The sequence below is a fragment of the Choloepus didactylus genome, chromosome 15, assembly GCF_015220235.1.
Source record: "Choloepus didactylus isolate mChoDid1 chromosome 15, mChoDid1.pri, whole genome shotgun sequence".
NCBI lineage: Eukaryota > Metazoa > Chordata > Mammalia > Pilosa > Megalonychidae > Choloepus > Choloepus didactylus.
Genome location: NC_051321.1, coordinates 10,461,632 through 10,525,233, shown reverse-complemented (window position 1 = coordinate 10,525,233; position 63,602 = coordinate 10,461,632). Strand labels below are relative to the sequence as shown.

Below are 63,602 nucleotides of genomic sequence, written 5' to 3'. Positions count from 1 at the left end.
GATGGGCGCATCTGCACATAAGGGAAGGCAGGCCAGTGTGGCTGCATGTCAGTGAATGGCAGTGAGCTGGGAGGTGAGGATGGAAAAGTAAGGCAGGGAATGGGCAGGTAAGGAGGTGGGGTGGGGTTTAACTTCAACTGAAACTTTTTAAGCAGAACGACAACTAATTTTTAAAGAATTCTTCCAGCAGCTCTGTGGAGATCAGAGAGTATAGACTGGATCTTCTCCATGGAAACCCTCCCTGTGTGCCTTCAGCCCTTCCATGTTGTTCTGACTGCCCTGCTGGGCCATTGGGGTGCCCGGGAAAGAGCATGGTCCTAGGCAGTGACCCAAGGGGATTGACTCCTTGTGGGGCCCTGGCAGCAGGTGTTTGGCCCACGCTCAGGGCTGCAGTGGCGAGGTCAGTACCTGGGACCTGGGAGGCTGTGCTCACAAGGAGCTTGAAAACTGAGGGACCTGGCCAGCTCTGCTCAGCTCCTATCTGCTCAGGGACCTGCAGGCTGTGTGTCCTGGGCTAGCGGGAGTGGAAGTGAAGTATATGGGACAGGCACCCTCTGATGAGGAAGAGCTGCTCACCCTCAGCCTGTCCACAGATACTCTGCTTTCCTCCCAGGCTTTCTTACTGACTCCCTCGCCCTGCCTCCTAGACCATGACTTCTAATGCCCTGGATCTTCACTAGTGGGCCTAAGATCTTTCTGGTCATGTACCTGGGAGGGGCCTGGCAGAGTTGAAAGAACCCTGGGTTAGCAGGAGAGAAATGTGGTTTTGGTCACAGCAATTTACTGCAGGATCATGAGGTGCTGGGCTCAGGACTCAGCACATATCATCTCACTCCACCCACGTTCACTCACAAGGACTTTACATCAAGTTCACTTATTTTGCCAAGTGCCTATCCTGTGACCAACACACCTGATACCTGCAAAATTCCAAATCAAGTCCTCATCAAGGCGATGCTTTCTTCCTGAAGACTGCTATTCCAGGGCTGGCTGCCAGCAATCCTTGGTCCTGAGCTCCTCCCTCACATGGCAATGCACATGGTGGCCTCTTCTTTTCCTCCAGGTTCCATTGGCTTTCAGCTTCTTGGTTCCCATGCCTTTCTCTCTGTGTCTGAATTTCATTCTGCTTGTAAAGGACTCCAGTAAAGGGAATAAGATTCATCCTGATTGAGCAGGGCCACATCTTAACTGAAGAAACCTCACACACACACAGCACTGGATTAAGATTAAAAACATGTTTTTCTGGAGTACAGAGCTGCAAACCACAGCACAGACTCCAAGGACTTTCACCGAGTTGAGTTATTTTACCAAGTGCCCTTCCAGACTAACACCTGGCTCAGGTGGTTGTAAACACCCTGATACCTGCAGCCCAGAACCCAGGCTGCGTCAGCCTGGCTGTGCCTCCCCTTCTCAGCCCAGGACCCCCTCTGCCTCTTCCATCACTCCTTCTGGTCTGCTTTTGGAACTCTCATCTTTACCCTCAGACTCTTCCATGGTTGATGATCTTGCAATTGCCCTGGCAACTGCCCCGAGAAGAGTCCAGTGTTGCCCCCGGGAGTGGACCTCCCTAACTGAAACCCTGTGCTCTCCAAGCCAAGCAGTGCTCAAGGGTCTAGAAGAAACACACCTGGAGGGACAAGGGGCCCTAGGGCTTTAGTGCAGGCCAAGGCTTAGGAGTGCTTCTGCGTCTTCTGTAACACCCAGACTGAAGTTAACCATTTTTTCAGAATCTCAAAGAGAGGATTCAATGTAATAAATTCCAAGCAGAATTTAGCACTCAGTAAAAGCCTTATCTCATTTGAAGACATGTTTCCCTTTTTGCCTAGGCTGCTAGAAAGCTTTAATCCCATCTGAGTTTTCAACACCTTTATTTTTTCATCCCAGGCATCTTGCACCATGATGTTCCCTGTTGTTAAATTGTTTATATGCCCTCTTTTTATTTTCTACTCTAGTTCTCCTTCTATAACAATCTAATATTGAAGCTTTTTGCCTCAAGTTCCATATGGGTAATACATAATTTTAAGTAAAGTATATTGTGCCAGTTTGGATATATTATGTCCCTCCAAAAGCCATGTCCTTTAATGCAATTAGTCTTTTGACTAGGGTATAATCTTTTGATTGAGTGTTTCCATGGAGATGTGACTCACCCAACTGTGGGTGACACCTGTGATTAGATTACTTCCATTGGGGTGTGGCCCCACCCATTCAGGGGGGTTCTTGATTAGTTCACTGGAGTATTTAAGAAAGAAGCTAAGCAATGTAGCTTATAAGGGTGACAGTGTGATTGTGAACACCTTATGGATCACACTCTCTTTATGCAGTGTAGGGATGGATGAGTAGAAAAATGGGGACAAAAACTAAATGAAAAATAGGGTGGGAGGGGGGCATGTTTTGGGTGTTGTTCTTTACTTTTATTTTTTATTCTTATTTTCACTTTTTCTGGTACAAGGAAAATGTTCAAAAAATAGAATGGGGTAATGAATTCACAACTATATGATTGCACAGTTTGGATGATTGTATGGTGTGTGAATATATCGCAATAAAATTGAATTAAAAAAAAAAAAGAAAGAAAGAAGCTAGGAGCCAACACAGACCCAGATGCTTGCTGATGCTTAGAGATGCTTGGAGATGTGGACAGAATGGAACCTAGAGTTTGCCCTGGAGAAGCTATGAGAGGACCCCAATGCTTAGATGCACCTGAAGAAGCTAAGAGAGACCCAGAGACATTTTGGAGAAAGCCATTTTGAAACTCAACCTGGGAGCAAAGGAACAGCAGACACCAGCCACGTGCCTTCCCAGCTGATGGAGGTGTTCTGGATGCCATCGGACATTCTTCAGTGAAGGTATCCTCTTGTTGATGCCTTAGTTGGGACACTTTTATGGCCTTAGGACTGAAAATTTGCAACCAAATAAACCCCCTTTATAAAAGCCAATCCATTTCCAGTATTTTGCATAACAGCAGCACCAGCAAACCAGAACAGATATTTATACTAACAAAAAAAAAACCCACGGGAGGCAAAGTGGGTTATTTTCAGTATTGTACATTTATTCAAAAGTACATAAAAATAATGTTATATGGTACATATAATGTAAACACTATAGAATAATAAAAACATGCTGCTAACAATGAAGGAATAATGTTCCCGAAGATTTTCGTGTCCACCGTTCCTAAGTCAGATACCCTCGTTTGTGTAACAGAAGCAAGGCAGGGGAGAATCAAAGTCTCTGTATATGCGACATTCTTCACAGACCTTGACTGGGTCGAAAGTCACACAGGGGGTCACTTTGCCCTGGATGAGGCAGTCTGAATTTTTATTCTCTGAAGACAGAGTTCCCTTTCCAGCTCTTAGGAAACACAGACATGAAGCATCAGATTACAGTTTGTCTTCTAAATCTGTTTGTTACAATTTACGGGGTATCTGGGAGGCTTAGGGCTGGAGCCCATCAACCATGTGACATTAGTCCTAAATGAAAGCTCTTGGCCCCCATCCTAAATCCCTTTGAAAACCCTTCCTCTCTCCTAACACTGCTATAAATGTAAAATCGGTTTACAGCAAATAAGGGAGAAGGAACTGCAAGCATGGGTCACCCAGCTGATCACTGCAGGCTTTCAAGGAGCAGAGCACGTGGGGAAGGGGCTGTAGTTGGCGAAGCCTTGGGCTCATGGATTTACCCCTAACTCACAAAAGCTTTACTTCCCTAGGCTGTGAACACAGACTGCTTCCAACCACCAACCTCTCCCATCTTTGAAGTTTCCTCTCCTCAAACTTTAGCTCTTGTCTTACACCACCAGGATCCTCACCCAGCTTAGCTTTCCCATAGGCTGGTGGGATCACCTCACTGTTCCCAAGGCACTAGCAATGAATGGCCCCCCTAATTCAGGAAAAGGCCATCAATCCAGCCTGTCATTTCACTGACTACAAGGCAGAGACTCATTCATACAGGATCTTCTGCAGAGTCTTGTCTCCAGGACAGAGGGAGGGCTCAGTCACTGTGCTGAGTTAAACACTGGATTGTAAATTCAGTGAATCAAAGTACGGCAAAGCAGCCAAATTAGCAACCTGGAGCTGCCAGGCTGAGAACATTCTATTTGTGAGCTCACAACCCCAGACAGAAGGAAATGAAAGCCAAGATTCTAAATTAACCTGCCTTTGCCTTTTGAACCCCACCCACCCGCTTTCTTGACCTCACCCAGGGTGTGACTGCAGGGCAAGGCCCAGCCCTGAGCTGGCAGAGAGCCCAGTTATTCCCATTTGGGGGGTACTATCCACTAGTACCCACAGTGACTCACTTGGTTGCTTTGGACACTTTGATGTGAAGGAAGATGACAAGAAGGATCAGCACGAGCATGGCAGCCAAGGTGATGCCAAGAAGGACAAGCAAAATCAGCATCTTGTGGTCAAGAGCCATGCATTTTTCTAGGCAGAGAAGTGCAGGCAGGAAGTGAATGCAGCCTGCCTCCCCACCAGCCCCCTAGCAACCTCAGTGTGCTTGCTCCCGTGCAGGATGAACAAACCCCAAATTGCAGATCCTTATAAAAGTAAAACACATCAGGGAATCTTTCCAAGGAGGCTTAGGATGGACTGTAAGCTGGCCCAGGAGTGGGGCAAATGGATTATTTGTGGATGAAAAGAGACTGATATATGAAATCCAGGAGAAGGAAAGTCAAAGGAGAGAAAGTGGGAAGAATTGGCATCTCTTCGCATGCAGGGATGCGCAGCTGTAAATAAAAACACAGGCAGGCCTGCAGCTGAGCAAATGGCTTTCCTCCCCAACACCTGGGCCTCCTGAAATACTGCCCGAGTCAGCACTGACCCCCTCCCTGCACATCAGGTTAAAAATCCCCAATGGGGATGACTAAGGGAATGACTGTTTTCAAAATGTTATGCCCTACAATGTCAAAAGTCCGTTTTAGAAGTACGATGTGTTTTAGGAAAACAAGTTTTCAATTCTCCCAGTGATAACAGGGTCTGTCATCTCAGGGTTGAAGGAGTTTCTAGAGAGCTGCCACCAGACCCTTTCCCCAGGCTTGGAGTCAGGGGACCACCTGCATGGACCAGGGGCCGGCTTCTCGAAAAGCCCCTTGTCCCTCGTTGTGTCCTTATTCTAGAGGGCATAACTTCTCCTGCCATTTTCCCGCCTAAATCCTAATCCTCCCAGGAAATCCCATTTATCTGGAATATGCAATTTGTTCCCTCTAATGCTCTGACATGGGGAAAGGTGGGCTGGCGAGAATGACCGGGCCAGCTCCCAGCACACTCACCACACCGTGCGTGTGCAGCGACGAGTGGGGCATGCTCAGGTTTGGACAACTCCTCGTCAGAGCCAGGTGACTCCTCCTCGGGCTCGAGAGGGTCATCATTGTAGCAGGATGAAGGATGACAGTAAAACAAAATTACAATGAAAATAAGATTTAGGGAACTGGACATCTTGACAGGAACATCTCAAACCTTTGATCTGAGAAAGAAAATTCTAATTATCCCAATGAAGAATAATTAAGAACCATGTCTGAAGAGGTCGCTTTTAGAAGCGCAGTCTTCGGCTGCATCTGGCAGAAGGGACAGGCACCGCCCAGCGCCAGGCAGGACACAGGCTGTGTGACATCAGCTCACAGGACATTGGCTCTTTCTCGGAGTTCCAAATTCCTTTCCATGCTCAGGTATGTGTTAGCACTGAGGGAAATAAAAATGTCCAAATATTTTAAATCATTTAATTCTGTCTCACCTATTCGGGTTTTGTTGCCCAAGGAGAAACTCTGAGGGTTTGGCTGATAAAAAGCAAGTTTGAAATTTTAATTACAAAACATAAAAGGACATTAAAATGGGGGAGAATAATACCTAAAAATACTCTTATACCTAAAAGTTCAATTATAGAAGACTGGTTGTACTTGATGTTTCAGCCACACAATGAAATAACGTGTAGGCTTTCAACAGGATTCAGGTATAGGTTCGTTGGCATCAGAAGATTACCACGCTTTATCATTAAGCCCAAAGGATTACAAAAAGCCCATTGAATAGGATACCTATTCTAGTCAAGAGTTTATGATTTTCAAGGTACTGATACCCAGCAAAATCAGCCCCATTAAATGAGGGGGTTATTTCAGCCATAAAGAATCATTCCTTGCTGCTCTGGCCAACCCTGAGTGTGGTCAAGAACAGAAGGAAGATGTCAGCAAAAATGGCAGAGTAAGGACCTTCAAAACTTCTGTCCTCCATAAAAGCAATGACAGAACTCGCAAAAAAAAAAAAAAAAAAATGTCAGAAGAATGTCTTCAGAACTTTGTAAATTGACTGAAGGCTTGCAGCAACCCAGAAAGCATTTGTTCAAGAAAAACAACTGAATCTCAGAGCAGCAAGCCTTGTGGCATTTTAACTTGCCCTGGTCCCATCCCACTTGCTTACAGCACCCATGGTAACTTGGAAAAATAACATAATTTTAAATAATAAAAAATAAAATAAAATAAAATTCCCAGGAAAGCCACCAGAGGGAGCAGAACATAGCTGGAGCTCTTTCAAAGACCAAAATCCCCCCAAATTGTCATCATTTCACCTGTGTGGTGGTTACCTGAAAGCCCCCACGTGCAAGCTGTGTTTGACTGGTCAGGGAGCAACCCCTGTGTAAAAAGCCTCTCCCCAGGCATCACTGGCAACAACAGGTTACAGGCCATTGTCATTGTTTTAATTTCCTGGCTGCCTGAAGCAGTGAATAACAGTTGGGGCAAATGATAGACTAACGAGAATACTTCAAGGAAAAGCTGGTGGATGAGAAGTCCATAGGGGTTTTATTAGGATGGGAGAGGGAACACAGGACAGGGGTTTCAAAGGAAGTACTGTACAGGGTTTTGACAATGTTGTGTGATACACATTCCAAATTTTCCATGATCTCTTGGGCCTTTACCCAAACCAGTTCAAAATTTGAGGCTGGGTTGGTGAAGAAGACTTACAGGGAGAGGTAAAGGATCTTATAGGAATCCAGAAGCAAATGGGAGGGTCACAGCATCAAGCTGAGGGAGTTCTTGGGAAAAGAGCAGTAAAGTTTAAGCCCCGAGTCATAGGTAACACTTATGAGATACCTCCCCAGGCACTGTTCTGTTCTAATGCTTTCACTCTTTTTTAAAACGTTGTTGTTAAAAATAATGTCTCTATGCCAAGTATTATATTAAATGTTCTTTCATTATCTGTGTGAAAAGAAGTTAACAAAATAAACATATTTTGTTGTATATGTATTTTTAGAAAATAAAATGTCAGAAAGCACTTCCCTAATATTCTTCTAAGGTTGAAAGATGACTGGGATAGAGACTGCCTGTTGGCCTGTCATCTATTACTACGGATCATGAACCCTCAGTGTTTCACTGGGCACATGGCCAGAAGGAATAAGAACTACACTTCCCAGCTTCCCTTGCTGCCCATTTTGACCATGTGATTACTTCCCAGCCAGTGGGATATATGTTAGAAGTGGAAGGTACACCATTAGTCCCATCCTCTTTCCAGTTGCAAACATAAAGGTTGGAGATCCAGCAGCCCTCTTGAACCAAGATGACATTGGGAATGGAAACTCAGTAGAAGATGATGGAAAGAACCTGGGTCCCCAGCAGTGTGGATTGTTATAACCAACCTACTTATCTCTCAGTATCTTACACTTAAGAGAAAAATCAAGTTATAGCCTGTGTAAACTATTTTTATTTGAGATTTGCTGTTACTCATAATCAAACCTAATCCTAAAGGACAAAATAATCCAATAAATTGATCAACTGATCATCAAGAGAAAGCAACTTTTTCAGAGTTGGAATAAAAGCCATCTTTGAACACAGTAGTTGTCTCATGTTTAGTACTAAGCCTTTTCTTTCAGCAGTTGTGTGAAGCATTTCAGAAGCAATTGAAACAATAATAAATTACTTTAACATTTAAAATCATTAATAGCAATAGAAGAATTCTGATTTTCAAGAAAGTACTGTTAATAACTACAGAAACTGAAGGAAAGTATTTACTCTAAATATTGTTTTAACTTTCGCTCCTCCTTTTAAGCTATTCACAGGCCTTTCAGAAGAAAGTCCTATTTTTGAATTCCTTATTTACCTATGAATTCAGAGGGATTTAAATATTCCTCTTCAAAATCTCATTTAAAAGTCCAAACAAGTCTCTGAGGTGGGTATTTTTTTATTCATTTTACACTTGATGAAAATGAGGCTTGGAGAATCAAATCCCTTGCCCAACATTAGGTGACGTGGAGCCAGATTTAAACAGCATTGTCTCCAGGGCTGCGGAAAAGTTAGACAATGAAGAGCTCACCTGGAGCTTTGGGAATCAGCCTCGTCTCAAGGGGGTGTCCCCAGGACCACGGGGATTAAGCCAGAGCTCCCAGGGCCTGATGATGAAGGTCACACTCGTTAGCATGGCCTTTGAGGCATCCCCATCAACAAACATACCTTCCAAGCCTCCGCTCCCATGCATGACCCCACATCGCTGAGCCTGGGGTGCTCCCTTGGGCTGAGCAGGCCTCCCCCTCCTCTCTTCTCCCTGATAAAATCCTGATCCCATGAGCTGCATCCCAATGCCCTGTCCTCTGTGAAGACTTCTCTGATTCCCACCATCTTCGTTGCTCCTTCTGCTGTGTACCCGTGGCCTCTGCTTCTGCCTCTATTAAAATTCGAATTTCTCTGGCCTAGGGATTTGCAGTTCATGGTTGTTCCTTTGGCTTCAGTGCAGGAACCAGGCTTCTGCATGTTGTTCGCATTTGCTAAACCTAATATTTTGCACACAGTTGGTGCTTGTTGCATTAAACTCTGGGTTTTATTTTTATACTTCTCATGTTACTCCAAAATGTTTGGTTTTCCTAGTTTCTTTGCGTTTCCCTTCAAGCTTAGCAGAAAATACCTAGATTTACATGAACTTAGAGGAATTGACTCATCATTAAAGGAGCCAGATGGACACTCTCTGCAGAACTGGCCATTTAATTTCTTGGACCCCACAATGCTTGACATTATATGACTGCCCTTTTTACTGAGCCCCCAAGAATTTGTTCTTTCCTAGAGGTTTGTGATCCCTTTGAGGGCAAGAACTGTGCCTTATCCCTGGATCCTGAATTGCCTAACAGAAGGCCTAGAACCTATTAGGTGTTGGTTGGTCTGCATCATGGGCAATAACCCAATGCTGGATTTTATCTATCTGGTTTTCCATGTACAAGTCCTTGACATCTGTATTAGTTAGGGTTCTCTACGGAAACAAAATCAATGAGAGGTGTCTATGACTATAAAATTTATAAAAGTGACTCACACAACTGTGGGGATGCACAAGTCCAAATTCTGTAGAGCAGTCAGCGAACTGTCAACTCCAAGGAAGATGTCTGATGAACTCCTCAGGAAACGAACCGGCAACTTCAATGAACTCCTCAGGAAATTCTTCACTGGGCAGCCGAAGAAGTGAAGGTCCTCTATCTGTCTCACTTATAAGTCTTCAACTGATTAATTGGATTAAATCCAGCCAATTGCATTCTCTCATTGTGGAAGACACGCCCTTTGGTGAGTCATCAGTCACAGCTGCAGTAAATTGACTGATGATATAATAAACCAGCCTGTTGGTTTATTAACCAGCCTCAAATGTCCTCACAGCAATTGTTAGGCCAGTGTTTGCTTGACCAGACAGCTGGGTACTATCACCTGGCCAAGTTGACACATGAACCTAACCATCACAACATCCATGGTTAAATTTATTCTTACATATTTAGTTGCATTTAGTTGCTATTTTAAATGGAATATTTTTCTTGATTTCCTTTTCAGATAGTTCATTACTAGTTTGCAGAAACATCACTGATTTTGGCATATTGATCTTATACCCTGCCACTTTGCTGCATTCACATATTAGCTCTACTAGCCTTTTTGTGGATTTTTCAGTATTTTCTCTCTACAGGATCATATCATCTGCAAATAGGGAAACTTTTATTTTCCAATTTGAATACCTTTTATTTATTTTTTCTTTCTCAATTGCTGTGGCTAGAACTTCCAGTATAATGTTGAATAACAGTGGTGAGAGATGGCATCTTTGGGGGAAGCTTTTAGTTTTCACTTTTGAGTGTGATGTTAGCTGTGGGTTTTCCATATATGTCCTTTGCTGTGTTGAGGAAGTTCCCTTGTGTTCCTAGTTTCTGAAGTGTAGTTATCAAGAAAGGGTGCTGGATTTTGTCAAATGCCTCTGTGGGTCTATTGAAATGAACATGTGTTGTTTTTTTCCCCTTCATCCCATTAATGTGGTATACTATAGTAATAGATTTTCTTAGGTTGAACCACTCTTGCATTCCTGGGATAAATCCCACTCGTATATACATATACAATCCTTTTAATGAGCTGTTGGATTCAGTTTGTTAATATTTAGTTGAGTATATTTGCATCCATACTCATTAGGGATATTGGTCTGTAATTTTCTTTTCTTGCAATATCTATACCTGGCTTTGGTATTAGGTGATGCTGGCCTCATACAATGAGTTAGGAAGTGGTCCCTTCTCTTGAGTTCTTTGGAAGAGTTTGAGCAGGATTGCAATCAATTCTTCTTTGAATGTCTGATAATATTTGCCAGTGAAGTCATCTGTTCTTGGACTTTCTTAGGATGCCAGTTCTTCACAAAGCAATATACATATTCAGTGCAATTCTAATCAAAATTCCAATAGCATTCTTTGCATAGATGGAAAAGCCAATCATCAAATTCATATAGAAGGGTAAGAGGACCCAAACAGACAAAACCATCTTGAAAAAGAAGAATTCACACTTCCTGATTTTAAGATTTATTACAAAGCTACAGTAATCAAAACACTGTGGTACTGGTACAAGGAGAGTTATATAGACCAAAGGAAAAGAACTGAGATTCAGAAATAAAACCTGAGGAGGAACCTAAGATGGCGACTAGGTGAGAAAGAGAAAAAAACACCTCCGTGGAAAACACTAGATAAAAAACCAGAAAGGACCCAGAACACCACTTCCAAAGTAGCACCAGCCGGACAAGTTCTGCTAAAGCCACAGGGAACGTGCGTTTGGTGAAACCAGGAGTCTGCATTCTGAAATGAGTGCGTGAGTAGGCTGATCCGTCAGCCACGCTGCAGTGGGGGGAGACGCTGGGCTGGCGTTTTTTGTTTTTTGTTTTTTTTAAAACAAGAGAGAAGCCCGGGAACAGCTGCAGATAAGACAGGAGCGGTCTGGACTAACGCCTGGGTGTCTGGGGTGGAGGATACCCCTTCCCACACCCACTGCAGATTGTCTCGGGTCCAGGGAAACAAAGGGGAGAGGCCCAGCCTCGCAGCTGTCACCCCAGCGGGAGGGGCTGCTCCTGCCCGGGCCGAACACACAGCACAGAGCTCAGCCAAGAAACCCAGCCTCACAGGGAGTCTTTTCTGCAGCACCGCTCACACGACACAATATTGGCCGTGGACAGTGGCCTTGAATACACCCACGGCTGATTGTCCCGGAGCTGGGAAAGCGGAGCTGTGCAGAAAGGGGGAAGTTAATGCGTCCCATTCAACCATCTTTGAAGTGGGCTGGGAATGCCCCTACACAGCCCAGTGTCCCAGGGCTTCCCTGGAGGCCGGTGCTCACTTGTGACGTGGCACAGCCCTCCCCCACTCAACAGAGGTCCTGGAAAAACACAGCAGGGAGGGGGGAACTGCTCAGCAATCCCAGGGAACCTACGCCAATACCAAGGACTTTTGTGTCAGCAGCAGAGAACAGCCTTAAATCTCCGGGAACACCTGGGAGGTTTGATTGTTAAACCTGCCCTTCCTCCCTAACCACTCAGGCACATGCCCCTCATTGAGGGCAGACAGTACCGACAACACACCCAAATTAAGTGCACCAATTGGACCCCAAAAGAATCAGATCCCCACACACCACAAAGTTGGGGAGAACGGACTTGAGGGGAATAAGTGACTCACGGACGCCATCTGCTGGTTAGTTAGAGAAAGTGTATGTCACCAAACTGCAATTCTAACAAATTAAAGATCACGTAAAGCAAATGCCAAGAGGCCAAAAACAACAGAAAATCTTAAAGCATATGATAAAAGCAGATGACATGGAGAACCCGAACCCAAACACCCAAATCAAAAGATCTGAAGACACACAGTTCCTGGCAGAATTAATCAAAGAACTACAGACAGGCAAAGAGAACATGGCACGGGATATAAAAGACTTGAAGAAGAGCATGGCACAGAATATGAAAGACATAAAAAAAGACCCTAGAAGAGCATAAATAAGATATCGCGAGAGTAAATAAAAAAACAGAAGATCTTATGGAAATTAAAGAAATTGTAGGCCAAATTAAAAAGACTCTGGATACTCATAATACAAGATTAGAGGAAGCTGAACAACAACTCAACCTCCTCGAGGAGCACAGAACAGAAAATGAAAGAACAAAAGAAAGAATGGGGGAAAAAAATTGAAAAAATCAAAATGGATCTCAGGGATATGATAGATAAAATAAAACATCCAAATTTAAGACTCATTGGTGTCCCAGAAGGGGAAGAGAAGGGTAAAGGTCTAGAAAGAGTATTCAAAGAAATTGTTGGGGAAAACTTCCCAAACCTTCTACACAATATAAATACACAAAGCATAAATGCCCAGCAAACTCTAAATAGAATAAATTCAAACAAACCCACTCCAAGACATATTCTGATCAGACTGTCAAATCCTGAAGAGAAGGAGCAAGTTCTGAAAGCAGCAAGAGAAAAGCAATTCACCACATACAAAGGAAACAACATAAGACTAAGTAATGACTACTTAGCGGCCACCATGGAGGCAAGAAGGCAGTGGCATGACATATTTAAAATTCTGAGAGAGGAAAATTTCCAACCAAGAATACTTTATCCAGCAAAACTCTCCTTCAAATTTGAGGGAGAGCTTAAATTTTTCACAGACAAACAAATGCTGAGAGAGTTTGCTAATAAAAGACCTGCCCTACTTCAGATACTAAAGCGAGCCCTACCGACAGAGAAACAAAGAAATGAAAGAGAGATATAGAGACTTTTAACAGACATATATAGAATATTACATCCCAGGTCACTGGGACACACGTTCTTCACTAGTGATCACGGATCTTTCTCCAGAATGGACTATATGCGGGGACATAAAAACAAGCCTCAATAAAATAAAAAATATAAAAATGAATTTGTTCAAAGAACATTCTCTGCCCACAATGGAATACAAATAGCAGTCAATAACCTTCAGAGACTTGGAGAATTCACAAACACCTGAAAGATAAAAATGAGGGGGAGACGAAAACATTCCCGGACAAACAAAAGCTGAGGAACTTCATCACCAGTAGATCAGTCCTAAGCAGGCTGAAAGGAAGGGACACTAAACAATTGACTGAAATCACATGAAGAAATAAAGATTTCCAGTAAAGATCACATGGTAGATATAAAGACCAATACTACTGTATGGTTGATTTATAACTCCACTATTTACTTCCTACAGGATCTAAAATAGATAAACTGTAATGATAAATCGGTGGTTTTGGACTCAATGTAAAATATGTAATGTTTGAGAAGAACTACATAAAGGTGGGGGAATGGAGGAGTATAGGAACACAGTTTACATGTCCTATTGAAGTTAAGTTGGTTTCAAAGAAAAATAAGATTGTTATAGATTTAAGAGGTTAAATTTAAGCCCCATGGTAAACACAAAGAAAGTATCAAAGAACATGACCAAAGAGATGAAAAGTAGAGTAGGGGTTCCAAGAAGTGGGGGAAGGGGCAATGGGGAGTTAAGAAATGAGAGTAGGGGTTTTGGTTTGGGGTGAAGGGAAACTTCTAGAAATGGATGGTCAGAAGGTGATAGCATTGCAACATTCTAAATGTGATTAATCCCACTAAGGGAATGCTAGAGAGGGGTGGAATAGGAAGATTTAGGCTATATATATCTTTCCAAAATTGAAAAAAAAATAAGACAGTCTAAATAGACGACAATTAAATGCCAAGGATGATCCTGGACGGGATCTGAGGCCGGAGGAGAGGAGGCTCAAACGGACACAGCTGGGACACAAGAAAAAAAAAAAAAAAAGAAATACAGAATGTAAGCTTTATATTAATGTTGAATTTCTTGAACTTCTTAGCTGCATTTAATGAGATTGCATAAAATAATGTTCTTGTCCATGAGAAAGGTATATGTGAATTATATTGCCTGTTCAAAGATATGTGCGGCTTGCTCCCATATGTTCAGAAGATAGAGCAATAGATGATGGGTGTTAGGGAGGGAGGGAGGGAAGGAGAGAGGGAGGGAAAGAAAGAGTGGTGTGACAGGATCTTAAAGGTGATGGATCAGCATATCGGGGGAGGGGGGTCAGGGTATGATGGAATTCTATGTAGCGGGTTTGTACTGTTTTTACAACTGTTCCTGTAAGATTGAACTTATTTCAAAATAAAATTTATTATTAATAAAAAAAAAAAGAAACCCTTGCATCTACAGCCAATTAATGTATCACAAAGGTGCCAAGTGCACTCAGTTGTGAAAGAACAGTATCTTCAATAAGTGGTGCTGGAAAAACTGGACATCCACATGCAAAAGAATAAAAGTGCACCCCTACCTCACAGTATATACAAAAATTAATGTAAATGGATCAAAGATCTAAAAATTAGAACTAAAATTCTAAAATTGTGGAGTAAAACACAGGTAAATATCTTCAGGACCTTGTATTAGGCAATGGATTCTTAGACTTTACACTGAAAGCACAACCAAGAAAAGATAACATAGCTAAATTGGACTTAATCAAAATTAAAACTTTTGGGCATCTAAGGTCAATATCAAGAAAGTGAAAAAGATAACCTACGGAATGGGAGAAAATATTTGGAAACCATATATCTCATAAGGATTTAATATCCAGAGTATATAAAGAACTCCTTCAACTCAACAATGAAAAGACAACCCAATTATAAAAATGGGCTAAGGACTTGAATTGACATTTCTCCAAAGAGGATATACAAATGACCAATAAACACATGAAAAGATGTTCAATATCATTAGCCATTAGGAAGGAAACACAAGTCAAAATTACGAGATATCACCTCACGCACACGAGGATGGCTATTATTTTGAAAACGGAAAATATTACAAATGTTGGAGAGGAAGGGAGAAATAAGAATGCTCATCCTTTGTTGGTGAGAACATAAAATGGTACAGCCATGGTGGAAAGCAATATACAAGTTCCTCAGAAAGTTAAGTATAGAATTACCATATGACCCAGCAATCCCACTTCTAGGTATATAACTAAAAGAATTGAAAGCAGAGACTCAGACATTTGGCATTATCCACAATTGCCAAAAGGTTGAAGCAACCCAAGTATCTGTCAGCAGATGAATGGATAAACAAAATGCAGCATATATGTACAATGGATTATTACTCCACTTTACAAAAGAATTCTGATACATGCCACCACATGGAAGAACCTTGAAGGCATCATGTTCAGTGAAATAAGTCAGACACAAATGGACAGATTATTGTGTGATTCCACTTATACGAAATAGCTAGAATGTGCAAACTCACAGAGACAGAGTAAAGTACTAGTTATTGGGGAGGGGGACAGGGAATAGGGAGTTAATGCATAATGTATGTAGGGTTTTGTTTGGGGTGATAGGAAAGTTCTGGTAATGGATGGCAGTGAGTATAGTGAATATGATTAATCCCACTGAATGATAAGCTTGGGAGTGATTGAGAATTTTATGTTGTATATATGTTTCCACAATTAAAAAGAGAGATAGAGAGACTAAAGAGACAATGACAATTAAATCTAATGATAATGGAGAAAATGTCCTAATGCACATTATTGGGACAATTGAAAAAAAATGAAAGATTGTATGCTTTATATCAACTTGATAACTGTACTTAAGGTGGTTACATAAATGAATATCCTTGTTCTTGAGAAATGTATGTGGAAGTATTATGTGTTCAAGGAGCATGATGTATACAACCTACAATCGAATGTTCTGAAAATGATAGATGATAGATGATAGATAGATAGATGAGGAAGGAAGGAAGGAAGGAAGGAAGGAAGGAAGGAAGGAAGGAAGGAAGGGAGGGTAAATTTGGTAAAATGTTAAAACTGGTGGATCTCAATATCAGGGAGGGGAATGTTGGAGTTCTCTGTATAGGTTTTTTATTGTTTCTGCAACTGTCCTGTGTTTGAAATTATTTCAAAACAATTTTTTTGTAAAAATTGCAATTTGAAGAAAAACTATGTTTGTAAGTTCTTACTAAAAAATTTAAAGTAATCTACAAACAAAATTTTGTTAAATTTTTCATAAGGAAATTTAATCAATCTGTGTTGATACTGTTAAGTTTCTGAGAAATATTGTGCTCACAAATATAATTTTTAATAAAAAATAAAGCTTATTAAAAAATTGCTAAATACATTGTTTCCCAGCTGCTAAAACAAATACCATGCAATGGGTTGACATAAACAATGGGAATTTATTGGCCCATAGTTTTGAGGCTAGGAGAAGTCCAAATTTGAGCCTCAGCAAGTTGATGCGTTTTCCAGGCAGACTGTGGTGTTCTGGGGCTGGTGGCCAGTAATCCTTGGTCCTCAACTTTGCCATCACACGGCAATGCACATAACAGCTTCTCCTCCTTTCTTTTTCAGGTCCTGTTGACTTCCAGTTTCTGGCTTCTCTTCTCCCAGGGCTTCTGTCTGTGGCCTTCTCTATAAGACCTACAGTAATTGGATCAAGACACATCCTGATTCCATTGGGCGACAACTTAAGTGACATAACCTCATCTGAAGGTCCTATTTACAATGAGTTCACACCCACAGACATGGTTTAAGATTAAGAACATGTTTTTCTGGGGTATATAACTCCAAGCCACCAAACTCTGGTTTCTATGGAAGAACTTCTCAATAATGCTGACAGTAGACAGAAATATCCACAGAGGCATTTTCCACTGACTCACAATAATTTGACCAAAGACTTAAAACTTTTACTAATCTGAGAAATCTAGTTTAAATGTAGTATGGTCTTATCTATTAATAACTTATTTAAATGCTTTTGAGGTTTTGAATCCATTTATTAAAATAAAACTATATTAAGTTCTGCAAACCTGAGGAGTTATTTATTTCACATCTGTGGAGGACTATCTATAATTTTTATACTAAGTATTACATGTATTATACTCTGCAATTTGCGTAAGTATTACTAAAAACTTAAGCAAAACTTTTCTGGTCTTAGTGTGACATCAGAACCTAGGAGAATTTAAATTTTGTTTATTTTATTCTAGGTAGTTTATCTTCAGGAATTGCTTGGATCCCCAAACATTGCCAGATATGTGGAGAATCAAACAAAAGACTACAGTATTGAAAGGTTTTAGTCAAATAAAAAAAAAAACAAAACGAAATATTTTGCAAGTTCCTTTGCAACTAGGTATGGCCCTGTGTTTAAATTCTGCACAATGGGATGTAAGCAGAAGTGTAATGTTCAGCTTTTGTCAACAGATGGTAGGCTGGAATTTGTAGCCTGAACCAAAATGGGCTGATTGCTTGCTAAACCAAAGAACAACAAAATCAACATTCCCCATAGAATTAAAACAAGACCCAAACTTTCATAATATTCCAAAAGTCCAGGATACAATCTAAAATTACTCAATATATGAAGACCCAGGAAATTCTAAACAACTACAGGAGAAAAGATATTCAACATTCATCAACCGTGAGATGACCCAGATGTTGGAATTATCAGGCAAAGATTGAAAAGGACTTATTAATTAAAATCATGATCTAAGAAGCAAGGCTGAACATTCTGGAAATGAAAGATAGAAAGTCTCAGCAGAGAAATAGAAGCTATAAAAAGAACCAGATAGGAATTTTAGAACTGAAAAATACTTGAGGATTGTTCAATAAAAATTATCCAATCTGGACAACAGAGTGAAAATTTATATTGTGGGATAACATCAAAAAGTTTAAGATTTGTGTAATCAGAGACTCCGAAAGAGAGGAGAAAGAGTGTGGTGCAAAGGAAAAACTACTTGAAGAAATAATGTCTGCAAACTTCCCAAATGTAGCAAAAGGTGTAAACTTATAGATTTGAGAACCTCAGCAAATCCTAAACAGGTTAATTTGAAGAATTCCACACCCTCAAAATGTAATCAAACTTTGAGCCACATTTCCAATTATTATTTTTGAGATGCAAAGATCACTGTTCATGAAATGTGGCTTTTTTCCCTATAAAATTGTTACAAATATGGAAAAAATTGTATCAACATTATGACTTCCAGGCAGTGGTTCTCTGAAGCATGAGTCCATTGTTCTATTTGGCTACAGGTGAGAGGGACCGCTAGTGCGGGGCATGTCGGTTGTGATGACACCAGTGATCCCGCAGGCACCCCCTCCCTAACAGTGACAGCAACTCCGCAGGCCACTCGTTAATCCAGTGAGGTCCTGAGTAAGGAGAGCCTGACTGGGAAGTTGCAAAGGCTGGACTAAAACACAGGTCTGTCCTGCTGATTCCAAAGCCGTTTTGGACAATTCTAGAAAGAGACCTCAGTGCAGGCAGAAGGAAATTCCAATTTTAATTTCTGGGAAAGTTGCAATGTTAATTTCATGAAAATTCCTTCCACCAAGGAAGTCTGGAAAAGAAAGGCAAAGTTTTATGGGGACCAAGACAGGAAAGGAGTGATGGGGGCAGAGGGTGAGGAACTGCATTCAGGAGGGGCTCTGGTTCTGACAGGAGCTCAGCAGCAGCAGCAGGGAACTCAGAAAATCGCCCGAACGCTGAGCCTGTTTCCTCCTTTGCAAAAAGGGCCAACAATACCTCCTTATCTGGGATTTTGAGACTCAGTTTTGCACCCTGTTAACGACCTTCACGTATGTAAGAAACGATAGAATGTTTTTCATCTGGGGAACCGCAAGGGAGAGAGACACGGAAATGGATGCCAAGGGACCAAGGCAGGACGGCGAAATCCAGGCGAGCCTAGTTTCCCGATTCCCGCCTCGGATACTTCTCATGGAAGCTGGAAGTGTGGGAGGAGGAGAGAGCGACTTTCAGAAGATTTAATGTATTGCTGGGTCTCTAGAGAAACCAAGTTCAGAACTCTCTCGCAGCAGTCTGTCCTGCGTAACCCGGAGGGACGGTGGAGCGGCCTGAGGTCCCCGGCAGCCCCGTGCTGTGGCTGAGGCGAGGGGCGGGCGCACCGGAGCTGGGCCCCGGCTATCGGGGTCCACGAGTCCAGAAGAATTCAGAGCTCCAGGGCGCCCCACAGACGGTAAGGCTACCCGAAGAGCCACTTTCTTTATGGTCTTCGCCCAGTTCCTGGAGCATCATGCTGCGTCCTCCTGGCGCGTCCAGCCCCGGAGGTGCGCCTTCGAGAGCGCAGGATGGGTGTCCGCGGCTGTGGGCAGGTTTGTGCCGGTGGGGGGCGCAGAGGGGCGCACGCGGAACTGCGCTTCAGGGGCGGTGATTTCTCCTTTTTACCTTTTCTCTTCCACGGAGTTCGGGGCAATAAACGAAAAACACATGATAGGTTTTATCTTTGCGCTGGCGGGGTAGTGGCAGGGTCTGTTACAGAAGAGGACATGAGCAGAAATCTGTGGCTCCCCACCTACTGCTGGGGCTCCTTGAAATTAATGCTCCTTTGGAGATCCCTCAGGCATGGCCACCTGAGACCCTGAGGTTAGAATTCGCACATTTCGATGAGGGTTGCGGGCTCTCCCCGCGCAGGGTCTGGGCCCCTCGGCTGCGAGCGGCGCTGGCCCCGCTCCAGCCGCAAGAAGGCCCCAAGCACCGCGCCCTCCGCACGCGAGGGTGCGGGATACGGGGTGCCGAGCGCTCTCCGCGGCCGGAAGCCGCGCGGTGACCCGAAAAGGCCCGGGCCGGAGAGAAGCGAGAGCACGGCGGCTGGCCGCGGGGACACCGTGGGTCTTGCTGTCTCTCCGGAGGCGCGGCGCTGCCGAGCGCTGGGTCCCTGGGTCGGAGGACGCTCCCTCGTCCGCGTCACCCAGGTGGAAGGGACCTGGCGCCGTCACCCCGGCCGCCGCTCCCTCCTGGGGCCGGTTCCCGCGTGTGGTGTCGGCTGCTACCCTGACCACAGTCCTCGCCAACAGCGGCCCCGAGCGGCCAAAAAGAGATGCCCGCAGCTTGCACAGTGAGCGTCCAGGCTCTGGGTAGCCCGCGCCCGCAGGGGATGGAGCCGCTGCCGCCCCAAGCCTGCCCATCCCAGATCACCCCAAAGAGCAAGAGATGGGAGGGACGGTGGGTGGGTGTGCTTCGGCGGCACACGACTGGCTACTCTGTGACTTCACCTCCTGTCCCTGTCAAACTTCACTCCGTCCCTTTGGGTTTGCAAGTTTTCTTCTCTCTTTGGGTAGAATTGATGTCATTCTGGCTGAGTGTGTGAGTTTAAGGAGAGGGTAGCCAAGATATTTGGGGGAAGGTGACTTTGCTCTTGATCTTTTCTTCAGCAAGGTTACTGATTGTGACTAAAAATAGCTCAAATTAGGGAGAGGGAGTGACTCGAGGACCTTATTTAATTTGTTCTCAAAGGCAAATGGAATGTATGAAGAGCTGTCAGTGTGTGTGTGTGTGTGTGTGTGTGTGTGTGTGTGTGTGTGTGTGTGTGTGTGTAAGTAGATAAATAAAATGCCACCACAGATGAAAACAGTTGTGATGGTCAAGTGAACCAGGGACATGGGTTGAAAGGAGGTGAGAGCTGGTCAGCAGTGCCCTTCCCTTAGCTTGGATGCCTCTCAGCATAGATAAACCATTCAGGAAGGGCCCTGTGAAGTCTCAGCTACACAACCCTCTTCCCGTGGATGCTCCTGTCCAGTGTTGCAGTGAACACGCACACCGACGGGGAATGTTTAGAGATGGCTTTCCCAAGGCTCCAGGAGTTCTGAAGCAGGTGGACCACAGGCCCTTTCATATAAAAGTAAAATTATGTTTCCTTTTGTTCCTTCTTTTGAGATTCCATCTGTTTGACAGTTTAAGGCCTCGATTGTTAGTTAGTTTGGTCTCTTTTCCCCTGAGAGATTATGACATCTTTCTTGTCCTGAAGGCCTCACAACAGTTTTAAAAAGTGAAGGCAGGTCCCAATAATGAGTGCTTTGGAAAAACTCACAAAGCTAGAGAAGTGCACACAAGTGTAGCAGAACTAACTCTGTGGAGCAGAGGTAAAGGTTCCCAGAGCTGTACTGATCATATTTTTAATAAACTTGAATGTAGTGGAGGAATGGCCAGTGGTGGGGTATAAATGAAGACGAAGGAAACAGCATATCAAATATCTATTGCTCTTAATACTTACATAATAGTGAGACAGAACAGTAAAAATTCAAGATCAGCAAAGCATGTTAGTATCATATTTCACACCAAAGCAGTCCCCCCTGTTTTAAGGGGTGGCGTGTTAATGCCCTGTGGCAGGCAGAATTCTTAGATGGTCCCTGTGCCAGGTTGAATGTATTATGTCCCCCCAAATGCCATTATCTTTCATGTAATCTTGTGTGGGGAGACCTATCAGTGTTAATTAGATTGTAACTCTTTGAGTGTTTCCATGGAGATGTGCCCCATCCAACTGTGGGTGATGCCTCTGATTGGATAATTTCCCTGGAGTTGTTGGCTGGCCCATTCAGGGTTGGTCTGAATTAAATTCCTGGAGCACTATATAAGATCAGACAAAAGGAGCAAGCTGCTACAGCCAAGAGGGACACTCTGAAGAATGCCCAGAAGCTGAGAGAGGAACTGCAGTTTGAAGACAGCCGTTGAAAGCAGACCCTTGCTCTGGAGAAGCTGAGAGAGCACAAATACCCCAAGTGCAACTAAGAGTGACATTTTTGAGGAACTGCAGCCTAGAGAGGAACGTCCTGGGAGAAAGCCACTTTGAAACCAGAACTTTGGAGCAGACGCCAGCCACGTGCCTTCTCAGCTAACAGAGGTTTTCCGGACACCATTGGCCATCCTCCAGTGAAGGTACCTGATCGCTGATGTGTTACCTTGGACACTTTATGGCCTTTTTTAAAAAGGTGATGCATCAGAGAGAAGTTCTCCTGCTGGCCTCCAGGAAGTAAACTGCCACGCTGTGAGAGGCCTGTCAGTGGTGGGGTTCTCAAAACTGAAAGCAACAGCTAACAAGAAACAGCGACAGTGGTCCTACAACCACAGGGAACTAAATTTTGTTCATCTCAATCTAGTAAAATGTTAATTCAATGAAGATTCAGGCTGTCTAACTTTTTGCACCACTGTATCCACCCTAAAACTGCTGATATGTGTATATGTGTAGTAGGAGCTCAATAAACTTTACCATTAAGTTGGATTAAAATTATTGGAAATAAACAGAATTGAATGGATAAATCAACACATGAATTAATATTTGCTTGTTAATAGACTTTATTTTTAGAGCAGTTTGAGGTTCTCAGAAAATTGGATAGTACAAAGAGTTCCCATATAGCCTCACCCCCCCCAAAAAAAATATAGTTTTCCATATTAATAACATCTTGCATTGGTACTGTACATTTGTTATACCTGATGAACCAATACTGATATGTTTTTATCTGAAGTCCACACTTTAGCCACGGAAAACTTTACTTCTGCTCCACAGACTCAGTTCTGCTGTATTTGTGTGTATTTCTCTAGTTTTATTGGTTTCTTCAAAGCATTCATCACTCAGACTTGCTTCCCTCAAAGGAATAAAGACCCTTCAAACAGACATTTCACAGTTCTATGGGTTTTGACAAAATGTATAACATCATGTATCCACCATTACAGTATCATACAGAATGTTTCACGGACCTAAAAATGTCCTGGGGTCCACCTCTCCATCCCTCCTTCCTCCTCCTGAAGCTCTGGCAACCACTGATCTTTCTATAGTTTTACCTTTTCTGGAATATTACAAATTTGGAATCTTACAGTATGTAGCATTTTCAGTCTGGCTTACTTCACTTAGCAATAGGTATTTAAAATTCTTCCATGTCTTCCCATGACTTCACAGTTTTTTGTGTTTTTTTTACCATGGAATAATATTCAACTGTAGGGATGTACCACAGTTTATTTATAGATTCACCTTTTAAAGGACATCTTGATGCTTCCAGTTTCGGATAATTATGGATTAAAAAAAATCAAGTGCAGATTTCTGGGTGGACATAAATTTTCAACTCATTTGAGTAAATGCCTACAAGTCCAATTTTTGGATCATATACTAAGACTGTCTTTACCTTTCTAAGAAACTGTGAAACTGTCTTGCTCCACATCCTCACCAGAATTTGCCATCATCAGTGTTTGGGATTTTAGCCATTCTAATAGGCATGTCACAACATCATTTTGTTTTAGTTTGCACCCCCTTAATGACATGTGATGTTGAGCAGCATCTCATATGCTTATTTGCCATCTGCGTATTTTCTTTGTGATGTATCTGTTCAGATCTCTTGCCCATTTAAAAAATCAACACTTGCTTCTTTTATTTATAATTCTACCTAGGAACTGCAAATGGGCACACCAAGTACAAAGCAACAGAATGATCGTCATCCCATCCTCATCTTTTGATATTGTGAAAGTTAATGAACCTATGCCAGATGAAGAATGGGGAAAAGGAGAAAAGGATTTCTTTGTCTTACCTCCATCATTTTAATGCAAAAAGCATACTGACAAAATATAACACTGTGTGTCTATAAATGATCACTATGAATATTAAGGAAAAGAAAATATAACCAAGCCCTTAGAATGCTCTCTAACCAAATGTGTGATGGATTTTTAAGGCCTTTTTTATTTTACCCAAGGGAAAAATGTATTTTGCTGACAGAATTTGAATCTGAATAAATCATTTTGATGAGATGCCCTCAAACTGCCAGTATACAGTTTTGTTTAAGATATGGTAAGTAAATCAGTCCCTGAAACTTTTGTTCAATTTTGATTTTCTTTTATTATTAAAAAAAAAATCTGGACAGGTCAAGCTTAGCATAAATATTAAAATTCACAGAGTAAAAGTCTGTTCTTGAGTCAGCCTCCAGTGTCTTTTTTATTTTTCCTGCCATTGTTTTCACAGAACAGCTTGTGAATGACCTATGCTGAATTATAATAAAGATAATAATAAATTTGTTGCTACAGTAGGAATGGCATAGCATACCTGATCATTTTTGAGCATTGTAAGCACCTGGGGAAGAATGCTGAATCTGCTTTAATGTTGTACTTTGGATATTTCTCAAGTATAAAAACTATTTTGAGTATTATTTATAAATTTTATTTTGAATTGATAAATTCTCATTGCCCACTTTTAAATGAGGTTGTTTTCATGTTGTTGAGGTATTTAAGAGTTCTTTGTATATTTTAGATACAAGTCCTTTATCAGATAAGTGTTTCACAACTATTTTCTCCCAGTCTGCAACTTCTCTTTTCATTCTCTGAACAATGTCTTTTGCCAAGCAGAAAACTTTCACCAAACAATGGTCACCTAGATTTTCTACTGTTATCTTCTAGAAGTTTAATAATGTTGCATTTTACATTTAGATCTATTATGTATTTTGAGTTAATTTTTGTGAATGGTATATATTTTGTGTGTAGATTCGCCTCTTGGGAATATGGATGTCCGTTTCTTCCAATACCACTGTTGAAAAAATGAATCCATCTCTGCTGAATTGCCTTTGCTCCTCTGTCAAAGATCAGCTGACTATATTTGTGCTGGTCTCTTGTGGGGCTCTCTATTCTGTTCCACTCATCTATTTATCTGTTTTTCCCCCAATATCATATTGTCTTGATGATGGAAACTTTATAGCAAGTCTTAAAGTCAGGTAGGGTCAGTTCTCTGAGTTTGTTCTTCTTGTGTATTGTGTTATTCTGGGACTTTTGGCTTTCTATATGAACTTTAGAATTAGTTTGTTAATCTACAACATAACTCAACTTGCTGAGATTTTGATCGGGATTGTGTTCAAACCAGAAAACAAGTTGGGAAGAACTGATATCTTAACATACTGACTCTTCCTATCCATGAACATGGAATATCTCTCCATTTATTTATCTATTTGATTTTTTTCATCGGTTTTGTAGTTTTCCTCATATAGATTTTGAACATATTTTGTTACATTTATTCCTAAGTACTTTGTTTTTCTGATGCTAATCTAAATGGTACTGTTATTTTTAATTTCAAATTCCAATTGATGGTATAAAGGAAAGCAATTGACTTTTGAATATTAACTTTGTATTAGTTATATTAACTTTGTATTAGCTATAATTGTTAATTGCTAATTAGTTCCAGGAGTTTTTTGTGATTTTCCATGTCATTCTGCAAACAAAGACAGTTTTATTTCTTCTTTCCCAATCTCTATACCTTTTATGTCCTTATCTTGTCTTACTGCATTAGTTAGGACTTCCTAACTAATGATGTTGAATTGGAGGAATGAAAGGGATTCTTGCTTGTTCCCAACCTTAAAGAGAAAACATCTAGTTTCTCTCCATTAAATATAATGTTAGCTGTAAGTTGAGAAAGTTCCTCTCTACTCTTAGTCTGCTGAGAGTTTTCATCATGAATGGGTGTTAGATTTTGCATCTATTGATATGACATGATATTTTGTTTTTAGTTTGTGATGTGATGGATTACATTTAGTTGATTTTCAAAAGTTGAATCAGCTTATCATACCTGGAGTAAATCCTATTTGGTCATGGTGTAGAAGTCTTGAATGTGATTTGCCAATGTTTTGTTGAGGATTTTTGTATCATTGTTCATTAGAGATAACAGTCTGTAGTCTTCCTTTCTTAGAGTTAATGTCTTTATCTGGTTCTGATATTAGGGTAAGGCTGACCTCATAGAATAAGTTAGGAAGTGCTCCCACTGCTTCTATTTTCTGGAAGAGATTTCAGAGAGCTGGTATCATTTCTTTCTTGAATGCTTGATAGAACTAACAAGTGAAACAACCTGGACATGGTCTTTTTTTTTTTTTTAAGTTATCATGGACTCAATTTCTGTAATTGATATAGGCCTAATCAAATTACCTTTTTCCTTGGAGTATTGGTAGACTGTGTCTTTTAAAGAATTGGTCCATTTCATCTAAGTTTTCAAACTGTGGGCTTACAGTTGTTCATAATATTCCTTTAACATCCTTTTAATGTTCATGGGATCAGTAGTGATGGCTCCTTTTACATTTTTGATATTAACAATTTGTCTCTTCTTTTCCTGGTTACCTCTCTAGAGGTTTCTTCAATCTTATTGATCTTTCCAAATAACCAGGCTCTGGTTTCACTGATTCTATTGAATTCTTGCTTTCAATTTCATTGACTTCTGCTCTGGTATTAATTATTTCTTTTCTTCTGCTTGCTTTAATTGCTCTTCTTTCTTTAACTCCTAAAGTTAAAGCTTAGATTATTGATTTTATATCTTCCTTCTTCTCTAATATATGCATTCAATGTAAGCACTGCTTTTGCTACACCCTACAAATTTTGATAAGTTATATAAGAAATTTCATTTAGTTCAAAATAGTTTTTAAGTTCTCTTGGGAAGGCTTTTTGATCATATATTAATTTAGAAGTGTGTTGCTTAGTCTCCAAATATTTGGGGATTTTCCAGCTTTCTCTTATTGATTTCTAGTTTAGTGCCACTGTTGTCTGAAAGCATACTTTGTATGATATCTACTCTTTTAAATTTTGTTAAGGTGCATTTTATGGTCTAGATGGTGGTCTATTTTGGTGACTTCCATGTGAGCTTGAGAAGAATGTGTATTCTGCTGCTGTTGAAATATTCTACAAATGTCTAATAAAATCCAGTTAATTGGTGTTGCTATTCAATTCATTATTCCCTTACTAATTTTCTGATTACTAAATCTGTCAGTTACTAATAGAAGATGTTAAAAGTCCCCAAATATATAGTGGATTTGTCTATATCTCCTTGAGTTCTACCACTTTTTGCCTCATATATTTTGATTTTCTATTGTTAGGCAAATATTCATTAAAGATTGTTAAGCCTTCCCTCCTAATCCATAACATTTTCCTTGTTTTGAAGCCTGTCTGAAATTTACACAGCTATTCCAACCTTATGATTAGTACCAGCATAGTATATCTTTCTCTAATCCTTTACTTTTAATCTATCACTGACTTGATATTTAAGATGGGTATCTTGTAAACAACATATAGTTGGGTCCTGAACGGCTGTATTTAAACCGATTATTGATATACCATGTTTTTTATTTGTTGCACTTGTTTTTTCTTTTTTATCTTCCCCTGTTTTTTTCTGCCTCTTCTGGTTTTGATGATTTCATTTTCTCTTCTCTCTTAGCATATTAATTTTACTTCTTCTCTAATTCTTTTAGCTGTTGCCCCAGAGCTTGCAGTATACATTGACAACTAACCGAAGTCCACTTTCAAATAACACTATACCACCTCACAGGTAACACAGGTACCTTGTAACAGAGTATTCCAATTCCTTTCCCCCATCCCTTATAATATTCCTGTAATTCGACTCACTTAACCAGATGCTATAATCACCCAATACATTGTTGCTGTTATTACTTTGAAAAAAGTTATCTATTAGATCAATTAAGAAAAGGAAAATAAAAATTTATTTTGCCTTGATTATTACTTTTCTGATGCTCATCCTTCCTTTATGCAGATACAAATTTCTGACCTCTATTAGTGTCCTTCTCTCTGAAGAACTTCATCAGCATTTCTTGCAAGGCAGGTCTACTGGTAAAAATTCCCCCTTTTTTTTTTTTCTATAAAAAAAATTCAAATATGTCACTCTACTCTTTTATTGCTTGCATGCTTCTGACAAGAAATCCAATGTAATGCTCATCCTTGTTTTTCCATAGGTAAGGGAATTTTTTCCCTCTGGCTTCTTTCAAGATTTTGTCCTTGGTTTTCTGCAGTTCAAATATGATATGCCTAAGTATAAATTTTTTCTTTTTTATCCTGCAAAGTCTTCTCTGAGCTTCCTGGATCAGTGATTCAGTGTCCATCATTAACTCTAGGAAATTCTCAGGCATTATTATTTCTAATATTTCTTCTCTTTTTTTCTTCTTCTGATATTCCCATTATGTGTATGTTACAACTTTTGCAACTTCCCACAATCTTTGGATATTCTTTTCTGTTTCTTTCATTCTTATTTCTCTTTGCTTTTCAGTTTGAGAAGTTTCTAAAGTCATATCTTCAAGCACTTTCTTTCCTTGGCTATGTCAGTCTGCAGACGAGTCCATCAAAAGCAGTCTTTATTTCTGTCATAGTATTTTTGATTTCTAGCATTTCCTTCTTTCTCAGACTTTCCATCTATCTACTTACATCACCCATCTCTTCTTCCATGCAGTTTACTTTTTCCATTAGACACCTTAACGTATTAATCATAATTACTTAATTCCCCGATAATTAAGAATTCTGTGTCATATCTGAGTCTAGTTGTGAGACTTGCTTATTCTCAACCAGTTGTGATGATTCCTGCCTTTTATCATGCCTTTTAATTTTTTGTGGAAAGCCAAAAAAGATGTATCTGGAGGAACATATAGGAACAGAGACCATCAGGCTGATAGTATGAGGCTTTAGGCTAATCTGGCTAAGACCTGGGTTGTGTTAAACATGTGCTGTAGCTGTAGGTGCCAGAGGCTTCAGTTTCCTGAAGTTTCCTTGAGGTTTTTCTCCCTCCTTTGTGATCTTTGGATTTTCCCTAGAACTCCTTCTTGAATAGTCTGTGTCTTTCAGCTCTCTCAGGTGTAATCCGCTATTATTATAATGGAGCCCTGTTGACGTTGTGGTAAGATGTTGGTTCAGGGAAACATTCTATAATCTTATTGTAAAATCTCTGTTGTTTTAGTGGGCTCACAACCCTGGACTGTGACCATCAGAAATACTTCTTAACCTTTTCTCTCTCCCATTACTTGAGACAAGAAGGTTGGAGGTGGGCAGGAGTCAGAAGGCTCTGACTTATTTTCCCTTAAGGTCAGCTCTTTTGTTAAGGAGCAAACTCTAGGTCTTACTCCAACATAGTTACTTTCCCCATCCCCGTGTACAAAACACAAGGAAATATCTTCTCCTAAACTTCACTGTAGGGACCTGGTGTGGGGAGGTAAAACCTACAAAAATGTGGCGGACATCCATTCCTGGGCCCTCAAGAGTAACTCTCAATCTAGTCTAAAACTGAGCTCCAGTATTCATCAATTACTATTAAACATTGCTACCAATTACCTCTTCCAGTTGTTCTGTTCTCTGTAAGCTGGTCTTGGCTGTGAGTCTCTGTCCAGTTTTCACGGCAGTGTTTTACCCTGTGACCTCAATTCTCTGGTAGAACTAAAAACAGTCATTGGTTTTCAGTTTCTTCAGCTTTCTCTTGTTGTGAGGACAGAAGTAATGAATCCCAAGCTCTTAATATGTTGTAGCTGAAATTGAAAGTGTTTATTTTTTAATTAAGAATATATAACCTACATTCACAAAAGCTCTATGGGGGGTTCAATAAAGGGTAAAGGGTCCTGGGACCAAAGAACATGAGAACCACTGTTCTAGGGCACATAGTTAGCAACAACACAGGCTTATGTGATTCTTACTATGTATCCTATGTTAATAAGTGATAACAAACAGCCCTATAAAATATGTAAGCTGGAAGATTACATCATGATATTAGTAGAAAAGTTTTAAATACATATTTTATTCATTATTTCAAGTGAAAACAGTTTGAGTAAAATCATTTGCAATTCATGATGAGTAATGCAGCATACTAAAATTGAGGTCACCTCAGCACTACCACAACCACAATATGAAAAAAGTATATAAAATTGTATTTACTTATTTCTCCCTTTTCTGCTCCTCTTGCATTGTGACACATTTCTCATCCAATCTCCACTCCTGTCCCTATGAATTCTATACAACAAATCTATACTCAACATTTCTACCAGGTGAATTCCCAATCTCAATAAGCTTACAGATAGTAGGGAATACAAATATGTGAGTTAATTGATAAAGTTTGAGTATCAATTGAGTAAAGAGAATTGTAGTACCTAAAATGTATAAGTATACCACAGAGGAAGTAGTGATTCAAACTATAGCATATTAGAGGTCTATGCCTGGTTTTGAATAATAAACAGGATTTTTCCTGCTATCCAAAAGAAAGGGCATTCCTAGGTACAGGGAAAGCATGTGCAAAGGTAGAAAATACAGGGCAGGGTAGAGGAAGATGAGACATGGAGACAGATAGGAGTCAGAACACAAAGGACTTTGTGTGACATACTAAGGAGAGTACTCGTCATGGTGACTTAGTGAGGAGCGTCAAGCATCAGAGGGATCAGAGGGCAGCGAAAGGGCTGATATGGAGGGGATGAGGAGGGAGGCAAATGAAGAGTTAAAAAAACTGAATTATTCAGATGAAAGTGCATGCTTGTAAACAGAAGAAGCAGAGATGGAGAAACATAGGAAAGCTCTTCTTTAAGAAGTATAAAACTTGATTTAAATCATTTAATGTGTGGGAATGAAAAAAAGGGTAGGCCATAGAAACCTTCAGTTTTCTGACTTGTGGTCATACAGCCTTATTTAAGGAAGTCAAAATCCAGTTGATAATATTGATCTCCTCGAGTATAAGTGCATACAAGTGTTTCTGAAGATCCTTTGGACTTTCCAAATATGTTAAATAGATAGATTTATGACTACAATAGGAAAGATATGGAATTGAAATACTCCTGCACACAAATGAAAATGACTCTAGAATACTAAAAAAAAAACAAAAACAAAACAAAAAAAAACACCTATTGTGTTGGTTTGGATGTATTATGTCCCCCAGAACACCATTATCTTTGATACAGTCTTGAGTGGGCAGGAAACCTAGTGGTGAGTGGGTTGCAGACTATTGATTGGATATTTCTGTGGAGATGTGATCACTCAACTGTGCACAAGATCTTTCATTGGATAATTTCCATGGAGGTGTGCCCTGCCCATTCAGCATGGGCTTTGATTAGTTCACTGGAGCACTACAAAAGCTCAGACAGAAGGCGGGAGCTTCCTTTAGCCAAGAGGGACACTCTGAAGAATGCACAGGAGCTGAGAGAGGAACTACAGTTTACAGAGACATTTTGGAGACGGCCTTTGAAAGCAGACTTTTGCTCCAGAGAAACTAAGAGAGAACAAACACCCCAAGAGCAACTGAGAGTGGCATTTTGGAGAGAAGCTGAAGTCTAGAGAAGAATGTCTGGGACAGAGACATTTAGAAACCAGAACTCCAAAGCAGACGCCAGCCACGTGCCTTCCCAGCTAACAGAGGTTTTCTGGACACCACTGGCCATCCTCCAGTGAAGGTACCCGATTGCTGATGTGCACTTTGTGGCCTTAAGACTGTAACTTTGTAGCCAAATAACCCCCCTTTATAAAAGCCGATCCATTTCTGGTATTTTGCATTATGGGGTGCATTAGCAAACTAGAACACCTATCATTAAAATCAGAACAATTACAATTAAAGATGTTACTTTTTTTGTATTCTGTCCATATCAAATCCTTGCTGGGGTTTCTCTTTCAACTTGGTGAATCCATCTAATATGAAATCTGGATCAATGACTACCTAAAGAAAATACATATGCTCATAATTTTCCTTGCACCAGTACACAGATAAAACAAATGCAAACAGATATTCTGTCCTGCTTTTGGCTACAGGTTACATATCCTAATAGGTCAATTCAAATGGGAACTTGAGTAAAAAAAAGAATAAAAAGTTAATTTTCAGGAAATCAGGAACCCACAACAGTGAATTCTGAGTCCAAACTAGAGTGTGGGAGAGCAAAAACTCTATTTTCAAGAGGCAGTACTGCTATAAATACAAGGGTGAGAATCCACTTCTGAAGAACAATGCCATTCCAGTTTTCTTTGAAGCTAATTTCCAGTTTCCTTTCAAAATGTGGGGTTGCCAGAGGAGAGAAAGGCGCCATCTACCTTTCTATCCCACAAGGAAACTGGAAAGTTCCATCTTGCTCCCACTTTTCTCTTTCCAACCTTCTCAGGTCCTTCAATCTCAGTTCAGATTTTCATCAACAGAAGCTCCAGGCCCTGCTGCTGTCTAGTCTTCCCAGCACCAGGAGACCAGACAGTGCGGGGCAGTCCCTCCCCCTTGCACCCACATCTTTCACGCCCCTCAGATTTCCGTTATGGAGAGTGTCCAACCCTGGCTACCAGAGATCCTGACTGTGGCTTGTGGAACGAGTCACCCCTGTCTCCATTCAGCTATTAGGCCATTGCTGCCTCAAGCTACACTGGCAACCTCGCAAAGGCCAGAGCACTGAAAGCTTCTTCAGACACCACCTGACACCGCCCTGTCAGTGACACCGATACTTCCTCGTGTTAGAGGCAAATTCCAGCATCCATCTCAAACCCCCTGGGGGATGAGGAGGGAGAGTGGTGTGTCTGCGAAAGTGAAAGGTAAAAGGTAAAAAGAAAGATAAAAGTGACCCTATCGGTCCCAAATGCAGCAGAGGCACAACCCTGCGGGCCGCACTGGAAAAGGCTCGTGCCGTCCACTCAAGAAATAACGGCGGCTCGGAAGTCTTTCAGGTTGCGTGGAGCGCCGAGACCACACGCTTCACGACTGACTCCTCTCACTGGACCGGAACGTCAGCAACCGCGGTCCACAGGTCTCTAGCTTTCTCCCAGGGCAGAGTCGACAGAACCATCACATTCCCGCGCGTACCTCCGTGCGCCTGCGCGGAAGCCCCCCAGCTGGCTCTTTGATACCCGCCCCTTCCGCCGCTCTGGGCACTGCTCCTGCAGCGGGAGGGCACGCGCGTGCGTGCGTACGGTGGGTGGTTCCTGCAGTCGCTAGTCCGCTCGCCCCCCTCACTCCCCCACTCCGCAAAGAGACCGGCGGCGCGGCTTGGTCTGAGGCAGAACAAGCCGGAAGTTGCTCTCCTTCTTCTCTTCAAATGTGCACTGGAGGAAACTCAAGCACGGGAAGGAAGGTTCCGGATCTGGCCTGGGGTGGAGGCAGCGAAATGGAGACAGGGAAGGAGGACCGGAGTCTGACTCGCCGCCAGATATTGACCTCTTCCTGGGATGCCCCGTGCGGGGCCTTGAACCAGAGCCTCCTTCTCACCCGGGATGGCCTCGGCCCCTCGGATATCGACTGGGAAGAGCTGCTGGCGCCACCTGCTCTGGGGTGAGTCAGGCCGGCCGGGACTGGGGAGCTGTGCTCTGACAGCCACGCTCCCGTAGGAGCCATGAGGGGCAGCGGGACCGGGAGGGGGAGAGGGCCTGGGCGCGGGATCCGAGAACCGAGCCAGTGACCGATCTGTACCGGGGCAGCGCGCGAGGAGCCGGGATAACCGCGGGGCTGATAGGTGGGAGTGAGGCCCGGGGTCCTGGCGGGCGCGGGGCGGGAAAGTGCCGGCGGTGGGTGGGAAGGTGACCTGAACCTTCGGTCACCACAGCTCATTGGTTCTTCCGTCAGAATCAGAATCCCCTTCCTCCCCAAACGAACCAACGAATAAAAACCTCTGTCATCCAAAACGGGCTTTAAGAAAAAATGCCAGTTATAGAGAATCTCCACCAATTTAATTTTGAAAAAGATAAACATTTGGTTTTTATTCGTTTCTGCCTCCAGCTGCTTTGCAGACGTTAGGTTGCACGGAGAAGCAGTTAGAGAGAATGAAGTAGAATGCAGATGGTCAAGGAAGAAATAGAGGGGAAAGCCCTGATGTCTGAAGCATCTATTTCTTTGCTAATTCTGTATTGCGCCTTTGTTAGGTGCTTGGCAAAGTGGTTGGACCTCAAGGCAAATGGAAGTGAAGGAGGAAGAAAAATGGCCTAACCAGGAGTTATCTGCAGTGTTCAGGCAACTATACTGTGTAATATTCTTAACAATTTTCTTTTCAGCCAGGATGTAGTGATTTTGAAGAGGAAACTAAACAGCCAAAAGGAAAACCCCTGTTTCCTTTACCTCACCTGTGATCCTAATGGTGATGAAGAAGTGGCTTCTATTGGCATTTTAAGTTCAGCACGGAATATGGAAGTATACTCGGGAGAGGAGTACTGTGGAACCAGTAGGGGCAGGAATATTTGTACTGTCCTGGATAACAGGTTTGTCACTTACACATGCACAAGTGTTCTAAGTTGGTGTTTTTCTTTTCCTCAGCTTTTACAATATTGATTGATTCTCTGACATTGGTGTCAGAATTAGGGGAAAGAAGATAAAAACATACGAGCAGGCGATGAACATTAGACCTTTAATGGATCTTATAGACAGTCTAGATAAGCCTTCCCAGTTTTATGAATGTGACAATTTGTAGCTATTAGAGGGGAGGTGACCTAGTTAGTAAAACTGTCTAGACCAGAGTGCAGTCCTTAATTTTGTTTCTTGGATCTTTCCATAAAGTCACAATGGACTGTTTTCCAGAGGTTACTTGGTTGGTCAGTCTGAGACTGAACATATTTTCTGGTAGGAAGCCCATTTTAAATGGTTTCTGAGTCCAAGACTATCGCACCAGCCTATTTAATCCATGATTCTGCCTCTTATAGTTTGATGATTTCTCTGGTCTCTTACAAAGTTTCCTATTTCTACTTAATATAACTCAAAATATGAACTGTTTTATATATTGTGCATATCGGAAATAAGAGCTACATTTATTGATCTTTATTATATGCTATTGTGGTATACAATTTTATGTAGATTATCTCATTTATTTCTCTCACACTTGGTAGTACATGTCAGACACAGTATTTGTAGCCAGGGCACTTCAGTAAGGAGCACCAACTCTTCCTGTCATACTAGGCAAACCAAATCTCAGGATTTAAGTGTTGGCCTAGAAACACTTTTTTAGTGTACCCATTAATAATATGATATAAATGTAAATATATAATTTTAATTCTATTTTATTTTTAGTGAACATGAGAAAATTGTTTTGTACAAAAAATATCTAAAATTGGAGCCCTCCACACTTGCTTGTAAAATAAAGGTAAGTCAGCACTAAGTTTTAACTAATTTGACAACTACAAATGTTTTTGTGTAATACATAATTACGTTCTGTTGATTTGGTAATTTAGTCCAACTACGTCCCAAATACTTAGTGAAGATGGAAAAAGAAATTAACAACCCTTTTTATGGTTGAATTCTTTTAAAAATTTCCCATTTATTAGCTATGGAAATGTAACATTATATAGTATTGTTAACACAGAGTTTCTGTATTTGGAAGTCTTGGGAAGCTAAGAAGGGGGAAAAAAAACACTCCTTCTTTATATGAAACTGTGGTGCCAAGAAAACCATAAAGATTTTGCCCCCATTATATCAAAAAAAGAACAAAATTAGAGAAGTTACAGAGAAGAGCACCTGAAAATTAAAGGAATTTTAACTTATGTCTTGAGCTTGAAAAAAATCATTGACATGACCTTTAGTAATGTCTCCAGAGCCTAGGAAAACAGTATGAGCTAAAAGTCATAAGCTTTGAATATTAATTCCTCTCTGTTGTTGACTACCTGAGTGGTCATGGGCAGGTCTCTTCACCTATTTGGACCTACTTCATGGGTAAAATTAGTGAGCTTAATAAATAAATCCTTGGACTCATATTATCTCAGAAATTGTGCCTATTACCATTACTTCATAGAAGATGATGAGACTTAAAGAAAGAAAAAAATAAGTGATATTCATAGCAAGCAAGTAGCAAATTTATTCCAAGACTTTTACATAGCATACACTAATAGCTTGTAAAGTTGTTTAAGTATATTTATTAATTCATTTTGCAAATAGAGAGGTACCCACTGTATGCCAGACACTGTAGGCATTTAGGGATCAGCAATTATAAAATAAAGTAGAATATCTGCCCTCGTGTTGTTCATATTCTAGTGGGAAAGACAAATAATAATCATACCCAATGAATAGAACATATACTACATTCTATTTTGGAGAAGGCTATGGGAATTAAAAGCAGGGAACCTCCTGTCTTTGAGGACACTAACCTCCTTGGTACCAAGTTCTTTGATCATGGGTCTAATTTGGCCTGTGTGCTTGGGTAACATACAGATCTGTATGCATCTCTGGAGGTGAGTGTTTGCTGTTAAGATCTGTGGAAGTATGTGAAAGTACAAAGGGTCATTTCATTTAAGGAAATAATAAGCCTGATCTGGGTCAATAGTATATGAAGGTTAAAATAATAATAATAGTAACTGATACATATTTTTGAGCACTTACTGTAGGTACTGAAATTTTAACATTTAATCCTCAAAACAACCAAGTGAAATCATTGTTAGTATCCTCCCTCATTTTACTCCTGGCTCAGATTTCAGCATTTGCCCAGGCTCACACAGGCTGTAAATAGCAGAGTCATCATTTGAACCCAGGTCTTTCTGACTTGATAGCCTGTCCCCTTTCTGCTTGCTACTCTGGTGTCCATATCACCCACGAAATGTCTTTTGGTTCAGAAACATGGACAAAGTAAAGCACCATCAAGCTTTGAAAAGGTGACTGTTAACAGAAACAAAAAGAACTAGGTTCCATGCCAGACTATTACTACTTGGTTATTCTTTTCATGAGTTAGAAAATCAACCCTGACCTCATATTTTCTATCTGTAAAACAATGAGTTATAAGAGTTAAAATAAACCTTCTAGATGGTAACAGAAAAAATATTAATGACCTTGGGATAGGTAAAAGTTTCTTAAAGGATACAAAAGGAACCTAAATAATTGAAAAAAAAAAAAAAGAAACCTGATTTGTGGATTTCAAAATTAGGAACTTTTTTTCGTTGAAAGATAACCATTACTAAAGTGAAAAGACAAGCCACTGCAAAGGAGAAAATATCTGCAATATATATATATATCCAACAATGGACTCATATTCAGAATATATAAAGAACTCTGACAAATCAATTAGGAAAAGGCAGACTATCAAATTTAAGAAGAAAAGCAAATGAAAAGGTCTTCACAAAAGTGGATATTACACAAGGCCAAAAAACATTTGGAAAGATGTGCAACATTATGACTCATTACAAAGATGCAAATTAAAGCCGCTCTGAGATAATGCTACGTTTCTATCAGAACAGCTAATTTTTTTTTTAATGACAATACTAAGTGTTGGTGAAAACGGGGAGCAATTGGAATTCTGATACACTACTTACTGTTAGGAGTGTAAATTGGTATAAATTACCTTGGAAAACTGTTTAGTAGTGTCTACTTAAGTAGACTATATGCAAATGCTATGAGCCAGCAACCCCAGGGCTAGGGGTGTGTGTGTGTGTGTGTATATGTGTATATGTATATGTATATGTGTGTATATATATATATATATATATATGAGAAATGAATGCATATGTGTATGAAAAAACATGGATAAGAATGTTTAGAGCATATTTATTCATGATAGACTAAACCAGAAACAAAGCAAGTGTCCATTAAGTGGAATGGGAAGGAAGGGGAGGGAGAAAGAGTGGAGGAGAGAGTGGGGAGAGGGAGAAAAAGGAGAGAAAGAAAAAACCATAGTAAAAAGAAAAGGAACAAACTACTGCTACATGTAAACAATACAGATGAATCAGTACGGACATAACATTCAGTGAAAAAAGGAAACACAAAAAAGTGCATACTGTGTGATTCTATTTATATGAAACTTAAATAGGCAAAGTAATTTGGTGGTACGTCAAAATAGTGATTATTTTTGCGAGGTTACTGACTGGAAGGGAGCATGGAGGATACTTCTGGAGTTGTGGCAGTGTTCTATACTTTGATCTGAGTCGTGGTTACATGGACCACCATGTTCTAAAAGACTGACTTATATTTAGCATTTCAGGAGGTACTTTGGACACCCAGACAGCCTTATTTTGTTTTATTTTGCATTAAAATTTCAGTGTATTAAGTCTCAGATTGATATCATTTATTTTAATTCAAACTATTTTGTCCCCTTTTGTATTTTCCATGTAATTTTTAGTTTGAGAAGGACATTGTTTTATTTAAATGGCTCTTCTAAGCCTCAAAAGAAATTGGAAGTTCTGACAATTGCTATTTTAGGGAAAATCTTTAAAATGAACATATATTTAAAGTTTATCTTTGTTTCCCTGAATTCTTTACTCTTGCTCAGTTAATACAAAGAACTGCCCTTATATGATGATTATTGATTAATAGTTATTTTCTGGAACTTTTGTTTTGTTTTGTTATAGATGCTGTCCTTTGGTGAAAGGCAGTGCGTGTTCATCAGTAAAGTTGTGGTACACATGAGACCGGTGTCAGCAAATTCTTCAAGAAGCTCTCCTGCTCTGGGATCAAGGATAGACCTGGATAGGGTTCAAAGCATAATGGAATCCATGGGCTCAAAGTTATCACCTGGAGCTCAGCAACTTATGAATATGGTTAGGTTTCAGCAGAGGGTAAGAAGAAATGGATTTCTTTACCGGATATTATTACAAAATTTCAAAAGAGATGGCTTTTAATAAGACAGGTAGTGACTTAAAATTTTTTCCTTTGATTTTGTATTATTGATTAACTTTTATCTTTATTAGCTTGTAAAATAACATTTTGCAGACCTACTCAGAAAAATGTCTAGACTACAGAGCTTCACAATTTTCCATGAATTTATTCATTCATTCATTTAGCAAGTATTTATTATACTCCTTCTCAATGAAAAAACCTTGATTTAAGCACTTTTGAGGGTGCAAAGAGGCTCACTTAGTCTAGAGTCTTTCTTTAAGGCTCTTTACAATGTCATTAGGTAAATTAGGGCATGTAAACCAGGGAATGAGGGTGAGAAAGATTAGGAAAGGCTGACTGAAGGAAGTGGCATTTTATCTAGGCCTTTTAAGAAGAACTTGGCAAGGAAATTTGGGGGATGACAATTGCAGAAAAGGAGAATAACATGGATAAAGTCTTCAATGCTAGAAGGAATAGGATATATCTAGGAAATAGAAGTTCAGTTTCCTTGGAGCGAAGAACTAATAGGGTAAGTTTAAGGGTCAATTGGGGCTAGATCATGGAGTACTTTGAATGATCTTTTAAAAGTTTGTAGATGTTTTTGATCTGTGTTTTCAGAAATTTTAATCCACTGAAATGTGTGAGGTGAATCAGAAGGAAAGATAAATCAGAATGAAGTGAGACTATGAGAAGGAGATCAACTACACCCTTATTTCCTTATTCCACATGAGAGTTAACAGGGTCTGGATTTGAAGTGGTAACTTGATTCAACAATAGAACCATTAGGACTTGGCAACCTACATAACATTGGTATGGGGAAGAAAACAAGAGTCAAATGTGATACTGAGGTTTGAGGATTATAATTCCAATAATACGGAACTGAAGGGAGGAAGGTTTTTTGGAGAAAAGAAGAGTAGTTAATTTGGGAGCATATTGATTGACTTTTAGATGTGAATAAAATATAACCTGGACAATCTTGTAAGCATTTAGAAATACAGGATTGAGGGAGGTTAAATGAACCTTCAGGTTTGGCTTGAGGGGAGTTTTGAGAGTTGTCTTCATAGTAGATGACGGGGAAAGCAGTGAAGGAAGAGAGAAGCCAGGAACCCAGATCCTTGGGGAGCACCTACATTGGTAAAGACACAGAGAAAGGAAAAGAGGAACCAGAAGGGTAGAAGATAGCAGTGTGATAGGAGGACCCAGAGAAAGAGTTTGTTAGGAGACCTGAATTCAAGTTCTGGTCCTGATGTTATTAGTTGTATGGGTTTTGGCAAGTTGATTCATCTTTTTGAGGATGAATTTCCCCATGTGTAAAATCTAAACAATGATATGGCCGTGATGATGGGATTAATGTGAAAGTTTAAAGGAAATAATGCAAATAAAGAACTCCTTGTAACTTTTTTAATATTTACAAATAATACATTAGTACTATGTTATTGAAGCAGAGTGCAGAGTTAGGAGAACCAGAACTGAGGACTATGGAAACCACGGAAAAGGAGAGTTTCTAATAAGACAGAAGTCTCTACTTTTCTTTCTCCCCCACCGATGTATCATATCTACTAACTACCTCAAGAAGATCCTGTCTGGTCTTTCTGCTGCACTACAATCCATTTTCCAGAGTGCAACCAGAATAATCTCAAATGGGAATACAGCCCTTGTACTTCCCCTGTGTAAAGCCCCCTTTCTTTCCATCACACTTAGAATTAATCCAAATTCTTTTACCCTGGCCTCTAAGATCTGGGCTCTACTTGTCACCTCAAACTTATCTCTTACTACATTTTCTTAAGTATCCAAGTTAGCTCTCACCTCAGCACCTTTGCACTCTTAACTGCTCTCTTTGGCCAGAACCCCCTTTTCCCAGATTCTGTTTCTTTTTGTTCTTGTTATTTAAATCTCAAATGTTACATCATCAGTGAGACCCTCTTCAACTACCAAGTTTAAAGTATCCTTTCCCTCCAAATCTATATCATGGTTTCATCAGGGCTGTTTTGCCCAATTTTATTGTTGCTTATGTATCGTGTTTTGTTTTGTTTTGTTTCCTGTCACTAAAATATAAACTGTGCAAGCAGTGATCCAATATCTCTTGTTTATGGCTTCATATAGGTATAGAAAATTATCAATTATTATGACTCAAATTAGAGCAGTACATTTTATAACCATATATGAGTAGATTTTTGTAGTGGAAATATTAAAATAGGCCAATGTAATTTTATTAAACATGCTTGTATGTATTTTAATATTTTTTTTAGGAAAAACTATAGTGAAATGTTTAAAAGTTCTGTCTTTGAAGTTAGGTGACCTAGGTTCAGTTCCCACTTCTGCCACTTATTAGCTGTGCTACCTTGGCCAGATCACTTTAGCCTTGGCCTCCACAAATTACTATTGGGATAATAATAGTAACCTGCTTTGTAAGCATGTGGCTAGGATTAAATGAGAGAATGTACAATGCTTGACTCATAGTAATTGCCCAAAATGTTAGCTATCATTATTGTTAATAGTAATAGTGACATTTACTTATTTACCTTATTTAGAATTCTATTCCCTTTGGAGAGCAGCTTGAATCAGTTTTGGGAAGTACTGGACACAAGCATATGCTTGGACTACAATCATCGTTTACTTCAGGAGCTTTAGACAAGTCATCTTCCACACCTTCTCCTTTTAGATCTGGATTGACATCTGGAAAAGTGACTGAAGACTTAAAAGCTTACATTGATAAAAATACACAACCACCTGATGGAGGAAGTTTTACCAACCTCGACGAATGTAAAATTGTGCCACAAAACCATACTCTTCTTGAAAAGGACCTTAAAAATTCAGGATCCTCTTTCTTACCAAAGAAAGGAAATTGCAACTCAAATATACCTAAATCTGAGTTGCTTCCTTTTCTTCAGAATTTATGTAGTCAAGTTAACCATCTCCGTGTGGGACATAACACCGAGTGGCAGGAAAATATTACTAAGCCCAGTGAACGCATTGGTGTTCCGTAAGTATTTAAGACAAATGTGGTTAAGATTTGGTGGTGGGGGAATCAGCGGAAAGGAAGCAGATATAACTCAATGACTACTGCCTGAAAGTCTCCTATCAGAGAGAATTTTAGGAACTTTTGCATTTTACCATTAACAAACTTATAGGAAATAAATATTCTTCAGTGTAGTATGTATTACTTTGAAGGGAGGCAAGTGCCTATGACTGGAGGTGGTAAGCATTTCTCAGGCAATTTCATTGAAGTGGTCAAACATCAGATAAGAGGTTGGAGTAGAAAGTTATCTGCATGAATGTAAAGGAGTCTTGGGAACTATAATTTGTACATTTTTTGCTGGGTTGTGTTAAGGCCATCATAACATTTTATTTGAAAATCATGTTTGGAATTTTGGAATCATAAAAAAATGTATTAAGTTCATATTTATTTGTGGTATAGAGGCACTTATCCCTTAATCTCATAATCTCAATTTTTTGGCTTTCCAGGTTTCATTGAGAGGTGGCTAAGTGTTGAATATATCCCCCATTCTTTCCATAGATATAGTGTAATAAAATAGTGCACTAGACTGGAAACTCAGGATTCCAGGCATAATCCTGGTTTAACCATTTTGGCATGGATTTTTTCACCTATAAAACAAAGTCGTTGGATTAGTTGAATTTATTTTTTAGGGTCTCCAATACCATTCAGATTTTAGGAGTTTAATAATTTAATTATGAAACTTATCTGTTAAGGATATGGAAAGATTACATTACTCATCAATTGTTGATAGTCTATATCAATGATAATTAGTTGGTATATGAAGTGGAAAAAAGAGAGTAAACAGGGATTTAAAAACTGCATGGGACGCTTCAGTTACAGACACAGATGAATAGCCTCATTCCTCCCAGGTCATAACACAGTGAACAAGCATATGAAGACTGAAAGGTAGAAAGAAGATGGCAGACTGCTTCAGGACTTGGGGACTTGAAGAACAATGGTGGTGAGGATTTTTTGTTTGTTTTTTGTTTTGTCTCCCTGTATCCTGGATGGGGTACCAGAGAAGCCTGCAACCAGGACCACCAGCTGGCATAGGCAATAAAAACTCCAAGGAAAGCCTATTCCTTCTAACCAAGGGACCAGGAAAAGGGAGGTCTAACAGAATGGAAAACAGTTTCAGCAATACCCACCCTACTCTAGCCAGACATCAATGAGAATACTGTGCTAGGCCCTACCATGTGGAAAGAAGTGGCCCTCTGGTTTCCCTCTGGGGTGGCGTCAGCAAGCCAGATGGGCAGCTGACCTTCCATCCTGCAAAAAGAGGAAACAGGCAGCATTCTGATTCTGCTGCTGGGGTTGTGTCTGCATGGCCAAGCAAGAGGCTGGACTTCCAGCCCCCACCTGGCAGAAGCAGGTTGTTCTTCAGTTTCCCTGCCGGCTTGATGGTGGGACTAAGTAAGGGTCTGAACTTCCATCCCCATCCCGGCAAAATTGTGTAGTGCTTCAATTCCCTAGGTAGTTTGGGAGGGAAGAAAAAGTGTTGGGCTGTAAAAGTAATTGAAAAATAATGTCTGAAATTTTCCCAAATTGTTAAAAAGCATAAATATTGAAATTCAAGAAACTGAGCAAACCCCAAACAAGATAACCCAAAGAAATCCATACCAGGACACCTCGTAATCAATCTTCTGAAAGGTAAAGGCAAAAAACTTAAAAGAAGCTAGAGAGAAATGATGATTCCTATAGAGGAATTACCAGTTTGAATGACAGCATATTTCTTTTCTCACACTACGGAGGCCGATAGGAAGTAGCACTTTTCAAGAACAGAAAGAAAAGAAATGCCAACCACAAACTCTACTTAACAACGATATACTTTAGGATTAAGGGAAAACAAACAAATTCTCAGGTGAAGAAAAACTAAGACTTTGTCACTAGGAGATCTTTCCTTAAAGAATGGGTAAGGCAGGTTTTCCAAGGAAACAATAACAGAGGAATGCTTGGCACCTCAGAAAGAAAAGTAAGTGGAATACATAGAAATAGGCATAAATATAACAAACTGTCCTTCTCATGAGGTTCTTAAATCATTTGATGGTTGAAGCAAAAATCATAACACCATATGATTTGGTGCTTATTGTATGCTAAGAAAATATCTTAGACAATTATATTTTAGAAGTGAGGAGGTTACGTAAAGTGACTTATAAGGAAGTAAGGTTTCTACATTTTGATCAAAGTGGTAAAGCACTGATACTACACTGTGATAAGTTACATATGTATATTCTAAAACATAGTCAAAACTAGGAAATACATACAAAACAATATATTCAAATGTGCTATAATTTTAAATGGAATTCTTAAAAATGTTCAAGTAACCCACAGGAAGGCAAGAAAAGAGAGAGGAAGCAAAAAGAAAACAAGTAACAAAATAACAAACTTTAGCCCTAACATATCAACACTTACTTTAATGTAAATGTTCTAAATATACCAATTAAAAGAGATTGAAAGAGGATTAAAAAAAAAAAAACTTGACTCAACTGCATACAGTTGACAAGACGTTGACTTCAAATACAACGTTCGTAGGGTGAATGTAAAAGGATGTTAAAAGTTCTGCCATGCAAAGATTAATAATTAAAAAGCAGGAGTATATTAATATTGCTATACTATATATTAATATCAGATAAAGTAAATTTTTGGTAAAGAGGGATATTACATAATGATAAAATGACCAATCAACCGTGAAGACATACTGATCGTAATGTGCATACCCCAAATAACAGAGCTTCAAAATACATGAAGAAAAAACTGGTAGATCTGAAAGGAGAAATGGAAAATCTGCAGTTAGAATTGAGTCCTTTGTCACTCTCAGCTATTAATAGAATTACCAGACCAGGTTACAGCAAAGGTGTAAAGTAACTGAACAGTATTATCTAACAACAGTATCTAATTGACATTTATGGAACACTCCATCCAACAATGGCAGAATACACATTCTTTTCAAGCACCCATGGGAGATTCACTGAGATAGACCATATCCTTGGCCATAAAGCAAACTTCAACAAAATTTAAGGAATTGAAATCCTGAACAGAATGTTCTCTGACCATAAAAGAATCAAACTAGAAATCAATATCAGAAAGCCGCAAGAAAATCTCCAAATACTTGGAAATTAAACAGTGCACTCCTGATAATCCCTGGGTCAAGAGGAAGTCACAAAGACAAAGAAAATAAACATAACACTAAATGAAAATAAAATAACGTAATATGTGAAATGCAACTAAAGCAATGCTGAAAGGGAAAATTTCTAACACTAAAATCATACAATAGAAGTTAGGAAAGGTCTCAAAACAGTAATCTATTTTCTTACTTCAGGAACCAGGGGGGAAAAAAACAGCAAAATAAACCAAGAGTGAGTGAACACAAGGAAGAAAATGATAGAGCAGAAATCAATGAAATTGAAAACAGGAAACAATAGAGAAAATCAATGAAACAAAAGCTGGTTGTTGGGGAAAAAAACCAATAAAATTGATAACAATTAGCAAGACTGACAAAGATAAAAAGAGAGAAGACTCAAGTCACCAATATCAGGAATCCAGTTTGCTAAAACTGCCATTATGCAAAATACCAGAGATGGATAGGCTTTTTTAAAGGGGATTTATTAGGTTACAAGTTTACAGTTCTAAGGTCATAAAAGTGTCCAAACTAAGGCATTAACAAGAGGATATCTTCACTGAAGAAAGGCCAATGGCATCCAGAACACCTCTGTTGGCTGGAAAGTCTCATGGCTGGCAACTGCTGGTCCTTTGCTCCCAGGTTTTGGTTTCAAAAGGGCTGTCTCCAAAATGTCTCTGGGCTTCTGTCTTTCTTAGCTTGTCTCTCTCAGCCTCTGTGCATCCTGGCTTGTTCTCCAAGGAGGTTTCTCTCTAAGCATCTGGGGGTCCTCTCTTAGCTTCTCCAGGGCAAAATCTGGGCTTCATCTCTTACTTTAACATCTTCAAACGTCCTTCTGTCTGCATCTCCCGGTATCTCCAAGCATCTGGGTCTCTGTGGGCTTTTAGCTCTCTTAAGGACTCCAGTGATTTAATTAAGATCCACCCTGGATGGGCGGGGCCACAACTCTGTGGAAATAATCTAAGCCAAAGGTCCCGCTCCACACGATTGGATTAAAAGATCATGGCTCTTGATTACTCATGCCAGTGCCGTCAAGATGGAGAAGTATGCACGGGAGCTCTGCCCCTGGAGAATTGTGGATGACTGTGGTGGGGCCTTTATGATGGGTACCATAGGCGGTGGTATCTTTCAAGCTATCAAAGGTTTTCGCAATTCCCCAGTGGGAGTAAACCACAGACTACGAGGGAGTTTGACAGCTATTAAAACCAGGGAGCCACAGTTCGGAGATAGCTTTGCAGCTTGGGGAGGTCTGTTTTCCATGATTGACTGTGGTGTAGTTGAAGTCAGAGGGAAAGAAGATTCCTGGAACTCCATCACAAGCGGTGCCTTAACAGGAGCCATACTGGCAGCAAGAAATGGACCAGTGGCCATGGTTGGGTCAGCTGCGATGGGTGGCATTCTAGCTTTAATTGAAGCAGCTGGTATCTTGTTGACAACATTTGCCTCTACGCAGTTTCCCAGTGTTCCTCAGTTTACTGAAGACCCCTCCCAGTTGCCTTCAACTCAGTTACCATCTTCACCTTTTGGAGTCTATCGACAATATCAGTAGGACTGGTGCTCCAGAGTTTCTTTAACAGAATGAGCTGTATTTCAAGAAGGATTTCAGAAGACCAAGTTACAGTCTGTTTTTAAAACCAGCAGTGAGACAACTATGGCCAAATAGGCTATGAAGAGACATTTAGCAGTCTTTTCCTTTTTAAAGGAACGTGGTGGGGAGAACAGTTTACTTTTAAATACTTTTGTTTGTTCACTCTTGGATTGCATTTGTGATCTAAATAAATGTCTGCTATCATAAATAGGAAATCCAATAAGTACTTAGAAGATGAAGGACCAAAGGGCCAATAACAGTAAAAGTAGAATATGACTATTATTTCCTTGGGGACTTCTCTGCCTGGTTTTGTGTGTTCTGTTATTCAAACAATAAAAAACTTCTGGAACTTGCTCTTTCTTTTAAGATAAGTTGTAGAGTTCTACTGTTTCATCCTTGAATATTACCAGTAATGCAAAGTCCATTCAAAACTGCATGTTTTATAGTTAGTACCTCATTTCACTTGAAGTGAATTGTGTGTAAGAAGAATTAAGCAGTCAACATGAATCATTCCAGAGTAAAGTACTTTACTCTTTAAAGGATGTGGTAAAATATTTATCCTTTACTTTGAAAATAAAATACATTATGTCTTGATGCTGAGTATGTTGGCTACAAAGCTATTACCTTTAGGGCTACTGTGCCTTGATTCCTGATCACCAGAAACCTCACCAGAAACAACTTGCTTCCAACATACCCAATCCTATATGAGAAGACTTCAAAGAGGATACAGTTGTCACTGGAAAAGTTTGGTTTTTATTGTTTGCTTGAAAATAAAATACATGTTTTTAATGTGTTCAAAAAACAAAAAACAAACAAAAAAAGATCGTGGCTTTTCTGGGGTCCGTAACAGCTTCAAACCGGCACAAGGAATGTAACAGGGTATCATTACAGATCCTGTGGCCATTAAAGAAACTCAACAGTGTAGAGGAAATGGACCAATATTTAGATAAAATACCACAGTGAAACCAAGGTGAAATAGATAATCTGAATATTCTATAACCATCGAAGAATGTGAATTTGTAATTTAAAAGTTCCTGAGAAAGAAATACTGATTCATTGGAAAATTTTACCAAAGACGAGGTAACAAATTTTGCACAATCTCTTCCAAAATGTAGAACTCATTTTATGAGACTAGATTTATCTCATATCAAAACCTAATAGAGACAGTACAAGAAATGAAAACCACAAACTAATACCTCTCATGAATTAGATACAAGAATATTCAACAAAATATTAACAAATAAAATCCAGCAATATATAAAAGGAATTATATCCAGATCCAAGTAGGATTTATTCTAGGAATGCAAAGCTGGTTCCACATTCAAAATTTAATGTAACCTACCATATAAGAAACTCGAGAAGAAAATTCATATGATCATATTAATTGATAAAAAAGCATGTGACAGAATCTAACACCCATTGATTTTTTTTTTTAAACCCTCAGAAAACTAGGGATTGAGGGGACTTTCTCAACCTCATAAAGGGCACCTATGAGAAAACAGCAGCCAACATCATAGTTATTGGTGAAAGTCAATCATTTTCCCCCAAGTCAGGAACAAGGCAAGGCTGTCCAATTTCACTACTTGTATTAAACAGAGTACTGGAAGTTCACTAAGGCAAGAAAAGAAAAGAAAATGCATACATATTAGAAAGGAAGAAAGAACTCAGTCTTTATTTGTAGGGGACTTGCAGGTCTACATAGAAAATCCTGAAGAATGTACAAAAAAATGGTTAGAACTAATAAGTGAATTCACCTGAGTCACAGGATGCAAGATCACTGAGCAAAACTCAATTATATATTATATACTAATAATGACATGCGAAGTCTGAAATTAAAAACTATCATTTACAGTCGCTTTAAAAATGAAATACATAGTGTGAATATAATGAAATATGTGCAGGACCTATATGCTGAAAATTCTAACATGCTGAAGAAGGAAGTCAAAGAAGACAAATAAATGTAGGAACATACCATGTTCATGAATTGGAAGACTTAACATAGAAAAGATGTCAATTCTTTCCTTGCTGATATACAGGTTTAACACAATTCCTGTTGAAATCTCACCAAGACTTTGTAAACAAGGTTGTTCTAAAAATTATGAAAAGGTAAAAGAGGTAGAATAGCTAAAACAAATTTGAAAAAAGAACAAAATGGGAGGAATCATTCTATGTGATTTCAAGTTTTATATATCTAGCATATTTAAGGCTGTGTAGTATTGGCAGAAGGATGGACTCATAGATATACTGACACATAGATCAATAGAGGATCCCAGAAATAGACTCACAAATGTGCTCAACTGATTTTTTAACAAAGATGCAAAACCAATTCAATGGAAGGAGAGCATATTCAGAAAATGGTGCTGGAGTAATTGGATATCCACAGGCAAAAATGAACCTTGAGCTAAATGTCACACCTAATATAAAAATTAACTCAATGTGGATCATATTTAAATGTAAAACTATAAAAATTTTAGATGGAGACATAGGAGAAAATCTTCAGCAACTTCAGCTTTGAGAAGAAGACTTAGACCTGACACCAAAAGCATGATCCATTAAAAAAAGACAATCAATTTGATTTCATCAAAATGAAAAACCTTGCTCTGTGAAAGACCCCCGCAACGAGGATGAAATTATAAGGTACGGACTAGACTGGGAGAAAATATTTGCAAACCAAATGTTTTGGTTTGCTAAAGCTGCCAGAATGCAGTATACCAGAAATGGTGTGGCTTGTGTAATAGGGATTTATTAACTTACAATTTACATTTCTTAGGCTGTGAAAATGTCCAACTCAAGGCATCAACAGGACAATACCTGTACGCTGAAGATAGGCTGCCAGCATCTGGGACACCTCTTTCACATGGGAAGGCACATGGCTGGTGTCTGCTGGTCCTTCTGTCCCAGGTTTTATTGCTTTCACCTTCTGGCTTCAGTGGTTTCCTCTCTGTTTTCTGTGGTTCCTCTCTTAGCTTCTCTGGGGCTTTTTTCTAAACTTCTCTGGGCCTTTTTCTTTTATCCTCTTACAACAGGCTCCAGTAAGAGGATTAAGACCCGCCTTAAAGGAGGTGGGTCACATCTCAATCAAAATAACCTAAGTAAAAGGTTGCATGCACAGGAATGGATTAATTTAAGAACAAACTTTCCAAACTACCATGCCAAATATCTGACAGAGGACTTATATATAGACTATGTAAGGAACTCTCAAAACTGAACAGTAAAAAAAAAAAAAGAAAAATTAAAAGCATTACGATTAAAAAATGGGCAAGGCATGATGACATATTTCTCCAAAGAAGATACATGAGTGACAAATAAGGACATATGAGGATAATCAACATCATTAGCCATTAGGAACTGCATTCTAAGTGAAGATACCAAATGCTGGTGGGGATGTGGAGACACCAGGTTTCTCATCTATTGCTACTAGGAATATAAGAGGTACAGCCATTCTGGAAAACAGTTTGGCAGATTCTTTAAGTACTAAACATGCATTAACCCACCAGTCATACTCCTGAGCATGTATACCCCCAAGAATGAAAACTTATGTCTACACAAAAGTATTTGTTTACTTAATAAGTGTTTATACAATTAAAGAAGAATATGGTGGGCATTCAGGATTGTGATTGCCTAGTGTGCATGTATGTTAGAACCTGAAAATACATTGTAAGGGGCAGAGGACAGTTACAGAAACAGGATCAGCAATGTATATTAGCTGTTTAGATTCATTGATTTTTTTTTTTTTTTTTCTTAAAACGAATTTTCTATTCTGGCCATGTGCAGGTGGTCTGAAGCCTGCGAAAATGGCGATGGCCCTAATCCAAGGGAACAGTAGGGCTCATAAAGGATATTTGGTGGGAAGTTCTTTGTCCAGGGCAGGGGAGGCTGGCAGGTCTAGGTATGCAGTTTCTCAGTGGCTGTTTGGGGAAAGGGGGGTAGCTGCAAGTATCCATTGGCTGGTTTGAAAGCGGGGGCTTGGGAGTGGGAAAGTTTAAAATTTTAACATTTAGGATTCCTAAGGGTGGGGGTGGTGGCTTATTGCAGACGTGCAGGGCTCCTAGGACAGGGTGAGGGGGTGGCTCTATGGCAAAATTCCTAAGGGTGGGGCTGGGGTGAGGGCTCACGACCTAAACCTAGCATTCCAGGCTTTTTCTTTTAGTTTTCTAGGGATGTTGAGGGACACAGGTCTGTTCTTCTGTATCTGCTTCAGGCTGGTGGAGGGGCGTAGAGTTGTCCCTACAGTCCGTCATGGGGTAATGGTTGGTAAGGGTGTTTTTGTTGGAGTAGTAGCCTGGTTTGTCATGGCTGGAACAGTTCTGCGAATAAACTTGGTTAGAAGTTGTAAGAAACAAGGTCTCAGAATGAATGCAGGGGAGATGAGAAGTAGGATAGGAGAGAGCTAAGCTAGAATATGTTGTTAGCTGCATTTTCTTTAGCTCGTTTTATGATGTCTATATTCTCTTTTTAAAGTTCAATTATTAAGCAAAGAACAATTTGACAAGGGAGAGGTGGGGTAAAGTCTCAAGCTCGAGATTTTTATCTATTCCCACATGGGACAGGTTTTTATAGGAGGGAGGGCAGGAGTGAGAGGTTAAGACAGAATAGGTGGCTACCCTATTAATGTAAAAACGATCTTACCCACCACATCAAGAGACACTCAGGGCTTGATGATCTTGATGTTCTTTGGTGAGATCCAGGGAGCCATTTGTCCCGGGCCCCTTTAGTCCTGGTCAGGGGCGGCCAACAGGGGTTTTGGAGAGGGCTTTTGGAGAGGCCTCATTCCACCTTGGGGACTCAGTGCACTCTCAGGCCCAGTGTTCTGGCTTTCCATTCTTAGGGCTCCTTTCGTCTTTAGGGGCACTCTTGTTTCCAGTGCCCTGTCTCTCTGCATTGATGACAGGTTCGTGGTGTGGTGTCTTCTGCCCCCAAGTGACCTTGAGATGGCTAATTACCATTTACAGCTATGAACTTTGAACTATGAACTTTGCTTTATCTAGTCCCATCTCGTTCTCATTTCCTCTGCAGTCCAGTCCCAATTATCAAAGAAAGAAAGGCAGTATTTATAAGGTCATTCATAAGTGTTTGATGTCTGACTGTCCTATAAAGTGGGTTTTTAACATGAATTGTTTTTACCTTCTGTTAGGCAAGTAACTATATGGTTCTTTGCTTTCAGGTTTTATTGTCCCCTCTGACAGTTTTAGACAGGGTCTGTGCTAGGGACAGCTTCAGTCCCAGCCCTATACTGTGTGGGCTGTTTCTTTTGCAGTCTGTTTGCATGTCTTTGGGCTTCTGCTCAGATCCTCCGCTTTTTCTTGGGAGTGCAGCAGAAGGTAAGAATAACTTGAATGTTTCCCCAAGTAACTCTTAAGTTAAGACTAGATTTTGAACTCCTTCATAAATTTGGAGGGGGTTTCAGAAATTTTTTCCAATTGTCTTTTACACTGTGCTAGGTCTGACATAGAAAAGGGGATGTGGATCCTTTAAGTTCCCATTGTCCCATTTGGTGTAAGTCTGGTGGACCCAGAGGCTAGGTTTAGGGGAATATTATTCCTGAGCCTTTTTGATGCTTTATGTTGTGGAGGTTTGACTACCTGAGATAAAAGGATTTATTTCTTATTTTAACTTTAAGATGACATACTTTACAAGCTTTCATTTTACCTTTAAGACAACATACTTTACAAGCTCCCCTCACAGTCCTGTCGTGATAGAGGATTATGAAAGGTTGGACATAGAGAATTTTAAACTATTTCCCTTTTTTCTTTTAATTGGTGTATGGTGTTGGAGCAGTGTGGTGATGTTTGGTACAGAGGGTGAGAAAGAAGGGCAGAGTCTTTAGAGTATGAGTTTTCTGAGACAGAAGAGAAAAGGGGCAGAGTTTTTTGAGTATGAGTTTAGGCGCTGTTTAATTTGGGAAAGGTCAAAAGAGGGAAGGGAACATGGATGCAGATGGGTCCCTCCAGTCCAGACACTTCTTGCAAGGAGAGGATAGGTTGAGGTTGAGAGGAGTGGGTACTTCATGGGGAAGGAAAGGAGGGTTAAGACTCTGAGGTGGAATTTAGAGATGGGGGGTGGGGTGTTTACCAGCTATGGTTTAACAGCAGTTTCAGCTTGGCCAGGAGGGGCTGCCAGGAGGAGGAGGAAGAAAATTGAGAAGAAGATTTTCGGCAGGATTGAAGAAAGAGTTGGGAGGAGGAGGAGAAGGATTTGATGAGTGGAATGAGTTTGGCAGAGAGGGGCAGAGAGAGATGGAGAGAGCAGGGGTGCCTGTGCAGGTTGAAAAAGGCCTGGACATGTGGGACTTCACTCCACTAACCTAGATGCTGACAGTAATTGTTAAGGTTAAAAAAAATCGGGGGATCAAGGGTTCCATTTTCTGGCTACGTGGATATTGCGGCCAGGCAGAATTACAATAGAAAATGAGCTTTTTAGGTTTTAGGTCTGTCCTGAGACCAAGTTCTATGAGGTTTACAGGGTAAGGAGAAATCCCAGCTCTCAAGCTTAGGAACAATCAAGAGGGCATCCCCCCTGAGAGTTCCCAAGCTCCAGTGCAGTGATGGAGGAGTGGATAGTGGTGTCCCACCATCCTACTTGCTCCTAGGGTCCAGGACCCGACAGTAGCAACTCCCACCTATTGCTAGGATTCCAGTGAATGTTGTCCTGGACAACAGAGAAAGAGAGTGCCAGAGGAAAAGAGAGGGTACTTTCTCCTTACCTAGAGATGATTCGCCGGTGTTGGATGCTGAAGTCAGTCAAATAGGTTCCGAACCCTCCTTATGGAAGTTTCATCTCTTTTCTCAATCCTGGGTTTCGGCGCTAATAATGTTAGGTTTTTCAATTGAGAAGAGAAGAGATGAAAACTTGATCAAAAAGAGTTTTATTGTCCGGACATGCGCAGGCAGGCTGAAGCCTAAGAAAATGGTGACAGCCTAGACTCCAGTTTTTATAATGTTAGGATTATCTATCTATCTATCTATCTATCTATCTATCTATCTATCTGTTTATTTATAGAGTGGAAGAGTCACCTGTTTGCTCCTATTTGGAGAAGATTCTTTCTAAAAATATGGAATTAATGGAGAAGAAACTCACAGACTATATTGATCAGCGAATATATAAACTCCAGGAGCACATAGATAATAAGATTGCTTTGTTAATGTACTGCCTACAAAATCCCAACTGTCCATCCACTGCGATGCCTCTAAGACATTATGACTCTGGAGAAAGACTTTCAAATGGAGAAAGATAAGTGGTCAGCATATACAATGTGCTGCAGATATTTATTACATATTTATTATAAAGCCAAAACTCAGAAAAGTTTACAGAAAGCAAGTATTTGATAGCCTTTGAGGATCATCATCTTACTAACGTAAAGAGACCTCAGGATTCATTTTTACTGCGCCTGTCGTAAATCCAGTCTTGTACACTAAACGTTAATATGATAGGGTCATAAATTATCTTTGCTAGTGATATTTTTCACTCTTAAAAAAAATTTACTTTTGTGTTATGTATGTAACTGTTTAAGTTTTAAGTATTTCTAGTGTGATTCATTAGTTTGTTTTGTATATGTTTATGACACAAGCACTTTTTTATTTATACCAAGATCTTATTTCCTAGTTTTATGGCTGTGAAAAGGAATGCTTAGAGTGTTTGATTGATAGTTTTCTTTTCGTAATTGATTGTTCTTGGAAAATTGTATGCTTAAGATTTGGAACCTTAATTTCAGATCACCAACTACATTTTATATTGTTTATCTCAGATAAATAATTAGATGTGATGTTTGGCATGCATAAAAATTGTTCACATTGAGGCTGTTAATATTTGTTCCTCTAGATTGTAGCACTAGATAAGGAAGTAAAAACCAGAACTGGCCTTCTTGTTGTTAGGATTATTGTTTTGGATTTGGTGTTTAATGGTAAATGGGAGAAATAGTGTTGTTTTCTCTCAATAAACCCAAAAGTGTAAGAAAGTCTCTCCCTTTATGTGCTGGGATAGGTTCTCCTTTTCAAGTCCTTTCTAGTATGTTTAAAGTATGAAATGCTGTGGCTCTGCATGAGCGGATTAAGGCATACGAATCAAGGAGATTGCAATTCTCTTTGGCAGACTTAATTTTCAGAAATTGTAATTATATTGTATGTTTTAAAGGGTATGATATTTGCAATAAAAAATGAATGCATCTACTCTGGAAACTACTTAAGTAAATAGATATACTTTATTCACTAGATATTTGTGTAAATGTTTTATATTTATGAAAAGGAATGCTTTACACTAAATATTTTGGTGAATTTATTTCTTTAAAATGAGAGCTAACTTGTATAATTCAGTTCATTTTAGTCATCCTTTAAAAGTGTTGTATCTATAAAATACACTGTCTTCAGTGACATGAAGTTTTATCAGGCCCTTCCTAATTTTTCATAACCTAGGCAGCATCTTCTTCTGTTTAACTTAAGAATGAACTCTTAGTCCTTTAGCTTTCAGTAGCTGTGGCCTGCTCTTTGATTTCTAAAATGCCAAAATACCATTAAAACCAGTACACATAAACTATATTTTATAAAATGACTGAAATAAATTTAATAATACTCCATGATTATACTAGAGAGAATTCAGATGAAATTTAATTTCTCATCTTGTTCTTTAATTTTTCCATTGTATATACTTTACATGCTTTCTGTTTATATATTAGAAATTCATAGGTATTGATTTTTATTTTCTAATATATATTTATATAATTGCTATACATATAATTGCTTTATTATTACTTCTCAGAAAAGATTTCCTGCATTTGCTGAAACAGGGGAGGTAGGGCTACAGTACTTAGAAAATCTCCATGAAGTCTTTTTGCTCGTAACTTTTCTCCATCTCTATGTGGCACACACAGTAAGCCAACTCTGAATGTTGGGTAATTGGGACAGGTAAATGTACCTTCAGAGGTGTCAAGGTAAACACTGCAGTTTGAAATAACTGAAAGGCATTTGAGGGTGATCCAGAAATTAAATCAAGATGCAGACGATGCATTTCAATTTTCTTTGTTGTGCATCTGGCTTATCTGTCTCCTGAGTGTTATTCCAACTCCCCTCTTTTCCATGGGTGACATATTTAGGGTTTTGATCCCTCTTTCACCAGTGGATTTTCTGTCACTTTGATGCAGGGCAGAGAGTGAGATTTTCTATCAGTTTGCTGCTGCCAGATGACTCACCTAAAAGTGTTTGTGGCTCTGATAAGACCTAACCCAGGTATGGAGACTACCATTCCAGGCTCTTCCTCATTTAACTGCAGCCACACTTTGCAATCGCATCAGCTGCTGCCACATGACCTGCTGTTTCAGCCTGTCCTTTCTTACCCTGACTCCTTGGGCTGTTGGATCCAGCAGCAAAGAATCTTCCACCGCTGACTCTCACCTCTCCCTATCCAAGACACACCTATAGTTCAGAGGTCAGCTCTGAAGAAACCTTCCTGAAGCCTCCCTTGGTCCCTCCCCTCCCCTGCTGGAAGCCAGAAGCATCTGGACGTACGGAAAATGGAGACACAATATTGAAGGTTCTTTTCAGGGAGATGTGAAATGGCTTTGATTGGCTAAATCACAGGATGCATGTCAGGTGAGGCTAGAGATGAGGCTTGAAAAGCTGGCCTGAGGCCCGCTGGGGAGCATCTTCACTGCTCCATACAGGAGAATGCTGGCACCAAGGTTCCACTGGAGAAACATCTATGAGGTTTAAATAGGAAAGGGACAGGAGCAGATCTGTTTATGTCTTGGCAAGAAAACCAGAGTAAAGCTTAGCTCATGAACTCACCTACAGGAGTTCTTGGCATTTTGCTTTGCTGGAAATAGAACTTAGGTGCTGAGAGTGCAGGACCATATAAATAAGCCTCTGGCTGCCTGACGGTTTCATTTCAGATGTGAGATCAGCAGTTCACAGACAATCTTGTCTGTCAGAAACACCTAGGAAACTGTTACACATGAAGGTTCTAGGCCCAAACCAGACGAGACTCAGACAAGAAGGAAGAGTGGTCCCTGAATGGGCATTTCAAAGGTCTCAGAGTCATTACTAAGGAGGCTGACATTGAAGAGTCTCTGCTTTGGGCTCTAACACAGCCCACCTCAGCGTGGCACCATCTCAGCAGCCCCACCTGCCTCACTTGGGGGCTTGTTCAAAAGGTAAATTCATGGATGCCACCTCAGAACACCTATATCAGAATCTCTGTGGTGGGTCCCAGGAATCTGGAATTTAACAAGCTCTACAGGTGATACTTAGGCTCCCTCAAGTAGAGAACCACTGCTCTAATAAATAGAGACATCTCTGAAAGAAGAGCCTCAGAATCAAGATTTGAAAAGCCCAGCTCAGGTGACTGTAATCTTCTAAGCATATGGGAGATATTCCTGAAGATTTATGTTTACATGTGAACATACAGGATCACAGAGAAGAAAAGGAACAGAAGAGAAAGGCAGCCCTTTAAATTTTTGAGGAGTCAGAATTCTTGAAACCTGAGCATGTTGAATGATGACTCAAACTGGGATATAGTTATTGTTAGTGCACACTGTTCCTAGAAGAGGCTGATTGATAGAGATTTCATCAAGGAGCTTAATATTTTTACTTCTGCTACTTCCATCTAGTTCAAGACTGAGATAACACCCTAGTGGCTGGAGAAGAGACGCTAGGAAAGGGAGTTTCTCATTGGAATCAGTTGCTTGTATTGGCATCGCAGGGGTGCAGGGGTGACATGTGTCCTCACTGCAACCTTTCGAAGACTAACAACCACCTTTACCACCACCACCACCATTGTCAAACCACATGACCTGCATTCTTTCTCCAGTTTAGAAAAGCAGCATCTAGCTCACATCTCTGCTTCCTCCTTAAAGATAGTCCCGTGCTGCGCAGTGCACGGGGCAGCCCAGGATTTTAGTTTTCTGCCCATTTTGACAGGGTTTCTCCAAATACCCACAGAGGACATATTTCCAAGATGCCTTAGTGGTAAATTACACAAGAGCTGACAAATCTAAATCCTTCCTCCTCAGATAATTACACCTGCTGTATAACTTGAGACAAATGATTTACCCTTCTTGACCACGGTTTTCTGGTATGTAAAATGGGGGTATCACTACCTAGTGCATTTCTTGTGTAAGATTTATAATACTGCGAACATGAAGCACAGACCTGGCACACAGGAGGTGTCCAGTAAATGCCAAATGTCACTTCCCCCTCCCCCTTGAACTTCCCACGCTTCTGTTCTCTCTTCCTCTCTCTTTACGTAGCAGTATAGTGTACACATTTCTTAATAGCTCCACCACTCCAGGAAATTTGAAAGTCTCCTTCTCGTTTCCTTGAGGCCCAAAGGGAAGCTGAGTCCATCTCCGATGGTGTAAGACCGTAGTTCTAAAGTTTGGGGACTGGACCGGCAGCAGCATCCCTTGGGAATTTGCTACCAATGCAGATTCTCTGGCCCCAGCCGGCACCCACAGAAACAGGACTCTGGGGGTGGAGCCCAGCAACTGTGCCTTCACAAGGCCTTCAGGTGCTGCTGGTGCACGCTCCAGTGTGAGAACTACCACGGCACATGGACCCAGGTTGCTGGATTCAATCCCTCTCCCACTTTCATCAGGATGTGGCCTTGGGCACGTGAAGTGCCTTCTCTGGGCTTCCAGATTTATTCTCTGGAGGTCAGATTATATCTCCCACAGAGGGTTGTTGAGACGATTAACTGGGACAGTTCTCAGGAAGCCCTGAGGGAGTCCTTATAGTTCTGTGCCAAGTTCCCAGATTGGCTCACACTGGGACCACCTGGCACTAAAAACTCCTGATGCCTGGGTCATACCCCTGATAATCATGGTCTAAGTGTATGGGGTACAGCTTGGGAATTGGTTTTTGGAAGTTCCTGTGCTGATTTTAATGCACAGCAAAGTTTGGAACCATTAGGTTAGCATTTTAAGGCCCAGATTCTGGAACTAGACTAGCTGGATACTGATCCTACTTTATTCCACATACTAAGTGTATGATGTCAGACCAGTTCTCAACCTCCCTGTACCTTTTCCCAGTTGCAGGACCTCTGTGAGCCAGTGCTGGGCATGCCAGCATCAGTCAGGGAACACCAGCCACTAGCATCGTCATCCCAATTGCAGTTGTCACCTGTAGGAGCAGCTGAATTCTGTCCATAGAGATGCCCCAGAGACTTCACCCACCATCTACTTACTGGAAGTGGGAAGAGATGATTCTGTAGCTTTTTTCTCCTAGTCTCTGTAGTGTCCAGGTTCTGTTCTTAATGATACAGCTTTTCAGGATCACAGCTCGTGAACCTTTCCCAGGTTCCTGCAGCTTGAGTTGCCTGGTAGAGATCACAATTGGCACTGAAGAAATTTGGCAACACCTGCAGTGAGTGGCGCTCCACTTCCCACGTGCAATCGCTACACAAGCACAAAGCTAATCATGAATGGAATTAGCTCTGCACAAAGGAAGCCACCAGCAGTCGATTTCTCCCGCTTGGAGTTCTTGAGAAGAGTATTTATGATTTTTCTATGTGTACTCCATAAAAAAGTAAAAAGTATATTAGGGCCTGAAGTATGATGGTTTAAAAAGAAGCTTAAGCAAATTGAATAAAAACATACTTTGAAATGAAAACTAAGGGTTAATAACTACACTTAAAAAGAATGAAGCTTTTATTCTTTCTGCTCTGGCTGAGGAGTGATTCCTTTACAATTGTTAGTATTTTTTACATAAATATGTTTTATTTATTAGTAAAATACCAGAAACAAACAAAAAAAAAGTTCCAGATTTTTCATTGCTTGAATGTATATATTTTAAACTTAAATGTGAATATATTACACATATTTCAGACAGTTTTGGGTTTTTTTCCAATTATATATTCATAGGCATATGTCCTCTGGATCCGTCTCATTAAAAAAAAATATTGTCAAGAGTATTCCTTTGCATGGGTTTATCTTAACTTTTTAATATGTCATATATTGCCATATCACCCTGAATAAATGTGATATTAATTTAAACTCTCTTCGTTTATTCCCAGGCCGTGGAGCAGTAACTGGTGAATATTTGTACAATGAATAAACGAAGAGAGTAGCCCAACACATACCCACACTCACCCTCCCTTGCCTCACCCTGCACCCCCAGGAGACCTGAGAGACAGCCCTGTCCTTGGGAAAAATATTCTAAGTGAGAGAGACAGACAATAAACAATAAATGAAAAATTCAAGTAGTGAGAGAAGATACAATAGGGTGATGGGATAGAAAGCAATGGCTGTGGAGGTGGGGGTACAATGTTATGGTGACTGAGGAAAGCATCTTAAGAAAATGAAAAACGGGCAAAGACAAATAGGTGGCACTCTTGTGTTATCTGAGGTTGGAGGAGGTGCATTTCAGGAAGAGAAAGGACAAGTGCAAAGGCCCTGAGGTGGGAACCAGATGGGCACATCTGCACATAAGGGAAGGCAGGCCAGTGTGGCTGCATGTCAGTGAATGGCAACGAGCTGGGAGGTGAGGATGGAAAAGTAAGGCAGGGAATGGGCAGGTAAGGGAGGGGGTTGGGGTTTAACTTCAACTGAAACTTTTTAAGCAGAATGACAACTAATTTTTAAAGAACGCTTCCAGCAGCTCTGTGGAGATCAGAGAGTACAGACTGGATCTTCTCCATGGAAACCCTCCCTGTGTGCCTTCAGCCCTTCCACGTTGTTCTGACTGCCCTGCAACTTCACTGGACTCTGGGCCATTGGGGTGTCCGGGAAAGGGCATGGTCCTAGGCAGTGACCCAAGGGGACTGATTCCTCTTGGGGCCCTTGAAGCAGGTGTTTGCCCCAGGCCCAGTGCTGCAGTGGCGAGATAAGCACCTGGGACCCAGGAGGCTGTGCTCAAAAGGAGCTTGAGAACTCACTGAGGAACCTCTCCATCTCTACTCAGCTCCCATCTGCTCGGGGACTTCCAGGTTGGGTGTACTGTGCTAACACAAGTGGGAGTCATGTATGGGACAGGCACCCTCTGATGACAAAGGGCTGCTCACCCACAGCCTGTCCAGATACTCAACTTGCATCCCAGGCTTTCTTACTGACCCCGTCACCCTCTCTCCTAGGCCATGATCTCCTAATGCCCTGGAACATCACCGGTGGGCATAAGAGCTTACTGATCGCCTGAGAGGGACCAGATAGGGAAGAGTGGAAGGAACCCTGGGTTAGCAGGAGAGAAATGCAGTTCAAGTCACAGCAGTTTATCATGGAATCACAGGGTGCTAGGCTTGGGGCTCAGGGCTCAGGGATAAGCAAACATCATTTCACTCTAACCTCAGAGTCACGTTTGCAATTTTGCATTAAGTAACTGAGGCCAAGAGGGCACAAGGCTAGTGAAAGGCAGAGTTGGGATTTGATCCCATTCTCTCCAGCTCCAAAGCCTAAGCCTTATACTCGTACCCACTACCTACCAGAGGGATGTACTGAAAGCCTCTGCCCCAAGCTGCCCCCTCTGGATGCTCGCTGGGTGGGATCAGAGGAGAATCGAACATAAACACCTGAACCTGATGCAAGGCCAAGGGCAGGAGGTGCCACCAGAGGGACAGAGAAAGTGCTCCTGGAACTCATGAGGACACATTGCATCCAAATGGAGAATATCAGGGTCAGAGAGATGTGGCCCCACCTCTCCCTGTTAAATGCAAGCCAGGGCAGGGTGCTTACCCCCAGGGAGCCCTTGGTGGGGGCTGCTCCTACAGGGATCTGAGTTGAACTGTCTGGCAAATGTCACCATCCCTAATATGCTGCAAAGAGTACTGAACTCAGCCAGGAGGTGGCCCTCACCCAAAGGTGTGAGTCTTTCATTCACTCCTTCAGCCTCGGGGTAGGAGCTATTTCCTTCATCAACTATTCCTGTTATCCTTAGTGCTCTTTTATACCTTTTAGTAGGTAACCACCTGTTACCAGCTAATAATTCTTTATATTAAGCATATGATGCTTGTGAAGCAAGGATGCTGTTAACACAAGGATGTGCATGCTGTATGACAGATGAGGACCTGATTGAGTAGAAAGGGACTCCAGAAGTCTCCGTGGAAGGAGCTAGAATAGAAAGGGGCTGAAGAGCAAAATGGCAAGGGGTGCATTCTACTGCCCCTTGCTGTCGTTAAGGGAATCTGGGCTTTGACTTTGAGCTGGAGGTTCCTGTTAGCAGTCAGACATTGAAGGCTGAGTCAGCAAAATTCAGCGTTAAGGTGAACAGAGGAGGAGATTTTATATTCTAACATCATTCTCGGAGGTAGAGCAGCTAGAAGAGAGTGACTGAAACCCCTCAAAAAGAAAAGAAATGAACTCCTCCAGCTTGGGAAGTTTTCCTGGGGCAGGGTGCATGTAGATTTGCCTTCTGGGGTTGGAGCTGTGCTGACCACTCCCCTGGTTCAGAGTCAGAACCTAGAGTGGGAATGAGGCGAGAGTCCCCCACAATGTCCAGAGCCTCAGTGGCAGTAGTGATAGAAGCAGCCAGGAAGACAGCCTCCCCCAATTTCCAGGCAGAGATCTGGAGCAAGCTGGAGTTTTGCTGACTTCACCTCTGCTTCTCTGCTTCTCTGCTGAGCATCACAGGGCCAGACTGTTGGGGTGCAAGAGAACATGGAACTTGGGTTTCAAAGGAAGGGCTGGGGAGGAATTTATCGAGTTGCGTCACCCACATTCTTTGTTTCCATCTGCTCTTAGGCCCCCACCCAAACCAGATCACTTACTGAGGAGGGCTTGGTGAAAAAACTTCTTCAGGGAGAGAAAAAGCTTCTTAGAGGAATCTAAGAACCAAACAGGAGTGCTTGACTCGGCCTCAGGAGCCAAGGAGGCTCTTGGACAGCAGCAGTAGGAGACATTTCCTCTCAACCTGAGCTAGAGAATGCCTAACGAAATTAAAATGAATTAAAGTAAAATACAATTATCTACCTCACACCCACTGGAATTACTATTTTAAAAATGGAAAATAACAAGCGCTGGTGAGGACGCAGAGAAATAGGAACCCTCAAACATAGATGGGAATGTAAAATGGTGCAGCTGCTGTGGAATAGTTTGGCTATTCCTCAAAACGTTAAACAGAGATCTATAGGATGACCCAGATTCCCATTCTAGGTATACACCTAAACAAACAAATATTTATACATCAATGTTCACAGCTGCATTTTCACGTTTGTCAAAGGTGGAGCAACCCAAATGACATCAGCAGATGAATGGATGAACAAAATGCGGTATATACATACAATGGAATATTACTAAGCCTTAAAAAGGAATGAAGTTTTGATACATGTCCCTACTCATGAATGAACCTTGAAGACATACTATTGAGTAAAATAAGCTAGACACAAAGGGAAAAAATATTGTGTGATTCCACTTCCATGAAACAGCTAGAACATACAAACTCATACAGACAGACAGCAGAGTAGGAGTTTGCAGGGTTGGTAAAGGGAGGGAATGGGGAGTTAATGCATAATGTATGCATGCTCTCTGTTTGGGCTGATGGGAAAGTTCTGGTAATGGATAGTGTTGGGGTAGTACAACATTATGAATGTAGTTAATCCCACTGAGTGGTATGCTTGGGAGTGGTTGAGATGGGAAATTTTATGTTTGCACAATTTTAAAAAAGAGCAATTAAAGAGACAATGGCAATGAAATGCAATACATGTTCCTGGATGGCACCTAATAATGGAGAAGAAAAGAATCAAAAGGACATTACTGAGACATAAAAAAATATTGGAATATGACTGTAAGCTTCATATTAATATAAATTTATTGAACTTGATCACTATACTTACGCTGGTTATGTAAGTGTGACGGTTAAGCTCATGTGTCAACTTGGCAAGGTAATGGTGCCGAGTTGTCTGGTCAAGCAAGCACTGGCCTAACCATTACTGCAAGGACATTTCATGGACTTAAATCACCAGTAAGTTGACTGCATCTATGGCTGATTACAGCTACAGTCAACTAAGTGAAGTGTCTTCAGCAATGAGAGACACTTAATCAGTTGAAGGCTTTAAAGGGAGAGGTGATGACTCTAGCAATCAGAAGAGAGAACATTCATCTCAGCTTCAGCCAGCCAGCTTCTCCTGGGGATTCAGCAAAAACCTTCTTTGGAGTTGCCAGCTTGCAGCCTGCCCTATGGAATTTGGACCCGTGCATTCCCACAGTTGCATAAGATGCTTTTATAAAATCTCATAATATTTACTGCTATTTCCTGTTGGTTCTGTTTCCCTATAGAACTCGGACTAACACAGGTTTGGTATCAGGAGTGGATCTTGAGAAACAGAATCTTAAAAATGGGTTTTTGCGGTTGGTTTTCTACTCTGATTAGATTCAAAGGTAATAATAACTCTATTTCCAATAATCAAGATAGCATTGACAGTCCATGGTGTGAGCTGGCAATAGAGATACACAAAATATCACCATTTAATTCTGCTAATTATATGCTTATAAAAGGCAAGGCTCTGGGTGAGAGTGTTTTTGACACCTTAACAGATTTTTTTGGAGTTAAAATGTATAATGATGTTGGCTGTTTTTCCTAGATATGCTGGATACAATTATAAAAGAAAGAGATGAGCTGAAGACTACAAATTTGCAACTGAAGTATCATATGAAAGTTGTAAAATTTTCTATGTGTGCCTTGGTAGAAATTCTTATTTCCTGTGGTCACAGACTTGAGATCTCTGAAAA

The 63,602-nt window shown here is 40.5% G+C and overlaps 2 protein-coding genes across 3 annotated transcripts; both read left to right on the top strand.

The window, feature by feature from the left end:
• The first annotated feature begins 32,674 nt into the window (after nt 1-32,674).
• On the top strand, nt 32,675-59,022 carry C15H10orf88 (chromosome 15 C10orf88 homolog). Of its 2 annotated transcripts, XR_005211953.1 has the most exons (7): nt 32,675-33,031; nt 33,748-33,951; nt 34,754-34,826; nt 38,011-38,217; nt 40,789-41,240; nt 52,961-55,179; nt 58,961-59,022. XR_005211953.1 is itself a non-coding variant. In XM_037804851.1 (6 exons), the coding sequence occupies exons 1-6, from the start codon at nt 32,799-32,801 to the stop codon at nt 53,193-53,195; spliced, it is 1,404 nt and encodes a 467-aa protein (XP_037660779.1). In that variant the 5' UTR covers nt 32,675-32,798; the 3' UTR covers nt 53,196-58,840. The 2 variants fall into 2 exon arrangements, 1 of the variants encoding a protein (XP_037660779.1); XM_037804851.1 differs by lacking the exon at nt 58,961-59,022 and having other exon boundaries at nt 52,961-58,840.
• LOC119510508 (mitochondrial import inner membrane translocase subunit Tim17-A-like) lies at nt 45,220-48,693 on the top strand. The gene has a single exon (XM_037804852.1). The coding sequence runs from the start codon at nt 45,410-45,412 to the stop codon at nt 45,920-45,922; it is 513 nt and encodes a 170-aa protein (XP_037660780.1). The 5' UTR covers nt 45,220-45,409; the 3' UTR covers nt 45,923-48,693.
• Nucleotides 59,023-63,602: the final 4,580 nt, after the last annotated feature.

Coding starts and splice junctions, on each gene's coding strand:
- C15H10orf88 (XM_037804851.1), top strand. CDS start 32,799: ATGTGCACTGGAGGAAACTCAAGCACGGGAAGGAAGGTTCCGGATCTG. Junction 33,032..33,747: donor CTGGCGCCACCTGCTCTGGG/GTGAGTCAGGCC, acceptor TTTTCTTTTCAG/CCAGGATGTAGTGATTTTGA. Junction 33,952..34,753: donor TGTACTGTCCTGGATAACAG/GTTTGTCACTTA, acceptor TTTTATTTTTAG/TGAACATGAGAAAATTGTTT.
- LOC119510508 (XM_037804852.1), top strand. CDS start 45,410: ATGGAGAAGTATGCACGGGAGCTCTGCCCCTGGAGAATTGTGGATGAC.